Source organism: Nomascus leucogenys, chromosome 22a (assembly GCF_006542625.1).
Source record: "Nomascus leucogenys isolate Asia chromosome 22a, Asia_NLE_v1, whole genome shotgun sequence".
Lineage (NCBI taxonomy): Eukaryota > Metazoa > Chordata > Mammalia > Primates > Hylobatidae > Nomascus > Nomascus leucogenys.
In genome coordinates, this window is record NC_044402.1 from 45,245,013 (window position 1) to 45,317,101 (window position 72,089).

Consider the following 72,089-nt stretch of genomic DNA (forward strand, 5'->3'; position numbering starts at 1 on the left):
GACTCACCCTCATTCTTAAACAAAAAAAGACAATAGAAGTAAGCTTACAATTCACTGCCAAAATATGTAATGAGTTAAAAAAAATGTTGCAAGAAGATTTGTAGTGTAAAGACTTAGTGCTCATGTGTGACAACCAAATTGAAAAAACACTCTCTTATTAGCTTTTAATGATTACTTAGGCCAATGGTCTGTGAACCGAGATAGATCTACGTGAAGCTATAGGAGGCCCTAAAGAGTGTCTGGGTAATAAATATATATTATTTTCCAAATTGGTTAGCACATGGAGATGAGCATTACTCTGAAAGGGCAGCTGGCTGGGTTGTATAATAACTTAGCCAAAATGTCTGACTGTATATGTAGCTTCCCATTTTCTCTATGTGTGCCCATTGCAATCACAAGGGAAGGAAGGTAATAAGCACTTACAGAGGTATTTTATGGTTCAGACTCTATCTATATATTTGCTTACTTACTCCTACAATTATCCCTGTGTAGTAGGAATTACTGTTCCCATTTTAGAGGTGAGAAAACTGAGGCTTCATGAAATGAAGCAACTTTCCTTGGGGACTCAGATTGGTGAATGCCTGGGATTTGAGCTAAGGGTTATCCAATCTGAAAACCGTGACATTTCCATTACAATAGATTACATATTTGTTCCTTAGGAAATATTTCACTTCTTTTCAATTCATATTTGCTTTTGACAAGGCTAATCTCAGTTTTCTTACCCGTAGAATAAGGATAACATTATCAGCCTCACAGGGTTGTGACAATGACTTAGTACAGGGCCTAACACACAGAAAACACTCTACTAATGCTGCCCAACATTACCGAGGTGGCATTCAGCAAAAAATGAAAAACAAGAGCGTAGTAAACAATGAGATTTGATTGTAACTGCACCTTGCAGCATTTAAGGGAATTGTGCCACAGAAGTGTTAGTTTCCTCAATTTTCTCAGATTCATGATGCAAAGAGTAGAGTACATACATTGATTTTCCAGCCAATATGTAGATAAAGACCAAGAAAGAAAACAGGCATGGAAAATTGCATGTCAATACTTAGAGAAACAAGGTGATTGCAGTAATTGAGCAGAACCAGAAGAAGTCACATGTGTGATTGTCAGCTGCCCTTAGGATATTGGTACTGGTCTTGTCTTCACAGTCTTTGAACAGACTAGGTGGGACTGTGTAGATAGGACACCTTCATCTCAAATCAATAGGGTTCATTTTAAATGGACATACACATACAATGAAGTAGTTTTAGAGAAACAAAAATCGTACCAGGAGTTTTGACAGTAAGTGTATATGCAACAGTGTTTCAGCTTTCCACAAGACCCAATACGGGTATCAGGATGCCAGGGCGCCCCTCAGACTTTTGTGCTTTGGAGGTCACAAAGATGTTTTGAAGACAAAGAGTTCTCTACTGGGGGAATTGGATTGGCTGACTTGAAGGAGGTAGCATTTTGTGAGGCAAATAGGTAGAAGAGCAGAGAAGGTGGTGGGTGTGGGTTAGGGGTAGGGCCAGGGAGGGCAAGGGAAGAATACTGAAAAGAGGGAGAGGCACATGTGTTGTTAAGTGGAGGCAGAGAATGAAAAATAGCCCGAAGAAGAGTCTGATGAGGTCTTACGTTTTTAGATGAATCATGCATGATAATTTTTTACCCAATGGTTTCAAACTCACATGTACTGCAAACACACACATGGACATCATGAGCTTTAGAGAGAGAGATCATTGAGAAAGGAACTGCCTTTTGGTGCCTGATAATGTGCTCAATGCTTCTTCACTCATTAGCTAAACTAATCCTACTACCTGGATGTTGCATTTTTCCATATTAGGCATGAGGAAACTGACTCTCAGCCTTAGGTCGCATAGCTTATAAGAGGCAGAAGAAAGGTTTAAACTTGCCTTAAACTTTTGTTTTTCTAACTAGGTCAATGCTGAGTTTTGGTTGTGGTGCAAGATCTTGGTAGGAGCACCTTTTTCTGAAGTTGGTTGTGAGAATAAAAATGGACAAGATCGTATAAAGCCTCTTGAACAGGGACTTGTACATAATAAATGCTTAGGAAGTGCGATTTTATCTTCACCATCTCATTAAACAGTCAGAATGTATGTAGCCTAATGCCTCCCAGTCAATTACTAAGCTGGGTTTGATTCACAACCTTGTAGTATACTTTGGAAGAAAAAGTTTTTGTAGGAGAAAAACTTTAATTTTATGAAATAGCCTCTAAGAGACCCTGAGAGGTTGCGGAGAATTGAGTTCCCAGTTTCATTACAAATAAAAACAATAGAAGCTGCTTGACAAGGCAGGGTAATCAATTCCAGGTGACTGTCAGGAGTTGCATATACTGGGAAGCAATCTAGAAGCACAGCACTATTGAAACACCATGTGAATTGCATTGTTCCTTAATGGTTCTGGCCCTTTGGATATAGGCAGACGCGTGGGATGTGGGCTTCTTTAAATTACATTATTTTACCTCCTGGGGGATTTCAATTTATCTCCATGAGCTCATCTACAATACCACACAGGTTGTTGCCGGTAGAAAGTGTGTCTTCTAGGGGTGTCGGTGGTAAGATTTGGAATAAGGAACCATCTCCTGTTTAACGCAAAGAAAACACTGATACTAAGTAGAGAACTGTGCAAATTAACACCATCTAGGTTAATAAGGCTGTTGCTGACCGAGTTTAGAATTGCCTCTGCAATTATAGAGCCCAAGGAAATCTATAAGCTGGGGTCTCAATGGGAATACACCAAATAGTGATGAAGATTCTTTGCTTTTCTATAAAAAAGGAGGGCTTTATTTTATACATTTTTAAGGTAAAGGAGTGGAGTGATATAACCTGAACCAAGTGGATAGTTCATCTAGCCTCACCTGCAGAAGTCCATTTGTAGAATAGCCAGGTGACACCATTATTTTCCCAGTAGATTCAACCAAATGGCACATTCCTTGCCATGGAAGGAAGGCAACTCGTTTATTCCAAGGTTCTGTGCCTTGCATTCAATATTTATTGTTCAATGGTCACTATAGCTGCATTTTACGAGTGGAAAATCGAGGTGGAGAAAAATCAACATGCTCAGAGTCATGGCCCATTAGTGGAGGGGTTTGTATCAGGATATACTTGGCTGCTCACCTCCAGAGGAGGTGTGCATAAGCTCTAGATTGTAAAAATCAGGCATAGTGGCAGTTTTTGTTCTCTGTTGATTAGTGACTCTTGCAGGGTGGCCACATAACATCTCAGTGCTGCACCAGTGTCCGGCCCCTGCTATAGGCAATTCATAATACAGCCACAGCTGGGGCTGGCCTAGTTTCTTTTTTCCTCACTCCTAACGGTATATCTTAACAAAGAATATATTTGAAATGACTTAACTTTTGGAAGTAAACATCAAATCAATCATTTCATTAGGAAACTGCATACTCCATGCCACTAAAATTCCATGAAGCATTTTACTCAAGAGATTGAGAAGGCTGGGCCTCTTTAGAGTCATCTTCCCCAGGTGATGTTACCTGAGAGCATCATCCACAGTATCTTCACCTTTTGTGACATGTTCTTAGAGGTGCTTAGATTCCTGGAGGCTTTTTGAAACCAGCTATTCGTACCCTTCTTGTGAAGGAAAGAGAAAAAAAATGTAGTTCCTTTTCTACGGGTGATGCATCTTTACAGTACCTTGTCTGCTCTGTCTTGTTCTTCTGGGCCATGGCAAGAGCTCTTAAGCTGGGGTCCATCATGGGCTTCAAGGGTCCACAAATCCTCAGGAATGGCATGTAAATTTGTATGTGTGCACTTCCATATACTATGCACATTGATGTGGTTCGGCTCTGTGTCCCCACCCAAATCTCATCTCAAATTTTAATCCCCACATGTCAAGGGAGGGTCCTGGTGGGAGGTGATTGGATTATGGGGACATTTCTCCCATGCTCTTCTTGTGATAGTGAGTGAGTTCTCATGAGATCTGATGGTTTAAAAGTGTATGTCAGTTCCTCCCTTCTTTCTCTCTCTCCTGCTGCCATGTAAGATGTGCCTTGTTTTCCCTTTGCCTTCCTCCATGATTGTAAGTTTCCTGAAGCCTCTCCAGCCATGCAGAACTGTGAGTCAATTAAACCTCCTTTCTTTATAAATTATCCAGTCTCAGGTAGTATTTTTATAGCAGTTCGAGAATGGACTAATAAACACATGTTTCTGAAAAAAGGGTCTACGGTTTTAATCAGATTTTCAAAGACTTCATATATTCCACTGCAAAGTTACGTTGCATAGCTCTATGAATTTCTTTTGGGTAAGCACGTAATTTCTTTTATGCTTTGGGTCTTTTCCTAATATTTTATCTTTATTGTATTTTCCATATCACTTTGATTTTTAGATTTCTGTAACACAGTGGTATAATAAGGATGCCAGTCTGTCACTGTTTACTTATAAATTTTGGACTCTAAAAATCTGGGAAAATTTTTGTGTGGAGTAACTATATTTTTATTGCTTTCCTAAAGTAGAGATTGCATACTGATACCCATAGGTCAACTCATGAACGATGTTTATAAAATGATTATTTTTAGTTGGGCACTACAGTCAGAAATTAGTAGCTCTCACATTAATATTGTTGGCTTTTTTTCAACATTTGGAAGACCTACCAAGGCTGGATTCATATTCCTGCATGAAAACACAGGCCAGAGCTGAGTTTGCTCCCCAGTGAGCCAGTCTCTGTCTGATACCAAGGTCACATTTGAGTATTATTATTGCACTTGTTTGTTTCCCCTTAAAGTAGAGAAATAATTTTCCGTGCATACAGCTATCTTATTCATTTGCATTCCTCTTTCTGTAGAAATTTAAGTATAGAATCATTGTTCTAAACCCTAAGATCAGAATATTAGAAGAAGAAAGGGGAAAAGGGGAAGTTACTGTGGTCAAAGCCCCTGCTGTCCAGGCCAGATCCCCCTTTCCAGGCTGGTTCTCATCCCCCAGGTGCCTTGAGTGTTGGCTGCTAATAGCCCACAGCTCCCCTTCTCGTTTCTTCCACCTTGCTAGGACAGTTACTGCCCTTCAATAGCCCCACCACACTCCACAGCCCACAGCCAATGACTGATGAACCCTGGATGTAAAAGTGAGAGGAACCTTGTGTGGTTTTTCTTCCAGTTTCCCAGTGGGGTCAGATTAAACAAAGGCTCCAGCTGATACGGCATCTTTGCTCAGTTGCTCTCCCCTACCCTCCCCTGCTTCCCTGCTCCCTGTATCCTGAGGGCAGTCTCCCTAATCAATCACTTGCATCAGAATTCCCACCTTAGGCCCTTTTAGGAAATCTATCCTGATAAGATGCTTTCTGTTTAGAGGAGACCTTAGGAATGATTGCAATCTTTTAGTTATCAGCTTCCATTTCATGATGGAACATGTGGGAGCCAGAATTGGAAACAGAATATTCTAAAATCCTTGGATCATTTCTTTAACAGAATAATTCCTATTTCAGAGATGGCAAGTAAATTTCAACTCTCATATTAATACTATTTGATTAGTATCTCCTACTTAGAATACAATGTTGAGAATGACTCTCAGGTGTGTTTTGTGTCTGGGTCTTAATTTATAAGGTGACTGAGTGACAGCAAGGAAAGGTTGATGCCATTGAAAAAAAAATTAATGTTACTCACAGTTCCTAGAAATGAAAGGTGCAGCTCACCACAGGAGAAACACCAAGTTTTGGTCAGGAAGCAGAAACAGGAGTGCTTAGACCATGGCCTTTACTGGGTTTTTCTCAGGAAAGGGAGGCAAGGCAGGTTAAACAATTTAGAATTAGTTAGTATGAATAATTCTAGGGCCTTTGGGCTATTGGAGTAGTCTCTCTCATTGTCTGGTGCTTGAATGATTTAGGTAAGGGAAATACTCGCTTAGTGTATGAGAGTTAGATAAAGAGGTAGTTGGGGGTAGCAACACAGGATAACTGGGTTTGTATATAAAAGGCATGCTCTTAGGCAAGTAGTCTTAGGCTCTTTAGGATTTAGCCATCTGTAGGAGTGGCAGTCTCTCCCAGGGGTTTGTAAGGCTCCCAAATGTCAGAGCATCAGGAATACAGAAAATAAGAAAATATAGCTAATACAATTGGCCCTGTCATGAATGAATGCCAAGTAAACCAATATGAAATCTAAGAAAACACAGAACAAGGTGACCTGTAGTTTCAAGGGGAGAGAATGCTATCAGTAATGAAGAGGTCTGTTGGTACTTAGGATGACACCGAGTGACATGTACATCTTTTCTATCCTGCCTTTTTCATCAAGTCTCGCCTTGGGTGCCACTTCTTTTGGGAACTCTCCCCTGACCCATGAGTCAAGAGTAGATGCTCTTCCTCTGAGTTTCTACGGCAACCTGTAATTATCTATATTATCATATTTCTCAAATTGCATTTTAACAGTTATTGAGGTGTAACTGACATACATATTTAAATTGGACAATCTGATACGTTGACTTGTGAATACACCTGTAAAACCATTAACAATCATGATAATGAACATATCTATCTCCCCTAAAGTTTCCTTATGCTCTTTGTAATCCCTCTTGACGGTCCTTCCCTGATCCCATCCAACATTGGCTTCCTCAAACCACTCATCTGCTTTGTCACTATAGACTTGTTTGAATTTGCAAGAGTTTCATATAACCGAAACTTATTCACTATTTTTTTTATTTGGCTTCTTTCACGCAGCATAATTATTTTGATATTTGTCTATATTGTTACATGTATCAATTGCTCATTCCTTTTTATTGCTGAGTAGCATCCCATTGTATGGATGTGCATAATTTGTTTATGTATGTATAGAAGTGACTGAGTGACATCATGGAAAGATTAATGTCATTGGGGAAAAAAAAGTTTAATGTTACTCGTAGTTCCTAGAAATGAAAGGTATGGCTTGCCACAGGGTCACAGGAGGAACACAAAGTTTTGGACAGGAAGCAGAAGAAGGAGTGAGTGGAGCAGATATTTGTATTGTTAATGGACATTTGTATTGATCATTCTTATTCTTTCCAGTTTTCAGCTATTATAAATAAAGCTGCTGTGAACATTCATGTGCAAGTTATGAGAATGAAAAGACAAGTTATAGATGAGAAAATAATTGCCAAGCCTGTATCTGAAAAAGAACTTGTATCCAGAATATATTAAGAGCTGCTCATGGCTTAATAAGAGGAAAGCAAACAACCCAGCAAAAAATGGGAAAAAGATATGAACAGACACTTCACAAAAGAAGATAAAAGGATAACAAATAAGCACATGAAAAGTTGCTCAATAGGGAACTATCCATGGTCAATAGGGAAAACTAAAATCAAATGAGATATCACTACACATTTGCTATAAAACAGTTGGAAAGTTTCTTAAAAAGTTAAACACACACCTGCCATATGATTCAGTTCTACTCCAACATACTTACTCAAACTGAATTTTTATTTCTGATTATTTGGCTGTTTCTTTTATTAGAGTGTAGTGTAAGCACCTTGAGTTTAGAAACATTGTTTTTTAAATCTTTTTATTTCATGTGCATATTTCTACTTTTAAAGCAAAATAGGCTGGGTACAGTGGCTCACACCTGTATTCCCAGCACTTTGGGAGGCCCAGGTGGGCAGATCACCTGAGGTCAGGAGTTTGAGACCAGCTTGGCTAACATGGCAAAACTCTATCTCTACTAAAAATATACGAAAATTAACCTGGCATGGTGGTTCATGCCTATAATCCCAGCTACTTGGGAGTCTGAGACAGGAGAATCACTTGAACACAGGAGGCAGAGTTTGCAGTAAGTCAAGATCATGCCACTGCACTCCAGCCTGGGCGACAGAGCAAGGCTCCATCTCAAAAAAAAAAAAAAAAAAAAGCAAAATAAGCAGAAGGCCATTAGCCTGGAGTTGTTTCTGTATGTGGAAATTTTATGCAAGCAAACTAAAACTTTATGTATTCTTTGTAATTGACTAATTTTGAATTGAGTTTCAGCCAATCACAGAAAGTCAATTAGCTGATTGGTTACATAACTAGGGGTCTACCATTGAACCACGCCCAAGTAAGGCAAACATCTGGCTGTAGCCAGTCAAGTTGTTTATTTACTTTGCTTCCGTGCTCACCCAATGAAAGCCTGCTGCCTATGCTGCTGGCAAGGAGCTCTCTGAACCTCTTCTAGTTTTGAGTGCTGCCTGATTCATAAATCATTCTTTGTTCAAATAAACTGTGTTAAATTTACTTTGTCTAAAGTTTTCCCTCTGATACTAACATCAGGTATCATATCTGGAACTTGACAGTTATGCAATAAATGTAATCCCATAAATGAAAGGTGAGCAATAGAAAATATTCCTGAACTTAAGTGTCACTGGAGGAGGATTATCATCTTCAAAAATGAAGGTGAAAACCTAAAACTGCCACCCTTCAGGCTCTGCCATGATTTTCTTTGCATTTCTAGTAAGAGATTTCCTAGGGTCCTATCAAAATGGCTACTGCCTGCTATCTATGTGTACTCTTCCCAAATTATAATGAACATCCTGTAGGTTCATTGCCTCCTTGGTGGCACTTCTTTATCTTTATCTAGTTTCATGGTTATTTATGTATATGAGACCGTGAGTTATTTAAGGGTAGGATCCAGTTCTGATTTATTTTTATGTCCCCCCCAGTGTTTTATTTAGCAATTTGTGCATATATTTGCTTAACTAAATATAGTGATTGAATGGATTAAACACAGCTTTATACCTTAGATACGGTCTTTTACTCTTGGGAAATACGGTAGTTATAAAAGAGGTAGATACATTTACTATCTTTATTTGTTTTATCAAAGTATTGGTACTACGTCTAGAACTGGACTTTGAAAGAGTTCTTCCTGTTCTTCTCCCTCTCCCACCCTCTCCCATCTAGTAGACCCCAATGTCTGTTGTTTTTTCCTTTGTTTTGATAAGTTCTTACCATTTAGCTCCCACTTACAAATGAGAACATGCAGTATTTGGTTTTCTGTTCTTGCATTAGTTTGCTTAGGATGATAACTTCCAGCTCCATCCATGTTCCTGCAAAAGACATGATCTCATTCTTTTTTTATGGCTGTGTAATATTCCATGGTATATATATACCACATTTTCTTTATCCAGTCTGTCATTGATGGGCATTTAGGTTGACTCCATGTCTTTGCTATTGTGAACAGTGCTGCAATGAACATTCGTATGCATGTGTCTTTATGGTAGAATGCTTTATAGTCCTCTGGGTATATAACCAATAATGGGATTGCTGGGTAGAATGGTAGTTCTGCTTTTAGCTCTTTGAGGAATCGTCATACTGGTTTCCACAATGGTTGAACTAATTTACACTTCTACCAAAAATGTATAAGGGGTTCCCTTTTCTCTATAACCTCACCAGCATCTGTTATTTTTTGTGTTATTTTTTGACTTTTTAATAGCCATTCTCTGACTGGTGGGAGAAGGTTTTTAATCAAAACGTTACAGTTTTGATTTTCATTTCTCTAATAATCAGTGATGTTGTGTTGTGCTTTCTTCCATATGCTAGTGTGGCTGTCTGTATGCCTTCTTTTGAGAAGTGTCTGTTTATGTCCTTTGCCCATTTTTTGATGGGGTTAAATGTTCATTTTTCTCTTGTAAATTTGTTTAAGTTCCTTATAAATGCTGGATATTAGACTTTTGTCAGATGCCTAGTTTGCAATAATGTTCTCCCATTCTGTAGGTTATCTGTTTATTCTGATGATAGTTTCTTATGCTGTGCAGAAGCTCTAAAGTTTCATTAGATCCCACTTGTCAATTTTTGCTTTTGTTATGATTGCTTTTGATATCTTCCTCATAAAATCTTTGTTCATTCCTTAGGTCCAGGATGGTATTGCCTAGGTTGTCTTCTAGGGTTTTTATAGTTTTGGGTTTTATATTTCAGCCTTTAATTCACCTTGAGTTGATTTTTGTATATGATGTAAGGAAGGGGTCCAGCTTCAATTTTCTGCATATGGCTAGGCAGTTATCCCAGCACCATTTATTGAATAGGGAGTCTTTTCTCCATTGCTTGTTTTTGTCAGCTTTGTCAAAGATCAGATGTTCATAGATGTGCAGCCTTATTTCTGGGTTCTCTATTCTGTTCCATTGGTCTATGTGCCTGTTTTTGTACAAGTACCATGCTGTTTTAGTCACTGCAGCCTCGTAGCATAGATTGAAGTCAGGCAACATGATTCCTCCAGGCTTTTACTTTTTTCTCAGAATTGCCTTGGCTATTCTGGCTCTTTTTTGGTTCCATATAAATTTTAAAATAATTTTTTCTGGTTCTATGAGAATGTCATTGGTAGTTTGATAGAAATAGCATTGAATCTGTAAATTGTTTTGGGCAGTATAGCCGTTTTAATGATATTGATTCTTCCTTTCCATGAGCATGGGATATTTTTCCATTTGTGTCTTCTCTGATTTCTTTGAGTAGTGTTTTGTAATTCTCATTGTAGAGGTTTTTCAACTCTGGTTAGCTGTATTCCTAGGTATTTTATTTTTGTGTTTGTGGCAATTGTGAATGGATTGCTATTCTGATTTGGCTCTCAGTTTGGTTGTTGTTGGTGTATAGGAATGCTAGTAACTTTTGTACATCGATTTTGTATCCTGCAACTTTACTGTAGTTGTTTATCAGCTGAAGAAGCTTTTGAGCTAAGACTATGGGGCTTTTTAGATATTGAATCATGTCTGCAAACAGAGATAGTTTGACTTCCTCTCTTCCTACTTGGAAATTCTTTCTTTCTTTCTCTTGCCTGATTGCTCTTGTTAGGACTTCCAATATTATGTTGAATAGAAGTGGTGAGAGAGGGCATCCTTGTCTTGCTGGTTTTCAGGAGGAATGCTTCCAGCTTTTGCCCACTCAGTATAATGTTGGCTTTGGGTTTGTCATAGATGGCGCTTCTTATTTTGAGGTATGTTCATTCAGTACCTAGTTTATTGAGAGTTTTTAACATAAAGGGGAGCCTTTTCTGTATCTATTGAGAAAATCCTGTAGTTCGTATCCTTAGTTCTGTTTATGTGATGAATCACATTTACTGATTTTCGTATGTTGAGACAACCTTGCATCCTGGGGATGAAGGCTACTTGATCATGGTGGATTAGCTTTTTGATGTGTTGCTGGATTTGGTTTGCAAGTCTTTAGTTGAGGATTTTTGCATCAACGTTTATCAAGGATATTGGTCTTAAGTTTTCTTTTTTGTGTGTGTCTCTGCCAGGTTTTGGCATTAATATCATGATGGCCTCATAGAATGAAATGGGGAGAAGTCCCTCCTACTCATTTTTTTTTGTTTTTTTTTGGGAATAGTTTCTGTAGGAATGGTACCAGCCTTTCTTTGTATATCTGGTAGAGTTTGGCTGTGAATCCATCAGGTCCTGGCCTTTTTTTAGTTGATAGGCTATTTATTACTCATTCAATTTCAGAGTCATTATTGGTCTGTTCAGGGAATCAATTTTTTTCTGGCTCGGTCTTTGGAGGGTGTATGTGTCCAGAAACTTATCCATCACTTCTAAGTTTTCTGGTTTGTTTGTATAGAGGTGTTCATAGTAATTTCTATTGGTTGTTTTTATTTCTGTGGGGCCAGTAGTAACATTCCCTTTTTCATTTCTATTTGTTTTTATTTGAATCTTTTTTCTTCTTAATTTGTCTAGCTAGTGGACTATTTTATTAATTTTTTCTAAAACACAATTCCTGGACTTATTGATCTTTTGAATGGTTTTTCTGTGTCTCAATTTTCTTAAATTCAGCTCTGATTTTTGTTATTTCTCTTCTTCTGCTAGCTTTAGGGTTGGTTTGTTTTGCATTTCTAATTCTTCCAGTTGTGAAGTTAGGTTGTTAATTTGAGGTCTTTCTAACTTTTTGATGTGGGCATTTAGTGCTATGAATTTCCCTCTGAACACTGTCTTAGCTGTGTCCCAGAGATTCTGGCATGTTGTATCTTTGCTCCCATTATTTTCTAAGAACTTCTTGATTTCTGCCTCAATTTCATTCTTTACTCAAAAGTCATTTAGAAGCATGTTGTTTAATTTCCATGTAATTGTATGATTTTGAATGATTTTCATTGTGTTGACTACTATGTTTATTGTGGTCCAAGAGTGTGTTTGATATGATTTTGGTTCTTTTACATTTGTTGAGGATATTTTATGCCCAATTATGTGGTCAGTTTTAGAGTATGTGCCATGTGGCAATGAGAATGTATATTCTGTTGTTTTGTTTTGGGTGGAGAGTTCTGTAAAGGTCTGTCAGAATATCATTGGACCATTTGGTCTAATGCTGAGTTTAGGTCCTCAAAATCTGTTAATTTTCTGCCTTGATGATCTGTCTAATACTGCCACTGAAGTGTTGAAGTTTCCCACTATTATTGCATGGGAGTCTATGTCTCTATGTCTCTTGGTAGGTCTCTAAGAACTGGCTTCATGAATCTGGGTGCTCCTGTGTTGGGTGCATGTATATTTAGGATACTTAGGTCTTGTTGAATTGAACCCTTTCCCATTATGGAATGCCCTTCCTTGTCTTTGATTCTTGTTAGTTTTAAATCTATTTTTTTCTGAAATAGCATTGCAACCCTTGCTTTTTTCTGTTTTCCATTTGCTTGGTAGATTTTGCTCCATCCCTTTATTTTGATCCTACGAGTGTCATTACATGTGAGATGGGCTTCTTGAAGACAGCATACCATTGGGTCTTGCTTTCTTATCCAGCTTGCCACTCTGTGCCCTTTAAGTGGGGGCATTTAGCCCATTTGCCAAGGCACTTAGCTCATTTACCAGTTAGCTGTTAGTAACCAGCTAATAGCACAATGACAGGATCAAATCCATACATATCAATACTAACCTTGATATCAATACTAACCTTGATACGTGTGGATTTGATCCTGTCATTGTGCTGTTAGCTGGTTACTACGTTGGCTTGTTCATGTGGTTGCTTTACAGTGACACTAGTCTGTGTGTTTAAGTGTGTTTTTGTATTAGCTGGTAGCAGCCTTTCCTTTCTATGTTTAGTGCTCCTTTCAAGATCTCTCGTGAGACAGGTCTGGTGGTAATGAAGTCCTTCAACATTTGCTTATCTGAAAAGGATCTTATTTCTTCACTTAGGAAGCTTAGTTTGGTTGGGTATGAAATTCTTGGTTGAAGATTTTTTTCTTTGAGAATGTTGAATATAGGCCCCTAATCTCTTCTGTCCTGTAGGATTTCAGCTGAGAGGTTCACTGTTAGCCTGATGGAGATTCCTTTGTGGGTGACCTGCCCTTTCTCTCCAGCTGCCTTTTACACTCTTTTCATTTTGACTTTGGAAAATCTGATGATGATGTGTCTTGGGGAATGATCTTCTTATGTAGAATCTTACAGGAGTTCTCTGTATTTCCTGAATTTGACTATTGGCTTTTCTAGCAAGGATGGGGAAATGTTCATGGATGATATTCTGAAATACTCTTGTTGGAGAACTGGTGCAGTAATTTGATGGACATATGACACTCTGGCCATTTGAGTTACTAGAGTTCTTGCATTGGTTCTTTCTCATCGCTGCATGTGGTTGTTCCTTTAACTGCAGCGTAGATTGAGTACAGTCAATAGACTTCGTTTTTGGATGTTTTCACTGGGCTGAGGCTTTGTATAGGGTCTTTATTTGAAGCAGACTTCTTGTCTCTGGTTTCAGAGGGGCATATGTTAGTGAGGTATTTTTGGTGTTGAAGCTTTGGGTATGATCCAGCAGGTGACACTTAGGCTTATTGGTCAGTTGGTTGACTCCAGTTTGGTTATGTGGCTCCCCTGTGTTTTCTCATAGTTGGAGCTGTGTTCCCTCTCAGTGTTCTGACAGTGTGGATTCCTTTTCCACTTTAATGCTGGCTATAGTTCACAACTTGGCATTCCTGGACTGTCTGCTGCAGCTCTGGAATGATCTCAGGGTTTATGTTTCTTCCCCAGCTTAGAGGCAACAGAGAAAGGGATCTTAATTGTGGTTGTAGCCAAGGGTCATTTGCTTGATTCATGGGAGTTTCACCCCAGAGAAATGCAGGTCAGCAATTGCTTAGTACAGTCAGACCAAGATGGAAGGTTTGTGCTGTGGGCCCAAGCCAGGGGGTCCCTGTCTGGTGATGAGCTGATGGAGGGGTGTGGGACCCATGGAAGGTGGGCTGGCTTGCTTTTCTTGGGTCAAGTGCAGCTTGTTGGAGGTGTGGATAAGGCATTTAGGGTCTTTGCTCCTTCGTTTGTCCGAGGGTGGCAAGGGCAGTTCCACTGCAGAGGCAGTGGCCAGGAGGCTTTCAGTTGCCTCTGGAGGCTCTGTCCAGGGAGTTGCCAAGTTGGTACTGGCTTGATAGCTCTGGTGGGGGGTGGCTGGAGGCCCAAGCCCGGAGGACCTGCTTGGTGAGGACATATGGGAACGGGCACCCATGTAACAGTCTGGCCACTTTTCTGTAGGACTGCTGTGGTATTCTTGGGGCCCGCTCCAATTCCCAGTCACCTCAGATTTTCCAGAACCTGGAGGTGTCACCAGTGATGGCTGCAAAACAGCAAAGATGGCAGCCTATCCCTCCCTCTGGGACAAAGCTCCTTCCTTCTCAGCTGTGTTCCAGGGAGGCACAGACCTGTTGCTGGCTCTAAGGCACGTTTAGGGAGTGACTGGAGACCCCACTTGGGAGGTCCCACCCAGTGAGGAGGAATGGGATTGGGACCCACTTAAAAAAGCAGTCTGGCTACGTTTTGGTAGAGCAGCTGTGCTGTGCTGGGGGTCTACTTCAGCTCCCTGTCACCTCAGACACTCCGAAGCCCAAAGGCTGGAATGGCTAAGTCACCCAAACAGCAAAGATGGCAGCCCACCCCTCCCTCTGGGAGCACCCATCCCAGGGGTTCAGATCTCTGTCAGCTAGAGAGCTTGTGTGGGGATGGCTGGAGGCTCCGGTTGGGAGGTCCAGCCAAGTGAGGAGGAACAGGATCAGGCACCCACTTAAAGCAGCAGTCTGACCACGTTCTGGTAGAGCAGTTGTGCTGTTCTGGGGGATCCCTTCCATCCCAGGTGGGCTCAGACTCTCCAAAGCCTGAAGGTTGGAATGGCTAAGGTGCCCAAACAGCAAAGATGTCCCTCCCCCTGGGAGCTCCTTCTTAGGGGGGTGCAATGCCACTACTGGTAGCTGGTTGTGGGTCTTCCCTTGTTAGGTGCCATGGAAATGGGGCCTGCAGGCTGTTGCTACTCAGCACCCTGGATTCAGCCTCTTTCCTAGAGGTATGTATAGGAGTCTAACCTACCACTTTGCCAGAGCTGTAGCTACTTTTGCTGGAAAGGCCAGGTATCTAAGGCTCCAGGGTCTCCATGCATGCCTGAGCAGCTGCTCTGCCAAGATTAGACATAGATCTGTCTGTCAAACTGAAGACTGAAGGCCCTGGTGGAGTGGATCCACAACATCTCCTAACTGGAGGGTTGCAAAGATCTGTGGGAGAAGCGTGGTTTCCTAGGGTCACACATTCACTCACCATTCCCTGGGCAGGGGAGGCTCCCCTGGCTCCATGTTACTCCCAGGTGGGCCATTGTCTTGTTTTACTTTTCTCCGTTCTCTGTGGGTCCAGTTGTTTCCTTGATTAACCCCAATGCAAGTACCTGGATGTTTCAGTTTAAGGTGCTGTATTTACTTGCCCCTTCTATTCCTCTCTGTGAGAGGCACACACTAACTGCTTCTACTTGGCCATCTTGGCCGCTCCCTCTTTGAAAGTTTTAAAGCAAAATATACTAGCTATTTTTCTCTGGCATAAACATTATCTACGTACATTATGGAATATGCAAAAATATGGAAAATGCATGGCTAGTAGGAAAGTATATGTATGTGTGGTACAACACCTTTTAGGAGGACAGTTTTGTTATCTACCAAAATTTGCTTCCCTTTTTTATCTTGTGTCTGTATTTCTACAAAATCATCCTATGGAAAAGAAAAAAAATAGCCTTCCAGGTTTTCTCCCTTGCACTTTTTAATTGTGATTATACAAGAGACATTATTTTCATCAGCTTTTTTTCACTTAACAGAAGATGATTATAAGATAGTCATTTCCTTTTGTTGTTTTAAAGTCTATTACATTTCATTTTTAATGGCTGTATGCATGTCTCATGGGATGATTCCACAGTACTCTTGTTGCTTATTATTTAGTTTCTTTTCATGGGATGGGAACGTGTTATCAATATTGCCTGGCAGATATCTTTAGAATAAAGCTTTCCTTTTATATCAGACTATTTCCTTATTTATGGAATTTCTAAAATTCCTAAGAAGGTTGTGTCATTTATTGTACGTGTCAGAAACGCATGGCTGTTTTAAAGCAAATTTAATTGCTTTCAGAAATCCACTGCATTCTGAGTCAATTGCATGATTTTGTGAAGAGATAGGCTAGAATGGATGCTTATTTTTTCAATCCCTGACACCAGCTAAAGATCATCTTCCTGCTATGTGCATTTTATTTTCACTATTTGCTTATTAAATAAAGCAGAAGTCTAAATATAGCATAAAACTAATGATTCTTTGCTACAGTTGATGTTCTGCAGAAGTTATAAGCACTGATTAAGGATCAAAAGAATCTTGCCATTCTGTGCTCTAATTTTTGCATCAAAGCTTTCCTTTGGCACTCAAAACATTCTTAATGATATGAAAGTATGACAAGCAATATCCTGATTAATTTATTTCCTGTAGTTTATGCTTTTTCACTGCTTGTAACATTGCTATCAGAATATCCTGAAAAGCAAAATTGAAAGGATTTAATATCCATCTTACAGTTGAGCGAAAGCTCCAAATATCTAATTCAAGATTTGCCTTCATCCCAGTTACATGGCTTTTCAGGCCCATGATGAGAGAAGTCCAACTCTGATAGGGATAGATAAAATGGCTATCATCAATATGGTTTGGGCTTCAAGCTCTGAATAGAAAAAAGAAAATTAAAAAATGCAGTTAATTACAATGTATTTATTATAAATTTCAAAATTACTAAATGAGTGGATTTTAAATGTTCTTACCACAAAGAAATGATAAATATGTGAGGTGATATATTAATTAGCCTGATTTGCTCATTTCACAATATCCAAACATCACATTGTATCCCATAAATATAATTAGTTCTTTAAAGTGAAAATAATGTTAAAAAAGACATAAAAAGAAATATAGGAGAAAGTGAATATCAAGTTTTTATCTTTACATTTGAATATGCTATTGGTTTTTACTTTGTGAAGGGATTAATATTTGCTTTGTTTTACCGGGGATATCTATCTATCTGGTATCTTATCTATCCAGCTATGTATCTATCTATGTATCTATCTACCTATCTATCATCTATCTATCTATCAATCATTGATAACAGTGCTAGATATCAGTTGATTATCTCTCACCTCTAAATCTACTGCTGTTTGCCCTGTTTTGTGATTTTGGGGCTGGGCCCTATAACATTTCACATCTGAGAGCTGGTTCAGTCTTAGGTTTTGTCACTAGAGAGCCTAGAGAGACACTGCAGACATAGCAACAACAACAACAACAAAGAGGCTTTTATTGTGTGCTTTTCTCTTTCTCCTTCAGCTGCACATCTGGCAGTGGTGAGTGGCCCTCAATCTCCACTGAGGGACACTGAGTGTCTCCAGCATCTCAATAGGAAGCTTCCTGCAGACCAACTATAATCTGTTGGCACCCAAGTGGGGAGTTTCTATGGGCCAGCTTCAACCCATGACACCCTAGTAAAAGTCACCAACATCCCAACATGTGACCTCCTGCAGACCAGCTCTGGCCCACAGGACCCAATGAAGTTCTCTGCTTTTAAGCAGGTAGCAGTTGTGCCCTCTCCAGTGGGGTCAAAATCTCAGCCATTGGTATGAGCTGGTGCTTTCCAAACCTTTAGCTCCTTCTTTGGGTATTCTTTTTTACCTTAGGAGTATAACTGCCCCCAACATTTGCTGTGAGTACTTTTTAGTCTACTTAGTATTTTTTTTTTTTTTTTGAGACAGAGTCTCGCTCTGCCACCCAGGCTGGAGTACGGTGGCGTGATCTCGGCTCACTGCAAGCTCCGCCTCCTGGGATCATGCCATTCTCCTGCCTCAGCCTCTCCGAGTAGCTGGGACTACAGGTGCCCGCCACCACGCCCGGCTAATTTTTTGTATTTTTAGTAGAGATGGGGTTTCACCGTGGTCTCGATCTCCTGACCTCGTGATCCGCCCGCCTCGGGCTCCCAAAGTGCTGGGATTACAAGCGTGAGCCACCGCGCCCGGCCTAGTCTACTTAGTATTTAATCACATTTTACCAGTTAAGAATTTTTTTCTGTAAAGTTTTCCCCATTCAAATTCCTGGTGTGGTTTCTTTTTCTTGACTGGATCATGACTGATTCAATAACAAATAGTTACTTGGCTCCTGTTAGATACAATACACTGTGTTAGGTACTGGAGACACAGCAGTAAAGAAGACAGACAAGGTTCCCGTCCTCAACACCCCTACAGTTTCCATGTAATAAACAAGTAAAGTGTTAGATATGGCAGAGAAATATTTTTAGGATAAGAGTCATGGGTAGGAACAGAAATGTTTTGTGTTAGAAAGTGACACTTCAACCAAAACTAAAAATCAGTAGAAACTGTTCAGATGAAGAAATACAGAGAAGCATCTCATCAAAGAGAACAGTTTGTCCAAGGACTGGAGTTGGGTCAGACTTGAAAGTGGCAGGTGGGAAGACCTGCAGCATGGAAAGCACACTGCTGAGGGCTGGGAAAAGGGGAGAGACAGGAGCAGGAGGTGGACCTCTGAAGGCACCGACAACTGTGCTCGGGATTCTGGATTTTCCCCAGCATTTGTAAGGGCTGTTGCATCATTGAAGTGTTGTTAGCAAAGGAGGAATATGATCACATGCTTATGTTCTCATAGTTTAGAATGGTGGTTCTTAATCCTGGGTGCACATTTGAAACACCTAGGATATATAAACAAAACCTCATTGGTATGGTCTGAATATTGGCATTCCCCCACCCCCAAATTCATATGTTGGAGCCCAATACCCATTGTGATAGTATTAAGAGGCGAGGGCTTTGAGAAGCGATTAAGTTAGGAGAGCTCTACCCTTATAAATGGGATTAGTGCTCTTACAGAAAGGATTCCAGGGGGGGCTGCCTTGTTCCTTCCACCGTATGAGGACACAGCTAGAAGATACCATCTTGGAAGCATAGAGCATCTGCTGGTACCTTGATCTTGGACTTTACAGCCTCCAGGACTGTGAGCAATAAATCTCTATCATTTATAAATTACCCAGTAGTATAAGTTACCAAAGGTATTTTGTTATAGTAGCTAAACAGACTATGAACCCAAACCAGTTAAATCAGTCTCTATGGGAGTGAATAGTAGGCATCGGTATCTATTAAAGTTCTTTCAGTGATTTCAATATACTGGCAAGGTTGAGAACCACTGATCTTGAGAAGCAAAGAAATAACAATATGGCATCATGAGGATTAAATGATCAATTTAAAGACAAGGGCATTTGTTAGCTGATGAAAGTTTTCTAGTGCATTACTTAAATTAACCCATAATGCTGCCTCGTTATGCCAAAGCCATTTAGAATTTTAAAGGCAGAGATTTGGCATTTTTGCTAATTAGAAAGTGGTTAAGGGGGACAAATAATTTTGATCTACATTTCCTCAAATGTTCACTCAAGGCAAGGGTAATGTCATTGGGAAGTTAGACAAATGTCTAAAATTAGGAAAATAAACGCAGCACAGAACTTTCTGTTGAGTTTTGCTTTAGTTAAAAAACTCAGCTTCACGTAGTTAAAAAAATATTTGCTGAGTAAATGAATGAATGAATGAACGACCTCTTTGTAATTAGATTCCAATTAAACAAAATAAAGGAGGCATATCTGCTACCCCTTGACTTGACTAAAATTAATTAAACATTAATTTCTCATCTGAGATTAACCTCAAGATAAACCATCTTTTAGAGCTGTGTTTGACTAGTTTATGAAAATCTATATTTAGCATAAGGGTGAGGAATACTGGTATCTTTGATTTCACTTTTTTTTCTGGCACTAAAAACCAAACTCAGTTTGAAAAGAATTTAAGCACTTTCTTTGGCTGTATAGCTGTTTCTATTGCTTTCTAGCCTGCTGTGCTGACCCCCAAACCACACTGCTAACCTTATTTTAGAGACCGAATCAGCTGCACTATCTCTGGAGACCATGCCGGTTAGAGAAAAATCATTAGGTTTTGCATTATAGAAGCATTACAGGAAACAGGGATTAAAATCATAATGTAGCCACAGTAGACTGGCTAATCTCACTCGAATGGGACATGGTTCCTTTGTGCCAATTATGTGGCATAACAACGGATGCACAAATGGATTGCTGTCAAGAGAAAATAAATTAATTGATTATCGAGGGTATTTTAGTCAACCTGTAATGTGGCTGAAACATGAAAATTAATGTTGTTAAAATTCCTGTTCAATATCGAATCCCCTTCTGTGGCACTTATTGTCTATTCTACTTCTTTTGGTTCTCTATTTCTCTAGCAGTTGGTTGCATACTTGTAAATCTTCATGAGAATAAAACCCCTTGAGATTACAGTAACAGCATTATGGAATAGTTTTCATTTACTCACGTGCCTGGTGAGAAACTAGGCTCAGAGTTGAAATGTTCAGTAAATGTTTTTTGAATTATGTTGGAAAGAGGACTGGGTTGATAGGTCATTCCATAAAGGAAACATGTGACTGAATTCATGGTATCATAAATTATTGCAATATGCCATAAAACAAAAGCCCACGTAATTCCCTGGGGTTTTACTCTATCTTGTTTCATACATACTCAGCTTCCTCATACATATTCTTTAGCTAAATTACTGTACCTTAGGAAGCTGTATGCTTGATGGTATCTGAATGTTTTTAAAAAGTAGCAATCAAATAAGACCGAACCATAATGTATGCCATTTGGGTAGTACCTGAAATAAGGCCCAAGAACAATTCTAATAAGAACAAAAAAAGTAATTGGAGAACGTTATCTTAATGACTATGAGAATGAGGAAATTTCCCAATTGCTTTTTTTTTTTTTAATTATTATACTTTAGGTTTTAGGGTACATGTGCACAATGTGCAGGTTTGTTACATATGTATCCATGTACCATGTTGATTTCCTGCACCCATTAACTTGTCATTTGGCATTAGGTATATCTCCTAATGCTGTCCCTCCCCGCTCCCCCAACCCCACAACCGTCCCCAGAGTGTGATGTTCCCCTTCCTGTGTCCATGAGTTCTCATTGTTCAATTCCCACCTATGAGTGAGAACATGCAGTGTTTGGTTTTTTGTCCTTGTGATAGTTTACTGAGAATGATGTTTTCCAGTTTCATCCATGTCCCTACAAAGGACATGAACTCATCATTTTAGGCAATACCATTCAGGACATAGGCGTGGGCAAGGACTTCATGTCTAAAACACCAAAAGAATGGCAACAAAAGCCAAAATTGACAAATGGGATCTAATTAAACTAAAGAGCTTCTGCACAGCAAAAGAAACTACCATCAGAGTGAACAGGCAACCTACAGAATGGGAGAAAATTTTTGCAACCTACTCATCTGACAAAGGGCTAATACCCAATTGCTTAATGTAGGCTAAGTCCTTTACGAAGTTTCACTGGGAATTACAGCTATTTACGTATCATTGTCTATACTGAACAATATTCTACTGGAATACAATGCTGGGTTCCTCATTAATTATCCTGTCACTTACATCTGATATTAATAGTCATAATAGAAGAAGGAAGTAGAGGAAAGAGAACTGGGACATGTAGGTTCTAGCTCTGGCTGAGTTACTGTAACTGTGTGGCCTTGGGAAATTCATTGGCTCTATTTGAAGGAGACACATTCATTCCGATTTTTCAACCAACACAAAGCATTCTCTTCTGTAAAACCCCTTGTGAATTCAGCTTCAATGTAGACACTTCCTTTAAGAAAGAGAGAGCTCATTATTTTTCTGATATAGCTTATTCTTTTGCTGGACAGCTCAAAAGATTAGCAAGATTTTAATTACACTGAGCTGAAATCTTCTAAGGTAACATGCATCTATTGGTGCTAGTCCTTTGGAAGACATAGAAAACATACTCTATGAATGTTAACCATCATTATCATAACTGACATTATAAACCCATATGATATCCTCATCCCTGAAAAAAAATCATCCTTGAAAAGTTAATATAGCCATAGGGGAAAAAATAATGTTTGGAGTTAGAAGTCTTCAGTATGCATCCTACCTTCAGTGATTAATTAATCCATATTGATTCTGAACCTCAATTTTTAAATTTCCCATGCAAGAATTTCTACCTCAAAATCATATTCTCTGTAAAATGCTACCATTGCCTTCTTTTCCTTCAAATTTTTATTAATATTTTTGCCGTGATAATCTTCTCATTCATCACAACCTCTTCCCCCAATTTAAAGAAAAGTAATTTGGAAAAGATGCTGTGTCATGCAAAGTTAAGGTTGAATTATTGCTGTTATAGTTTCCTCACCGAAGAAAAAGAACTCTCTAAGCAGCTAAGAAACCATAATGAGGTGGTGAAGAGCAAAAGCATGTTATTTTCAATTGATGGAAGATGAATTTATAAATTTCGTGGTTCTGAAGATAATTTATAGTCGACATAGGACATCACACAAGATTTTGCTAGTTCTTTTCAGTCTTACAGAATGTAGAAGGATTGCAAGGATCCAGGGTTTCTCTAGAACCATGGAGTTCTGGAATGTTTCTCTTTCAATTCATTTACAGACTTAATCTCCTCTACATGTTTATAGAAATCATTATTTTTTGTTGTCAAAGCCAGAATTTTCCTCTTATTTACTGAAATTCACAATACAAGTGCCTTCAGCTCAATATAACACAATTTCTTCTTTTTTTCTTAGCTTCATAAAAGGAGAAACATTCTGATCTGACCTATCCTAAAGGGAAGGTCAGACACTAAATGTATTTTAGGCTTTGTGAGCTATAAAGTCTCTGTTGCAACTACTCAGCTGAGTGCAAAAGTAGCCAGAGACAATACGTGAACAATTTGGCATGGCTGTGTTCCAATCTTTTGCTTATTTACCAAAGAAGCAACTGGCAAAATTTGACCCACAGGCCTTAGTGTGCCCACCTGTGACCTAGTACATTGCTACTTAAAGAGCAGTCTGAAGACCCTGAGCCTGTTAGAAATGCAGAATCCCAGGCTCCACCCTAGACCTACTGAATCAGTATCTGCATTTTAGCAAGATTTCCAGGTGACTCACATGCATATGCAAGATTGAGAACTGTGGTGGCAGATGAATAACACAAGGGAGACATCTGGGAGCCTATTGTATCATGCTCACTGGGGTGGGCTGCCTTCTGGGAATGTAACTTGTGGGCCTTTTTCAGTCTCTCCTTCCTTTGCCAGTTTCCTTCTCCTGGTACATTCTCATGCACTAACCGCATGCTCTGTTCCTGCTGTCAGCTTGCCTTGCCACCTCCTTAGCCAAGCAGCTGCTCATTCCTCAGGTTCTGTGTCCTCAAGGGAGAGCTTTGGGAACTTGTCAGATGGAAAGGGTTTGGCTCTATTAAAGCATTGCTGAATACATGACTGCACCTTATATATTTACACGATGCCCCTGCCTACCCACCTCTTTTCTGTACCTATCTCTCCTTTCTAGTGTCAATATAAATGGAAAAAGAAGCTCAAGGTGCATCTCTGTAACCTGCTCGTTGTGATCCTAAAGAGCCTACAATAATGTTGAACACTTTTCAATAACATAATAATGCCAATGACAAAAAAAAATTCTAAGAGTGCTGGGGGGCAAAGCAATTGAGCTGTTCTAGCATTTTCATAAATGGAAGCCAGAGGCCTTAATTATGATGTATTTTTCTTCAGGTAAGACTTTTAAGCAATTTGGAAAAGGCAATTATGTAATTTTCCTGCTGTTCTCCCTCCCCCTTCTCTTTTATCCTTCTTTATTAATAGGCATCTATCAGAATGAAGTGGCCCACACACAACTTTGGGTTGATTCAAGTGGGTGCAAATTGATTATTCAGCCTTGTAATCCGATTAAAACAATCCTAGAATAGCCCACTAGGCTGTGTGAGGTTTTCTGTGGTGAAAGATGCCCTGTGCTGGCTCCTGCTCTCACCAAGTGGCTGCCTGGCCCGTACTTAAACACATCCAGTGGCAGACAACTTACCTACCTGAAGCCTACTGCTTCATATATATTAGGTCCTCAATAAATATTTACTGAAGGCATGCCCTTTCTTCCAGGGAAGTACTTGACACTTGGTAAGAGACAACTTACTAAAATCTCTCTTTTTCTAATTTCAACTGATTTATCTTTCTCTGATCTTGTGAAACCCTATCTTGGGCCCTATATAAAAAGGCAATTAAGAGAAATTGCTACAATTTGCCATGCCTGGCACTATACGTTCATTTTCTTAATTAATCTTCACTATAAGTAGTTGCTATTATCATTATTCCTGTTTTAAAGATGAGGAAACAGAGGCTTTGAAAGAGAGCAACTCATCCGAAGCCTCACAATTAGAAAGTGGAGGAATGGAGATTGGAGGTAAATGCTCTAAACCATTAAATACTATAGGGCTTATAATAAAAATTTAGGGTGTAGAGGATTCTCCAATGACTAGCATTTCCAGAAACTTATAAGCTGCACAGTGAGTCACGGACTCTTGAAGCCCATGCACAGGAAGCTATTATGCATGGGTCATCAGGAAAGGCATTGAAAGCTGATGCTGACATTCTATTAGTCCCACTCAAGTGCAGCAATGCAAAAATCCTGTATTTGTCAGGGGTCCCATCACAGTCAGAAGCATATCTCTGGTAAACACAGAAATGGTGGTAAGTTCCCTGAAGAGTTAACTGGTAGGGTCCCAGTGATCACCTTTCACTTCCTCCTTGATAGTGAGGTCTCCAGGCTTTTCACCAAAGCCTCTAATGCAATCCCACAGCAACCGGCTGTGCTCCCTGGTGAAGGCAGTGCATTAGTAGTGTGAAAAAATTGCAGCTCACAAGCCATTCCTCGAGCAACTGTGCTGACAGCAACAGGCCCCTTCTACTGCCACAGGGACAGGTCTCCTAGAAGAACATCCAATTCCTGAAAATTAGAATAACCCAGTTCACCTCAAATGAATGAAAATTGTCATTCTGTTTGGATTTCTGTGGTCATAAGCCTGAATATTTGTCTGCAGTCTTGCTGTTTCAGGCAGTTACTGAGGCTAATAGAGCTGGGAGAGAGGACTGAATAGCATCTCAGCGACTCTGCAAAATGAAACCTGAAAGAGAGGTGAAAAACTGCATACGATTTTTTCTCTTCCTCTGGTTGATAATGACAGCAAATCATTATTTATGGTGGACATCACAAAGTTGCCTTTCTGGATGGTGGGATAAAAGACATTAAATCATTTTATGAAGTTCAAGTGTCATACAAACGCGAGGTTGATGCTATTGTTATCCACCTTGGATTAGGATGGTTACAGCTGGATTGGCTTGTGACAGACAGTGTCTAAGCAAACAGAAATGTCAAAGAAAATGCTACTGGAGAGACCAGAATGTACATGTAAGCTGATAGCATGTTGTGCCTCTAATGTCATGTATGAGCATGCTGTTAGAGTATGATTTAAACCCAATTCAATCCAGGCTACTATAACTTGCAGCATCCTTCTTGGGAGACATACATGTCACTGAAACGGTGTTTTAGTCAATTGGCCTCCTATCGATAGTATCTAACTTACCTAATTTTCCCATATTTCCAGTGCTATCCAACTACCCTTCTCTTAATACTTACAATTTCAGGTGCATTTATTTTCTCAATAGATATTGACAACTACTATGTCCCAGGCACTGGTCTATACATTGGTATAAAGCCAAATAAGATAGGAGTCTCCCCTCAGCATCTAGTAGGATGAAATGGATAAACACATACAGGCAAAAAGGTGTTACAGGTACTTTGAAGTTCCCTGTACAATTTATAGTTAGAGAAAGAAGGAAGAAGAGACTAGCAGTATCAGAGAGGGAGTGAGACAGACACAGATGAGGAAAATATTTAAGCAAGACCTGCTTTGACCTGGAGGTGGTTATGGCACTATAAGGAACCTTTGAGTATTTCTGATCTGGTTCATTATATCCAACCCAGAGACAACCTTCTTTTCCTTGTTTCCAAACATGTGCTGAGCACCTACTTTGTGCTAGAAGTATGGATTTTGGAATTTACAGTCTAACCTGGAGGTAGACGTATACTTAGTTGTATCTACAGAAGAGAGGCCAACTCCAGGAAGAAATTATGTGGCCTTCACACATGTTTTTGCCTTGGTCTGGAATCCTTTTCCTGAGGCCCCTGGCCACCTCTCCAACTTATGGGGCTCACTGTTACCCTGCCTTCATGATGCAGTGGAGTCAGTACTTGTACAGGTCATAACCTACTACCTGGAAGGATTGTATTTCCTAGCTGGGTGAGACCACAAAAGTAATCCTCACCAGTGAGATGTGAGCAGAGCAGGGTGTACCACTTTTGGGTGGAGTATTTGAATGTTAATGCCAAATCCTCATAGCCCTTTTAATCCCTCTGGGTTAGTAATTGGTGTCATTGGAGTTGATGACTGTTCCATCAGCCTGTGTCCCTGAGTAACCATTACTAGCAGAAGCTCCTGTCAAACTGCAGTAGACATCTAGTGAATAAAAAATAACGCATAAGTCCCTGAGATTTTGGGTTCTTAGTTAGAAAAATTCACGGTGTCCTGAGGATATGCTGTTTTGGGGGGAAGGCCTCCACAGTGCCCTAAATAATTTAGGCCTCTCATGTATATGTATGCATTGCTCCCAGTGCACTCTCTTAAATTTTTTTTTTAAAAAACCACATTTTAAACATGTTTAACTGGTTAAGCTATAAAAGGAGGCGAACCATACTTGCCTTATTTATTAACATATCCATGGGGCCTACGACAATGAGTGGGAGATAGAAAATAAAGTCTTGTTGAAAGAATAAATCAATGAATCAATGGACAAGTGAACCAGGAATTATTGCATGAAATCAAGTGTTTCTGAAGGGACTGAACTCTTTATGTAAATACTATACTGCTCAAAGCCTGGGGAGTGTGTCAATGACTTCACAGCATTCCTCCTGCCCTTCCCTGACTGCTGTCCCTCAGTTTTAAACAAACTCAATGTCAAATAATCCTAGTTTCAATAGGACAAGTTGTAGTTTCCAAAAGAATCAGTTTTACCAAAACAGCATCGTACTGGTTAAAAAAAATAAAACCAAAAAACAGACATGTTGACCAATAGAACAAAATAAAGATCTCAGAAATAACACCACACATCTACAACCATCTGATCTTTGAGAAACCTGACAAAAACAAGCAATGGAGAAAATTTTTTTTATTTAATAAATGGTGTTGGGAAAACTGGCTAGCCACATGCAGAAAATTGAAACTAGACCCCTTCCTTACACTTTATACAAAAATTAACTCAAGATGGATGAAAGACTTAAATGTAAAACCCCAAACTATAAAAACCCTAGAAGAAAATCTAGGCAATAAAATTCAGGACATAGGCATGGGCAAAGATTTCATGATGAAAATGTCAAAAGCAGCCAGACGTGGTGGCTCACGCCTGTAATCCTAACACTTTGGGAGGCCGAGGCAGGCGCATCACCTGAGATTGGGAGTTTGAGACCAGCCTGAGCAACATGGAGAAACCTCGTCTCTGTTAAAAATACAAAAAATTAGCTGGGCATGGTGGTGCACGCCTGTAATCCTAGCTACTCGGGAGGCTGTGGCAGGAGAATTGCTTGAACCTGGCAGGCAGAGGTTGCAGTGAGCCAAGATTGTGCCATTGCACTCCAGCCTGGGCAACAAGAGCAAAACTCCATCTCAAAAAAAGAAAAGAAAAGAAAATGTCAAAAGCAATGGCAACAAAAGCAAAAATTGACAAATGGGATCTAATTAAACTAAAGAGTTTCTGCACAGCAAAAGAAACTGTCATCAGAGTGAACAGACAATTTACAGAATGGGAGAAAATTTTAGCAATCCACCCATCTGACAAAGGTCTAATATCCAGAATCTACAAGGAAGTTAAACAAATTTACAAGAAAAAAACAAATGACCCCATTAAAAAGTGGGCAAAGGATATGAACAGACCCTTCTCAAAAGACGACATTCATGCGACCAACAAACATATGAAAAAAAGTTCAACATCACTGATCATTAGAGAAATGCAAATCAAAACCACAATGAGATACCATCTTATGCCAGTCAGAATGGCAATTAATACAAAGTCAAGAAACAACAGATGCTGAAAAGGCTGTGGAGAAATAGGCATGCTTTTCCATTGTTGGTAGGAACGTAAATTTGTTCAACCATTGTGGAAGACAGTGTGGTGATTCCTCAAAGTCCTAGAAACAGAAATACAATTTGATCCAGCAATCCCATTACTGGGTATATATATCATTCTATTGTAAAGATACATGCGTGCATATGTTCATTGCAGCACTATTCACAATAGCAAAGACATGGAATCAACCCAAATGCCCATCAGTGGTAGACTGGATAAAGAAAATGTGGTGTCTATACACCATGGAATACTATGCAGCCATACAAAGGAATGAGATCATGTCCTTTGCAGGAACATGGATGCAGCTGGAAGCCATTATCCTCAGCAAACTAACACAGGAACAGAAAACCAAACACCACGCGTTTTCACTTGTAAGTGGGAGGTGAACAATGAGAACACATGGACACAGGGAGGGGAACAACACACACTGGGCCTGTGGGTGGGGGTGGGGGAAGGGAGAATGTCAAGATAAATAGCTAATGCATGCTGAGCTTAATACCTAGGTGACAGGTTAATAGTTGCAGCAAACCATCAGGGCACAGGTTTACCTGTGTAACAAACCTGCACGTCCTGCACACATGTATCCCAGAACTTAAAATAAAATTTTAAAAAACCATCAGTTTTACAAGATCCCTTTAGCAGGAACAAAGGTTTTCCCTGAACTGACCTGGAATTTGCCTTATCTCTTTTATCACATTGGAGGAAATACTGCTCCTGGATGTTTGCTTGGACCCATGGTTAGACTGCACGCCTCTGATGTGGACAACAGCCCATAGACTATGGACTACCACATGTCTCTTGAAAATACGTCTTTGATGAAGCAACTCCCCTCCCTGCAAAAACGTAGCAATTAACTAAAGCAGGTAAGATTATGTCTTGGAAAGATAATGAGGTTTACTTCCCTGCCTATATAATTTTTGCCTGTGTGCGTCTGGATCCCAGCTTGGATCTCATCCAGCTCACTCCAGGGAAAACAGCTGGTATACTCCATAGTGCTTTAATGAAGTGCCTGCCTGTGTTAAGAAAACATCAAAGTGGCTCCAGCTTCAAAACCAGCTAAATTTTGGAAGCTGCAATTTGAGGGCAGTATGGGGAACTCCCTTCACCTCTCTGGCAAGTGAACTAATGACAAGAGAACGAGGATGACCACCACTGTGTGTCCTGTGTATTACTAAGCTCTGAGTCTTCACACATCTATTTTACATGTGATCCCTTCATTTAGTCTAGGACATGGGAGGTGTAGGAGAGAGCCAAACCAGAAAGACCTTTCACACTGGCTCATGGTCAGATCTGTGTTCCTTGAGGAGGCTAGACAGGTTGGGATATTATGTAAGAAGTGCCATGCAGCCCTTGTCAATCACTTCCACCCTCCTCTCCCCTGTTCCTCTAATGGGCCTCAAGTTGACTTGACAGTCTATTTTGCCTCGGGTATAAACTTATTTCCAGCTCCTGCACTGAAGCCTGCTGAGCATTTATGCACAGAGCCACTGGCTGTGCAGCTGGAGCAATGGCCCGTGCTCACCGTTACCTCTCTTTGTGATGCTTGCTCCCAGTACATTCATCTTGCTGCTAGTTTTTGTTTCCCTGATCATTTGTGATTGCCTGTGTTCTGCCACTGTATGGCTACTCATCCTTATTTTCCAGTGACAAGGACAGTCTCCTTTGGACAGTTAGGGGCAAACAAATAAATAGCATGATTTATAGACCAAAGTGCCAAAGAGTGAAAAAAAACCCCTGAGTAATCTCCATAATACTAATCTAGAAATACACTCACAAAGTCAGGAAATACAGAAGTTAAGTTGTCCATCTCAATGCTATAGCTTGGAAGGAAAATTCTAAGTTGTTTTGGAGAAGATACAATAAAGCTGTGTCAACATGATAGCGAATCCATTTTGGCACATCTGCAATATGTGGGGCCAGCTGGTAAAAGGATGATGCCAATGAAGGACATCAGTTCAAATCCTGTGTAGACCTGTGTTTCTCTGATCAGGGATAATAGGCTTCCTTCTGAATGCTACTGCTCAGAAAGGAGCCAGTGTTGGGGATAGGTTTGGGAAGGAATAAATCAGCATCAGTATTATGACAGTGAACACAAGCATAGTTAAGAGTTTCAAGCTATATTCCTGATCAATATCATTTGGATATATCTCAAACCAGTGGTTTTTTTTCTACTCAGTTGATTGAAGAATTCTGTTGAGAGTCAGTTTGTAGTTCCAAGCCTATCCTGTTGAACCACTCAGTCAGCAATTCAATTCAAAGAACATTTACTGAGTGTTCTCTGTTTGTAAGCCATCGGAGAGCAAAGGACGAGAATGTCTTATATTTCTATTTATTCTCAACCCTTAGAATAATGCTAGGCACACAGGTACTCCATAAATGTGTGATGAACATAACTGAATTACTACATGGAGAAGGAGGACTAATACGTAATAAACACCCACTGGGTACCAGGCATGCTAGGCACTGAGGGATCAGTGATGAATGGAACTGTCTCTGCCCTGAGGAGCCTATACGCAAGTCTTTCCTTGTGGATCTTACATGCAGATGATCTGGAAAATTAACCACTGAACTCAGACACTCTCAGGGCAGATTCAGAATTGCTCAAGTTCATGATTAATTAATGGCTTTAAAAAAGCTTACAGCACCTTTTTTGACCATCCCTTTTTTGGGGGTGGTGGGGGAGGCATATCCTTAATCTTCTGAAAGAAAGGAGAGTATAGGCTTTCAGGATGGACCTAGATATGGCGTGGAACCTGAAACCAGCATCTCATGTTTTCTCTTCCCTTGATTAATAGTTGATTTAGGTTGGTTCACAGTAAAAAACTCATCAGTCAAGCTGAGTACCTCTTAGGAAGTACTGGCTCCCTGCATTGAGGTTGACTGCTGGGAGCATCTCACAAAACACCATAGGTCATGCATGTAGACAATAGCTCTCAGGTCTAATTCCCCATCATCTTACTGAAAACAGAGCTCTTGTAGAAGGCATCTGTGAAACTCTGACTAGTACCTTCTTGGAGCTACCACTAGCATCTGTACATCCCTCTCCTATAGAAGCTATCATTGAACAGCAGTAATTTATTGCTGTGTCTCCTTCACTTGGCTGTGAGCTCCTTGAGGATCCAGACTGCTGTTAGCATAGGTGGCCCAGAATCACCTGCAGGCAGAGTGCAGAGCCATAATTCTAGAAGCTGAAGTTTTCCTTGGGAGAAAGCAAGCATGGAACTTTGATTTCCACTTTCTCTTTTGGGGTTGCTCCAAGCTTAAAGGAAATTGCTATTTTAATCACATCTTTTGTGCTGCTAATTTGCTGAGATATGCCCAGGAGTTATCCCTACTCTATCCTTTAAAAAAGTCAAAGAGGAAGCAGAGTAGGTCCTAGGAAAATCGTGTATGAAGAGAGGTTCATAGAAGGCCACCAGTTTTAGTGTCGGGGGCACCATTCATACAGAATATAATGTGAATTGTGTACCCTAGAGATGCTTCTATGAACTCTTTCCTCCTCTGTGGTCACTTCTGTGCAAAGGAGTAGCCAATTCTGCAGGCTAAGAGAGGGCATGGGAATTCAGAACCACAGCCTGTGCTGTGTTTGTTCCTCCTTGCAGGGTCTTTGAGTGGTGACTGTGCCTCAGGGCTCTGCAGTGGGGACAGTTAGCTGAAAGGATACAATCCAGCCACAATTTACCATCATTTAACTTACAGTCATGTCTTAATCTCCTATTCATTTCAGCGTCTGCTCTTAATCTCCTATTCATTTCAGCGTCTGCAGCATCCAGCACCCTGAACTTGGTAGGTATTCAACACATGGTGGTTGAAGGAAGCTGCTGAATGACTGTAGTTTCTCTTATATACCTCCTACATAGTGATGCATAAGGTGAATCATAAAAGAGATCAGAAGGCTTAAGGACTAAGGATACGTGAAGATATTTGATGATCACTATTTGGCTTGATTTGATGATTTTGCTCTTAGGAATCCCATTTTGAGTACACTAGAAAGAAGATAAACTTTAGAGTCCGTTTCAGATTCTGCCTTTCCTACTTATTAAATGTATGACCTTGGACAAGTTCTGAGCCACACTCTCCTCAAATGAAAAATGGCGATCATATTACCTAACGTAGATACTTAGTAGTTATTATTATGCTTATTATTATCTCCCTTCAAAACCTGGATCTTTGTCTTCCTTTGTGACCAACACCTAGTTACCCTTTCCTATTGTGTTTGACTGCTTTTCCACACATTGTTGGCAGGACCATGGCATGTCACTGAATTCCTAGCTCTTGTCCTGACATCCTGGGTTTGTACTGTCTAGTACAATAGCCACTAACTAGATACAGCCGTTTAAATTTAAATTAATTACAGAAAATTAAAATTTCAGTTCTTCGACCACACTAGACCCACTTCAACTGGTTAGTGGCTACCATATTGAACAGAACAGCTATAAAATGTATCCATTTTTCAGAAAGTTCTATAGGCCTATGGTGCTCTAGATATTGTTTATTTCCGACATCTGGACTGTCACAGATTAATTCCACTAGGAAATGAGATCTCAATCTGTGTACTGTGTTTTTTGATGGGTTTAAAACTTGGGGAGGGAAGAGAGGTCTTCATATTGGGCTTTCTCAAACCCCAGCACATCTCTATTATTTCCACATTTACTTCACATATTTTAGAAATGAACTTTTTAGGTGGGGAAATAATTACCGGAAAGTGAGTGGTTATGACCGCCCAAAGCAGTCTTCTATACAACCATGACAGAGGATATGTATTTGGGGTGAAATGATTGTTTTCATCAAATGGATCAAAAGATGGCTTTTACGCCTGTAATTCTCATGGTAGTTGTCATGTTCTGTTGCTATGAATCTATACTCTTTTTAAACTGAATCTTTAGTTTAGAGCTGTTTATATGTCTCTTTCGGTGGAGCCCTGAGGATAATTTGGTTAAACAAGCTCTTGAATACATTTTCCCCAAAGGCCATGTACTATTAGAAGTTTTGTTGGGCAATTATGCAAGAAGGAAAAGGAAACGAGGGAAAAACAAGATATTACATGGGACGTAGTTCAAGCCAACAACTGGTAGCCCTGAAGGCTATTTCAGACCATCAGATTATCTCTTACTCTGATTTTGATGCTCCGTAATAAAATATATGATCCAACCTAAGCATCTTTTATGCCTTTACAGCAGTCTAACTCATATTCTCTAGATACCTAGAGCCAATTCAAAGCAGGCTTCCTTAATAATTATTAAGGTCATGCAACCTATGTCACATAAAAGGCAGGATATCAATGATGAGCCACCTTGCTGAGAAATTAATCTTCAATCAACAAGTATATATATGTACTCTGGAAATCGTCACCAATATTTCATGGTTTCTTTTATTGTAGAACTGTGGGTTATGTTACATGTGAAGATGAAATCAATGGGCTGAGAGGAATTTGGTCTTAAGGGCTTTGGAATGGTGTAACAATCAAGTTTTTCTTTCCCCTGCCTTACTGAACTATTATATTTGCAGAGCAAATTCTCCACATAAAATTCTATGTATTCTTCCAAACTAGCTCCTTTTTTTCCAAGTCCTCTTAACTTAATCATTGTATTTATTTATTTTTATTACAACGTTAATATATGCTCACTTTAGAATGCTGGAAAATAGAAAATAAGAAAGATGAAAATCTCACCACTGTAACATTTTAGACTATTTCCTACCAGCTTATTTAGGCTTAAAAAACAAAACCGAGTTTATTTTGTATCTGTAATTCTTTCTACTTTTCCTGCTATTGTAGCAGACATTCATCATGTGGTTGTAGCTATCCTTTACCATGATTTTCAATAATTGATTAGCCATTCTCTTGCTAGGTATTTTATTTGGTTTCAATTTTTCATGTTTATAAAAGATTCCATAATTTATAGAACGGTATTCATGACACTAAAATTTCTGTATTGCCTGTCAAAATTATTTGTATGTATATATGTATTTTTTTTCTGATTAATTCCCTGAAGTGGAATTACTGGGTCAATATTTCTTTTTAAATTTTCACTTTTTTTGATTTAGGCCCAAAATGATTTGCTGGAAGCTTGAGAAAAATTCACTCCCTTGGTCTGAGATTGCTCTGACAAGTAGAAGTGTGTTCTTCTCATTTCAGGGAACATGATCAAGTTCCTTTTTACTTTAGAATGTTTTGAGATGCTCTTCTTTCCCTGTCCTCCACTCCCCAACACACACAAAAACGCACACTCTTCAATCATGGAAAACGGAAAGTTTCTGCTTATCTTGTCCTGGCCGGGTAATAAATCTCTTGGCAATTTTGAACAATATTGTTGAAAGTAAAGGAGTTCTAAGTGATTTTAAGGTGTTTCTTCTTCCTTTTGTCTTTCCTCAGGCACGCTATACACATTTGCTACTGAAATCAGTGTCCTCAAATGCGTGCGGTGTTCTAAACACGTGGTGGGTCCTCATGGGATGGAAGAATGGGCATTAGATTTGAAAGGGGAATATTTGGCTCAGGCCCTGGTGGTCTGATGCCTCTATGTCTATTTCACACCATGTGAGGTAATTTATTTGAAATTCATCACGTGTTCAGTCCTTGTAGTGATTCTCTGAGCTAGCAACTACCACCCCGATTAGATAGCTGGGGAAGTCAAGGTTTAGAAGGGTAAAACAATGATGCATGACTGGCACAAAGTAGACTTTAGGAAGCTCAGTTCTCCTGAACTCAGTCATTTACTTTTCTCATTGTCCCAGACTGTTCTTATTATTCTGTTTCACTGGACAACTGCTTAACCTCCCTGAATCTTAATTATATCTACCTCAGAGGGCTTTTGTGAGGATCAGATGAAATAATTTAAATTGAATATGTTATTTAAAATGGAATATAAGTGTTAGGAATTATGAATAAGCTAATTGAAAAAGATGACTAATATAATGTTTACTTAAATGGCTTATATTGACCTCTGTGATACTTAATTTCTTAGTTCCTATTTTACAGATTTTCATTTTATCTGTTTTCCTTTTTTGCTTTCCTTTAATAAGCCCCATGGACATTAGATGCAAAATCTTTCAATAATTAAATGTTAAGATATTGGATTCAAGCAACTAAGAACTTTAAGTTCCTTTAAGACAAGTTTCTCCACTTTGTCACCACTGACATTTTTCGGTAGAATAATTTTTTGTTGTAGAAGCCTGGCTTGTATATTGTAGGGCACTTATCAGCATTCCTGGCCTCTACCCACTCATTGCCAGTAGCACCCTCCCCCTAATTGTGACAATGAAAAAATATCTTCAGTTATTGCCAACTATCTTTTGGGGATGGGCCAGGGTATGCAAAGTTGCTTCCATTTGAGAACCACTGTTGTAACAGAATGTCTGTCTCACAAGAGGCAAATTTTATTCACTAGCATCTTGATTCGATGTTTTTTTTTCTTAATATGTCAAAAGTATAATGTAGAATAGTTTTGCAAAGGAAAATATCTTTAGCATGTGTTGCCTCAGTCTATTCAAATTTTACAACCTTGTTACTAGTTGGACATTATTTTTTTCCTGACTGCCCAAACAAATTTCACTGAAAGCCAATACCAAGGTCTGAACATAAGATTATAAAAAAAGCAAGAAATAAGAAAAATACAAATTCACACAATTACAATGAGAAACCTATTCTGAGAATAAGAGCTTTTGTAAAATTTCCCATTTTTATTAAAATATTGGTTCCAAGAATGGATTTGTGTTGTGCCATTTTCAGTTCTTGTTACTCTCGTTGTCGTAATAGGGAATGAGCCAAATTGCAATGCTTTGGATAGTCTTGTCACTTGGAATAGTGTAGAGACCTGCTCTGACCTTCTGTTATTCCAGAGCAACAAGGAGGCATAGCCACTGACCAGAGAAGATGAAGCACTCTGGAGTGATCAAAGGCCATCGGGCCTGAGTGGCTGTACAATTTCGCACTGGGGGTTCTGTTCAGCAGTCTAAATTACAGCTGGTCTGTCTGTCCAAAGCACAATATGGCACACCATTATGTAGCATCACTCGGCTTAGCAAAAGGCAGTTCCCATCAAAGGAACAACGGAATAGGAAGGGACCTAATATTTCTTGAAGCCTACTGTGTGCTAACTACTTTATGTGTGGTTTTCATATACTCTTTGCACCAAACCTATGAGGTAAGTATTATTCTATCTAGGTTTTACCGAAGGAAGTAAAGTAACTTGCCTAAGATTAGGTAGAGCTGGAAGATTCAGATCATGGCTTTAAAGCCTCTTAGCACTTCCAGCTAATATAGTGACATATGACCTAATAATCTCATAAAAAGTCATTACTGTGTTATGAACTCTATTCCAAGATTTAAAACTGAAAACATTATTTTAAAAAATGGTTTGTTACTTTTAGGGAGCAGAGAGTGACCCCAACTACCAACTTCAAGAGTAGTCAGTAGGCAAAAGAAGAGCTCGGGCTGGGGGGCTGGTCATGATAGTGATTAAAAGTTCTCTTCTTCCTCTTGTAGGCAATTTGCTCTTCAAAGAACTGAGTCTGTGTGGTGTTGCCTATGTAAGTCAGTGTTACCCTTCATTCTTCCTAAAGCAAGGTTTATTTATTTCTAATTATTCAACAAGCAATTATGAAGCTTTGTTATGCAAAGGGAACTGAGATAGGTGCTAGGAATAGGTATAAAACATAGGTCGTTCCTTCAAGGTGGCTTACAGTCTTGTAGAGGATATAAAAATGCTTATTAATTTTTATAAAACTTAAGAGAAAATTGCAAGGGACTAAGAAATGTTGACATGAAAGAAATGGTATAGTTTAGAGAAGGGACACACACACTGACTTGGAGATCACAGCATAGACTTTGAAAACAATTATAAGAGCAGGTGCTGAGCTGAGCAGAGCAGACTTAGAAAATAAATTTTGCATAAAGGCAAAGGTCACTGACGAATATCGGTTGATGACTCATCTCGCTTTTCTAACCTCACACCTCTGAGAAACCTGAGCGTTATTTCTTTAGCGATTGTAGGTTACAAACAAGCAGGAGCAATTGCCCATCTTAACACATGCTGGCATTTCCTTCCTGCAATGCTCTGGCCACACTTCTCTTTGATTGTCTACATCACATCCTCACCTCTTTCATAAATCATTTTAAACTTCTTCACTATCCACGTACTTTTTTTCTTTGGACTTGCCCTCTCATCCCATTTCTACTGAAAAGATTGGCTTTAGACAACCCTATGTTCCATGGGATCTTGTCCTTGTCAGTTCACTGGACCAGAGGTTTATGTCTGTCCAAAGGGAAACCATTTGAGCCAAGCAGATTCTGTCTCTCAATAACAGAACTAAGTGACACAGAACATTTCAAATGGCAGGAGAGATGGATCTGCCATGTGAGTTTGACAGTAATGTCGTTCCAAGCCAAGGAGTTGAGAAGTAGAGAAAATAAGAAAGCTGAGAGACACAAACACAAGAGTGCGTGCAACCTCTTAGAAAACAACTGAAATTGTTGGCTTTCAGAGTTACTTCTGGGTTACTGGGGGCTCAGTTGTTCTTAGGTCTCTGCTTTAGATTTTAAAAGTTTTATAACCTAACATCAAGTTTCTCTTCTTAATCAACCAAGGCTAATTAGAATGGGTTTCTCATCCTTCCCACCCAATGGGCTTGGATCAAAATACCTGGCTATGCTGATATTCCAATTCTCTGAACTTCCATTCACTTAGTCTGCGCTATTCATTTTCTAAATCTCTCAGGTACCACTGTATTAGCCAGTATAGCCTGGAGTATACTCCATTGTTAGAATTTGCAGAGGCTTAGTATAGCAAAGGTGAGGTTTTTGCTCATGCTAAATGTCCCACACAGGCTGGCAGGAGGCCTGTGATCATCAAGTTAAACAGAGACTGAGGTTGATGGAGCCTCCTTCCCCATACATACTTCAGTGATCACCAAACCAGGGCAAAGAGAACATGGTGAACAAAATGCTGGCTCTTCCAGGTTCTACCTAGAGGTGGTTCAGTGACTTACCTACATATTTCCTTGGTTAACACAAATCACAAGACCAGGCTTAATTTCAAATGGGGTGGAAGTATAATTCTATCCTCAGAAGAGACCTGACACATTTATTTTACAACTTTTAAGATTTTCATAGTCTCCTATAGTGGTACAATGTGAGGCATATGACTTAGCCTCTTTCTGCCTCAGTTTCCCTTTAACATGAAGATAACAATAGTGGGGGTGGAGCCAAGATAGCCGAATAGGAACAGCTCCGGTCTCCAGCTCCCAGCCCCAGCGACACAGAAGACGGATGATTTCTGCATTTCTGCTTGAGGTACCAGTTTCATCTCACTAGGGAGTGCCTAACAGTGGGTACAGGACAGTCGGTGAAGCGCACTGTGCGTGAGCCGAAGCAGGGCGAGGCATTGCCTCACTTGGGAAGCGCGAGGGGTCAGGGAGTTCCCTTTCCTAGTCAAAGAAAGGGGAAACAGACGGCACCTGGAATATCGGGTCAGTCCCATCCTAATACTGCGCTTTTCCAACAGGCCTGGAAAACGGCACACTAGGAGATTGTGTCCCGCACCTGGCTCGGAAGGTCCTATGCCCACGGAGTCTCGCTGATTGCTAGCACAGCAGTCTGAGATCAAGCTGCAAGGTGGCAGCGAGGCTGGGGGAGGGGCGCCCGCCATTGCCCAGGCTTGCTTAGGTAAACAAAGCAGCCAGGAAGCTCGAACTGGGTGGAGCCCACCACAGCTCAAGGAGGCCTGCCTGCCTCTGTAGGCTCCACCTCTGGGGGCAGGGCACAGACAAACAAAAACTCAGCAAGAAACTCCACAGACTTAAATGTCCCTGTCTGACTGACAGCTTTGAAGAGAGTAGTGGTTCTCCCAGCACGCAGCTGGAGATCTGAGAACGGACAGACTGCCTCCTAAAGTGGGTCCCTCACCCCTGAGCAGCCTAACTGGGAGGCACCCCCCCAGTAGGGACAGACTGACACCTCATTCAGCTGGGTACTCCTCTGAGACAAAACTTTCAGAGGAACTATCAGACAGCTGAATCTGTGGTCTCACGAAAATCCACTGTTCTGCAGCCACCGCTGCTGACACCCAGCCAAACAGGGTCTGGAGTGGACCTCTAGTAAACTCCAACAGACCTGCAGCTGAGGGTCCTGTCTGGTAGAAGGAAAACTAACAAACAGAAAGGACATCCACACCAAAAACCCATCTGTACATCACCATCATCAAAGACAAAAAGTAGATAAAACCACAAAGATGGGGAAAAAACAGAACACAAAAACTGGAAACTCTAAAAAACAGAGCACCTCTCCTCCTCCGAAGGAACGCAGTTCCTCACCAGCAACGGAACAAAGCTGGATGGAGGATGACTTTGACGCGTTGAGAGAAGAAGGCTTCAGACGATCAAACTACTCTGAGCTACGGGAGGAAATTCAAAACAATAGCAAAGAAGTTAAAAACTTTGAAAAAAAATTAGAAGAATGGATAACTAGAATAACCAATGGAGAGAAGGGCTTAAAGGAGCTGATGGAGCTGAAAGCCAAGTTTCGAGAACTACGCGAAGATTGCAGAAGCCTCAGTAGCAGATGCGATCAACTGGAAGAAAGGGTATCGCTGATGGAAGATGAAATGAATGAAATGAAGAGAGAAGGGAAGTTTAGAGAAAAAAGAATAAAAAGAAATGAACAAAGCCTCCAAGAAATTTGGGACTATGTGAAAAGACCAAACCTACGTCTGATTGGTGTACCTGAAAATGATGGGGAGAATGGAACCAAGTTGGAAAACACTCTGCAAGATATTATCCAGGAGAACTTCCCCAATCTAGCAAGGCAGGCCAGCATTCAGATTCAGGAAATACAGAGAACACCACAAAGATACTCCTCGAGAAGAGCAACTCCAAGACACATAATTGTCAGATTCACCAAAGTTGAAATGAAGGAAAAAATGTTAAGGGCAGCCAGAGAGAAAGGTCGGGTTACCCACAAAGGGAAGCCCATCAGACTAACAGCTGATCTCTCAGCAGAAACTCTACAAGCCAGAAGAGAGTGGGGGCCGGTATTCAACATTCTTAAAGAAAAGAATTTTCAACCCAGAATTTCCTATCCGCCAAACTAAGCTTCATAAGTGAAGGAGAAATAAAATACTTTACAGACAAGCAAATGCTGAGTGATTTTGTCACCACCAGGCCTGCCCTAAAAGAGCTCCTGAAGGAAGCACTAAACATGGAAAGGAACAACCGGTACCAGCCACTGCAAAAACACGCCAAATTGTAAGGACCATCGAGGCTAGGAAGAAACTATAGCAACTAACGAGCAAAATAACCAACTAACATCATAATGACAGGATCAGATTCACACATAACAATATTAACGTTTAATGTAAATGGGCTAAATGCTCCAATCAAAAGACACAGACTGGCAAACTGGATAAGGAGTCAGGACCCATCAGTGTGCTGTATTCAGGAAACCCATCTCACGTGCAGAGACACACATAGACTCAAAATAAAGGGATGGAGGAAGATCTATCAAGCAACTGGAAAACAAAAAAAGGCAGGGGTTGCAATCCTAGTCTCTGATAAAATAGACTAAACCAACAAAGATCAAAAGAGACAAAGAAGGCCATTACATAATGGTAAAGGGATCAATTCAACAAGAAGAGCTAACTATCCTAAATATATATGCACCCAACACAGGAGCACCCAGATTCATAAAGCAGTCCTCAGTGACCTACAAAGGGACTTAAACTCCCACACAATAATAATGGGAGATTTTAACACTCCACTGTCAACATTAGACAGATCAACGAGACAGAAAGTTAACAAGGATATCCAGGAATTGAACTCAGCTCTACATAAAGTGGACCTAATAGACATCTACAGAACTCTCCACCCCAAGTCAACAGAATATACATTTTTTTCAGCACCACACCACACCTATTCCAAAATTGACCACATAGTTGGAAGTAAAGCTCTCCTCAGCAAATGTAAAAGAACAGAAATTATAACAAACTGTCTTTCAGACCACAGTGCAATCAAACTAGAACTCAGGATTAAGAAACTCACTCAAAACCGCTCAACTACATGGAAACTGAACAACCTGCTCCTGAATGACTATTGGGTACATAATGAAATGAAGGCAGAAATAAAGATGTTCTTTGAAACCAACGAGAACAAAGACACAACATACCAGAATCTCTGGGACACGTTCAAAGCAGTGTGTAGAGGGAAATTTATAGCACTAAATGCCCACAAGAGAAAGCAGGAAAGATCCAAAATTCACACCCTAACATCACAATTAAAAGAACTAGAAAAGCAAGAGCAAACACATTCAAAAGCTAGCAGAAGGCTAGAAATAACTAAAATCAGAGCAGAACTGAAGGAAATAGAGACACAAAAAACCCTTCAAAAAATTAATGAATCCAGGAGCTGGTTTTTTGAAAAGATCAACAAAATTGATGGACCGCTAGCAAGACTAATAAAGAAGAAAAGAGAGAAGAATCAAATAGATGCAATAAAAAATGAAAAAGGGGATATCACCACCAATCCCACAGAAATACAATCTACCATCAGAGAATACTACAAACACCTCTATGCAGATAAACTAGAAAATCTAGAAGAAATGGATAAATTCCTCGACAAATACACCCTCGCAAGACTAAACCAGGAAGAAGTTGAATCTCTGAATAGACCAATAACAGGTTCTGAAATTGTGGCAACAATCAATAGCTTACCAACCAAAAAGAGTCCAGGACCTGATGGATTCACAGCTGAATTCTACCAGAGGTACAAGGAGGAACTGTACCATTCCTTCTGAAACTATTCCAATCGATAGAAAAAGAGGGAATCCTCCCTAACACATTTTACGAAGCCAGCATCGTCCTGATACCAAAGCCTGGCAGAGACATAACCAAAAAAGAGAATTTCAGACCAATATCCTTGATGAACATCGATGCAAAAATCCTCAATAAAATACTGGCAAACCGAATCCAGCAGCACATCAAAAAGCTTATCCACCATAATCAAGTGGGCTTCATCCCTGGGATGCAAGGCTGGTTCAACATACGCAAATCAATAAATGTAATCCAGCATATAAACAGAACCAAAGACAAAAACCACATGATTATCTCAATAGATGCAGAAAAGGCCTTTGACAAAATTCAACAACCCTTCATGCTAAAAACTCTCAATAAATTAGGTATTGATGGGACGTATCTCAAAATAATAAGAGCTATCTATGACAAACCCACAGCCAATATCATACTGAATGGGCAAAAACTGGAAGCATTCCCTCTGAAAACTGGCACAAGACAGGGATGCCCTCTCTCACCGCTCCTATTCAACATAGTGCTGGAAGTTCTGGCCAGAGCAATCAGGCAGGAGAAGGAAATAAAGGGTATTCAATTAGGAAAAGAGGAAGTCAAATTGTCCCTGTTTGCAGATGACATGATTGTATATCTAGAAAACCCCATTGTCTCAGCCCAAAACCTCCTTAAGCTGATTAGCAACTTCAGCAAAGTCTCAGGATACAAAATTAATGTACAAAAATCACAAGCATTCTTGTACACCAATAACAGACAAACAGAGAGCCAAATCATGAGTGAACTCCCATTCACAATTGCTTCAAAGAGAATAAAATACCTAGGAATCCAACTTACAAGGGATGTGAAGGACCTCTTCAAGGAGAACTACAAACCACTGCTCAATGAAATAAAAGAGGTTACAAACAAATGGAAGAACATTCCATGCTCATGGGTTGGAAGAATCAATATCGTGAAAATGGCCATACTGCCCAAGGTAATTTATAGATTCAATGCCATCCCCATCAAGCTACCAATGACTTCCTTCACAGAATTGGAAAAAACTACTTTAAAGTTCATATGGAACCAAAAAAGAGCCCGCATCGCCAAGTCAATCCTACGCCAAAAGAACAAAGCTGGAGGCATCACGCTACCTGACTTTAAACTATACTACAAGGCTACAGTAACCAAAACAGCATGGTACTGGTACCACAACAGAGACATAGATCAATGGAACAGAACAGAGCCCTCAGAAATGATGCTGCATATCTACAACTATCTGATCTTTGACAAACCTGACAAAAACAAGTAATGGGGAAAGGATTCCCTATTTAATAAATGGTGCTGGGAAAACTGGCTAGCCATATGTAGAAAGCTGAAACTGGATCCCTTCCTTACACCTTATACAAAAATTAATTCAAGATGGATTAAAGACTTACATGTTAGACCTAAAACCATTAAAATCCTACAAGAAAACCTAGGCAATACCATTCAGGACATAGGCGTGGGCAAGGACTTCATGTCTAAAACACCAAAAGCAATGGCAACAAAAGGCAAAATTGACAAATGGGATCTCATTAAACTTAAAGAGCTTCTGCACAGCAAAAGAAACTACCATCAGAGTGAACAGGCAACCTACAGAATGGGAGAAAATTTTTGCAACCTACTCATCTGACAAAGGGCTAATATCCAGAATCTACAATGAACTCAAACAAATTTACAAGAAAAAAACAAACAACCCCATCAAAAAGTGGGCAGAGGACATGAACAGACACTTCTCAAAAGAAGACATTTATGCAGCCAAAAAACACATGAAGAAATGCTCATCATCACTGGCCATCAGAGAAATGCAAATCAAAACCACAGTGAGATACCATCTCACACCAGTTAGAATGGCCATCATTAAAAAGTCAGGAAACAACAGGTGCTGGAGAGGATGTGGAGAAATAGGAACACTTTTACACTGTTGGTGGGACTGTAAACTAGCTCAACCATTGTGGAAGTCAGTGTGGTGATTCCTCAGGGATCTAGAACTAGAAATACCATTTGACCCAGCCATCCCATTACTGGGTATATACCCAAAGGACTATAAATCATGCTGCTATAAAGACACATGCACATGTATGTTTATTGTGGCACTATTCACAATAGCAAAGAGTTGGAACCAACCCAAATGTCCAACAACGATAGACTGGATTAAGAAAATGTGGCACATATACACCATGGAATACTATGCAGCCATAAAAAATGATGAGTTCGTGTCCTTTGTAGGGACATGGATGAAACTGGAAAACATCATTCTCAGTAAACTATCGCAAGGACAAAAAACCAAACACCGCATGTTCTCACTCATAGGTGGGAATTGAACAATGAGAACTCATGGACACAGGAAGGGGAACATCACATTCTGGGGACTGTTGTGGGGTGGGGGGAGGGGGGAGGGACAGCATTAGGAGATACACCTAATGCTAAATGACGAGTTAATGGGTGCAGGAAATCAACATGGCACATGGATACATATGTAACAAACCTGCACATTGTGCACATGTACCCTAAAACCCTAAAGTATAATAATAAAAAAAAAAAAGGATCACCAAGGGTAAAAAAAAAAAAAAAAAAAAAAAAAAAAAGAAGATAACAATAGTATTTACCTGTTATGGGGATTAAATTTGATGATATATGTAAGTGATGATATATGTAAAGTGCTTTGGCATAGTGCCATTGTGAATGCCATGTAAGTATTAGCTGGTGCTACTTGTAAATACATAGAGTTATTTGCTTGGAGTCATCTTTTCATTCACATTCCTACTATGAATCAAAACTCCCGAAGATACCACAGCTGGCATGCTTCAGGGATGACATCTTAGTAGAATTTCTTACTACTCTTTCATCTCTTATTCATATAGGGACAGAGATTTCAGCTCCTGGTTGTTTGTGCTGTCCTCTGCCCTTATAGCTTGGCTTACTTCTGAAAAATCAATTGTACTGCAAATGCTAGGCCATAACTTTTTCACTGCAGTACCTACGCTGCCTTCTGCATAAAATGACATTGTAGATAACTGTTGATGACTCAAAGGAATACACATCTGTTAGCTACTCATTGTGTCCATAATCCCCCCAAGAAAATAAATATAATGACAAGTGTTACATGGAATAACTGCAGAGGTTTGGTTTAGGGATTTTTGTTCTTGTTTTCTGGGTGGACTCCCCTGAATATCTTATCACATTCATAACACTACAGGGAAGGAGTTTTCTCTTAGCTCAAATTGCTGTGCTCAGTATAGCTTCAGGGGGAAAGCAGAGGGTTACCAGCTGTAGAAGGCCTGACATTAATTTCAGAGCTTATATTAGAAAACTTTCTACTCAGCCTGAACACTGGTTAGGAAAAAGAAAAAAAAACTCTTTTAGAAAAGCAGCTTAGAATAAAAAATGGCTTCTATTCTAATAGAGAATAAATGTGGTCTGGCATCAACAAGGGAATGGATAAAATGCAGTGTAATCAGAAAAATGCAGTTTCCAGCCTCATCCTGTGATCAAAGCAAAAGTCTGTTCTTTTGAACAGTTAGTTGCTCAGATATTTGCTTTAGCACACCCACCAGGGGCCTCAGTGATTTTTTTTTTCTTTCCAGGAAGGATGGTAACTAGCACTCTGTTCCCCTGGGAGAGTGTCCGCAGCTTTACATGGTGTCCCCAGCTTTGTCTCTCTAAATGCACAGAGCCTCCTTCTATTCTACCTGGAGCTGTGCCAACGCTAACAGAACCAAGCCAATGATTGACCTAGAGGGGTTAGTGCCCACTGTGCCCTGCCCTCAACTAGATTTCCCACCAGGTTCAGCTGGTGGCTTTTTTTAAAAAAGTATTTATCTCTAATTCCTTGGGGATGCCACATTTCCTTTTTATTTTTCTTTCAGTGATCTTTTGTAACCTTTCTCCTCCCACCATTTCTCTTGATCTTGACTGGTCTTGCTTGGATTTCATATTTTGCTTGAGTGTCATCAGTCAGCAGGCTGGGTGTTATTTTGTACTCTTTCTTGATGGAGGAAAATAAAGTCAGACTAAACCAGAAGAAGGGGTGGGTGTCTTAGAGCAGCATTTGTTGGTAATGCTTCCCAAGTCCTCTAAAGATGTAGGGGATCTAAGGTGTAAGCTACGTAGTGGGCAGGTCATCCATTGACTAGGTGTGATAGTGAACCAGCTTGGGTGCTACCTGGTTTATGTGCAACATTTTAATTGGCCCAACAACCCTATGAAGTGCTTACCATAGTTATCCCTACTTTACTGATATTGCAATGAAAACTTGGAAATGTTAAGGCACTTGTCCAAGTTCTAAACCATTATAGTACACATTAGCCTCTCTGGATCTCAGTGTCCTCCTATGTAAAATAAAAGGATTCGTTTAAATTAGCTTCTCAACTTCAGCACTATTAATATTAGGGGCTAGATAAGTCTTTGGTGTTGGGAGGTCCCCTGTGCATTTTAGGATGGTTAACAGCATTCTTGGTTTGTGATACTAACAGCACCTCCCTTCATCCACCTGGGACAAATAAAAATTTCACTAATCTTTGCCAAATGTCCCTTGGGGGACAAAATTACTTCTGGTTTGAGAACCCTTGGTCTAAAAAAATTTCCATGATACTTTCTAGATTGAACTGTCTACTGTTCAATGTGTGCCTGCTTGGTTTCCCTCTCTCAGCTCTTCTTTCCTCTTACATTTTTATTCCTTTTCTTTAGTTTACCCATCCATAGATTAGGGATAACAAAAGTGCCCACCTTCTGGGAGTGTTAATTAGTTCAACCATTGTGGAAGACAGTGTGGCAATTCCTCAAGGATCCAGAACCAGAAATACCATTTGACCCAGCAATCCCATCACTGGGTAAAAACCCAAAGGATTATAAATCATTCTGCTATAAAGACACATGTACACTTATGTTTACTGCAGCACTATTTACAATAGCAAAGACTTGGAACCAACCCAAATGCTCATCAAGGATAGACTGGATAAAGAAAATGTGGCATATATACACTGTGGAATACTGTGCAGCCATTAAACAAGAATGCATTCATGTCCTTTGCAGGGATATGGATGAAGCTGGGAACCATCATTCTCAGCAAACTAACACAGGCACAGAAAACCAAACATTGCATGTTCTCATTCGTAAGTGGGAGTTGAACAATAAGAACACATGGGCACAGGGAGGGGAACATTACACACCGGGGCCTGTTGGGGTTGGGGGAAAGGGGAGGGAGAGCATTAGGACAAATACCTAATGATGCAAGGCTTGAAACCTAGATGATGGGTTGATAGGTGCAGCAAACCACCACGGCACATGTATACCTATGTAACAAACCTGCACGTTCTGCACACATATCCCAGAACTTAAAGAAAAAAAAAAGTGCCCACCTTCATATACAGTTTTTTTGAGGATGAAATGGGGCAATTGATACCAAATACCAAGGACAATTTTTGGTGCTCAAAGATTACTTTAAGTTAAAGTTCTCAGCGAAAGCCACCTGTATTGTTTAAATTCCTGTCCCTACAAGCAGATTAATAACTACAATTCCACCTCATCTGAGACAGGCTCTCTCTCAGATGACTATGGAAGGAGAAAAGAATGGAGCATAGTTACTCTGAAGACCCTGAAGGAAGCCTTCCTCTTTTCTCTTACCTGCAGCCCATTTATAGAGCAGGCTGGAGGTACTTGTCATGTGGGGAAAATTAGAAGAGACTTTAAATGTAGTCAATTAATTGATGCAAATCACCTTCCTTTCAGTCAGATTTAGGTAATAGCATATCTCAAATGACAAACCCTGCTATTTGTCATTTTCACTAAGAAAAATCTTTAGCCACTTTCCACCTGTAAATTCTGAAAAGAGGCTGATAGTTTTGCTCATTTAAATATAGCATAGATGCATTTTTAAAAACCCATTGCTTCTGAAGGGAGTGGGATTGACAGACCTGGACCTTGAATGCTCATTTGATATACTGATGCTCTATGGAGCTTGGCAAGGCAGTTTTTCAACCCACCTGGGAGCATTTCTGTTTCCTTCCTTGGTTCTATTTTAGACCCTTACTTTTCATACTACCTGCAACCAAGGCCACTGATTATCTTCTCAGAGAAAAAACTAAGAATTTTTTTTCTGTAAAGTTTTAAGATCCTTCTCCCTCTCCTATCCCATAGCCAGACCTAAATAATGTGTCCCCATCTTGTCTGAATGAATCTTTGCCTTTTACTCATCTTCTATGCTCTAACCATTGGGCCTTTTAGCCAAAATCTTTTTGGTAAATAAGCTTTGTGAGCAGCTGAGCTGGGTCACAAGTCTCTCCTTTGATGTGATGGTTTCACTTGCATGTTTGCCTTTTGAGGCACCATTTTTGGCCTCCAGGAAACAGCACTATACTGATTTTCTAGCTACTTTGTACTCTCTCTCCCCACTTTCATCCTGTCCAATTTCTGTTATAGCCTTTTCATTTAGCCTCTTTCTTTTCTTCCTCACTTTTCTATGAACTGCAGTCACTGTCTACAAGGTGAGGAAGAAAGAAAAAGCAGTGTTTCCCATCTCTATGCTCAGAGATAATTCATAGATTCAGAAACTTCTACCAAAGATTTATTCCACGGATGCTAACTGGATTTTGTCATGGAATTAGGATTGGATATTGGGAGGTATATCACATATGCTAGTTTAAACATTAGCAACTTTTAAAAATTGAAGCATTTCTCAAACTTTTAAACATGCTAAACAAAAGCAAGATGGAGATGAGAGTGACCTCTGGTTGTCTTCACTGCTACACTCCCACCAGCGCCATGACAGTTTACAAATGCCATGGCAACATCAGGAAGTTAACCTTATATGCTCTGAAAAGGGCAGGCATGAATAATCCACTCCTCGGTTCAGCAGATAATCAAGAAATAACCATAAAAATCATGGGCAACCCACAGCCCTCTGGGCTGCTCTGCCTATGGAGTAGCCATTCTTTCATTCCTTTACTTTCCTAATAAACTTGCTTTCACTTTATGGACTTGTCCTGAATTCTTTCTTGCACAAGATCCAAGACCCCTCTCTTGGGATGTCCGGTAACAGTGAAATTAATAATCACTGGGACAGTTCTATTATTCTTAATATGGATGAAACTAACATTCTTCTTTAGTGTTATTTCCCATCTATTGATGTTCTGAAGACAGCAGGGAATGATTCACTTAACACTGTGTAACACATAAAAATTAATTCTTAAATGCAAATAATCTTCATAGTTTCTTTGTGTGTGTTGGTATTATATCATTTATAAAACAATTTCCATTAGGTTGAAAATCTTTTGCCCTTAGAGTTAATAGATAGGAATACCTACCTTCATTCATATGCTATTTTCTTGTGCTCTATTCTCTGGAGTGGCACATGTAGGTTAAAGGGCATTACAAATTGTCCAGCTCTTGCAATTTTACAGCTAAAGTCCATAGTAAATGGCTTCTAAGTTTCTACAAGTGAGCTCATTAAACTTTTGAATAATACCACAGCACACATGCACAGAAGTTAGAATAGTATGCACTTAGTGGATTTTTGTATTCACTTTCAGTAAATGGAATTGTCTGATTAGACAATTCTCAGATAATTATTTTTAATTATTTTATCTACGTAGAGAGCTGTATCCCCTTACCAGTTCTATGATGTGGCTGGGCTGGTTTCATATACATTCTTTCTCATTCACATTCTCTCTCTCTCTTTGTTTTCCTATTTAGTTGTTTGCTTAGTTGCAAGTCTCCAATAGTGCAATTTCCTGCTGGGTTCTCCAGCTGTGAGACACTCCCTGGATCTCCCCCTCCCCCATCCTCCAGCTGTCTCTATGGGCAACATCAAACTACCGATTTTAACACATTTGGCTAGCATTATAGCAGGGGCCAGGGACTCCTGTTAACTTCTAAAATGTGTTTATGATGCAAAGACACATTTTGCTCCTAATTAAGCCTTTCACTAAGGAGAAGAATAAAAAGGTATAGGAGGTTTGAGATTTTAAGCAGCCGTCATTCCAGAAAAGGGCAGGAAAAAAAATCAAATAAGTAATCCAAGAGTTCAAAGGAAACTGAACCCCACAGTGCTGTGTCTCATGAGTTGAGGGCTCACATTTTCTTAGCTTCACTCAGGCTGGGCTCTCTACTGGGAAACTGCAGAAATACCTGTTAGGCAAGAACTCCTGAAGTGGGCAACACAAGCAATTCCTTTCATGAGGCACCGATTTTTGTGTGTTCTAGTGTCCTGGAGGTATGTTATCAGTTTTGAAACATTCCCAACACGCAATAGCAAGAAAGAGACCCTTTGTTAGGTCCATTCAAGGAGGAAGATTGAGATGCAGCTGGGAGAAGCAGGAAACATCCAGTCAGCAAGATAGTACGAAGAATTTATATCAGGTGGCAGACTGTGAACATGTTTACTTTAAGACAGACACAGTGGTGCTATAAGCACCTTGCTATAAGGCAAGATGTAAATTATTTTTAAAAAGTAAGTGTCAGCCCTGATTTTGTCTCACGATGGTGTCCTATAAACCTTGATACTCTGTGAAAGTACTCTGAATGAATGAGAGAGTCACCAGACAAATGAGTGATACAGAGTAAGCCCTCAAAACATTTTTCCTGACTTTCTTGATGGCTACTTTATAGCATTTCTAACTTGGCATACAAGGAGGATAATAATACGCATAGTAATAGAACAGTTATGCCTTATCCTGGCTGTGATGCCATCTATAGCAGGATTACAGAAAATCCATTATTCCTGGTAAACTAGTTCATCCCTGATCATAACATGTCTATGAGAGCCAAAAGAAGCCCTTGGAGTTCTGTGATTCCTGGTAAAATCCACCACACTTTACCTCCAGCTCTATAGCCTCTCCTCCAGTCCACAAGTGTGTTAGTTCACGTTCTTTTGGAAGCAGATGCCAAGACAGAGTTAGGAGTGTAAGAGGTTTATTACGGAAAGTGCCTATGGAAAGTAATAGGGAAAGGGGGCAGCTATAGGTAAGAAAAACCTCTGACCTAGAAATACTTTTGACATCTGTGAAAAGAGGGGGAGATGGAAAGAGGATTTGGTAGGAAGAGCCTTAGATTATAGGGCAGCCCTAAGAAAGTCTTGACTGGGCCAATAGGGAGGCCCAGAGCAAAGAGGAGTCTTACTTTGGGCAGGAATGGCCTGTTTTTAGTACTCTCCCATGCTCAGTCTGGCTGGGAGTAGCCCAGGAAGAATGTGGCCTTGGGGTGAGCACAGTGGTGGATTTTGCTAAGGTGAGGCAGTGGGAGGCTGTCAGCTAAACACAACGTTCTGTTTTGCAAGAATATCAATGCAGAGCACTCCTATGCTACCACACCATGACCATCCATCACTTCACTACCAACTATGGCACATTATTCCTAAGAAGGACACTACCGTATTGCCAGAACCAACTTTCCACTTTCCCCTGGGAGACCATCAGACCTAATCTTAACCATGCCTTACATTCCTGTTTACCTCATTCAACATCAAAAGGTCAAGACTCCCTGGTCATCTCTTATTTTCCAAAACATAAAACCCACATGGTATTCCAAATTTCCCAGTGGCACTCTACCTTATACCACTCCAAACGCACTGCAGCCCTTCCGCTTGCTCTCTTGAACTCTTAGATTGTCACGAGCAAAACTGTCCACATCCTCAACTTTTCTCTGAATGTTCTCTTCATCTAGTTCTAACTATAAACCTGGCTTATACTAAGGACTCTACTTCCTTCTTAAGGGATGGTTATTTTTTGTCCCATATGTATATAAATACTATGAAGGAGAATAAAGTGTCCTGTTTAGTGTTATTCCTACTTCCAATACATTTCCCCATCTTCCTTTCTCAAAAAGCATCTTCTTTAAATAACCCATTAGAATATACACTCTGCAAACCTTCCTTATTGTAATCATCTTTCAACCTCTTTATCACTCCTCATTCATTGAAGATGTAGCACTATCTTCCTTTTTACCACTAGTTCTGTTATTAATTTGGCAACTTTATCATTTATGTAGCTTGTCTATCAAATACTCTGGCTTCTCCATTGGATGGACTGTTCCTGTTGCTAACGAAGGACAACAACTTCAGTTGCCACTGGATCGTTTTCCCTCTCATCTACTCGGGAAATGACTCTTAAAATTGTTGCATATCTTCAGTATTCCACATGTGCCCTATTACCACTGGATTATTCCAATCAGCTGTTATATTTCTCACCTTAATTACATAAGCAGTAATATTAAAATAAATATTTCTCATCCTAAGATAAAATCCCTGCCTTGACTCACATTTTTCCTTTCACCCTATTTCTCTGCTCCCCTCTAAAGCAAAATATCTCATTTATGTCTTTATGTCCTCACTTCCTTTCATCTCCACAGCCCATCCAATTAGACTTTCATCTCCTGTGCTTCCCTACTCACTAATACTGACTTTTCAAGGTCACCAAGAATCTCCATGTTGCCAGATTCATTGATGACTTCCTTCTCATCTTGCTGAGCTCTTTAGAAAAATTTTGCCCGGTTTACTATCCTCTTATCTTTGCAATATTTTCTTCTCTCAGGTTCATAAACACTGTACTTATTGGCTGTTCCTGCCTACTCACCTTTGCTGGCTCCTTACCCTGCTTTTTGGTCTTTAAGTGTTACTATGCCTTGGGGTTCAGCTCTTGGCTCTCATATTTCTCAAATCACACTGACTTCGTGGCTGTTCTCGCATCTAGTTCCAAGACTTTTTTTTTTTTTTTTTTTTTTTTTTTTGAGACAGAGGGAGTCTCACTCTGTCATCCAGGCTGGAGTGCAGTGGCACAATCTCGGCTCACTGCAAGCTCCGCCTCCTGGGTTCAACCAATTCTCCTGCCTCAGCCTCCTGAGTATCTGGGACTACAGACACCACCACGCCCGGCTAATTTTTGTATTTTTAGCAGAGATGTGGTTTTACCATATTAGCCAGACTGGTGTTGAACTCTTGACCTCAAGTGATCCACCTGCCTCGGCCTTCCAAAGTGCTGGGATTACAGGCGTGAGCCACCATGCCCGGCCTTAGTTCCAAGACTTTAATACCCTCCGTATATCTTAAGCTTGGACTCTCCACTGATTATCACACTCTACATACAACTGCCTAAGGACAACTTCACTAAATGCAGCTGAAACTTACCATAGCCAAACAGCATCTTTGCTTTTTATTCACCCTAACTTTTGTGCATACATGTGCCCATGCACACACACACAAACATGCATGCACAAACCCCGCCCCCGCCCAACCCCACACACATGCTTCCTGCATTTTTTCTCCACTTAGGAAATGGCTACATGTCTCCAGTTGCCTAGGTCCCAGACCTAGGAGTCATGCTTAATTCCCCTCTTTTCTTCACAAACCACATTCTCATACTCTGTTGGTAAATCCTGTTGGTTCAACTTTCAAATTATATCCTAAGTCTGACCCTTTCTAGCTGTCACCACTGCTAGCATCCAGCACTGCTAAGGGACACCATCATTTGTCTCCTAGACAACTGCAAAGATCCTATGTCCTCACATAGAATCTTTAATGTTCTTCCCCTTCTCACACTTTTACCCTCATTACTGCTTATTCTCCACATAACAGACAGTAATTTTGTAGAAATCATATCATTTTATGGCCCAACAGGGATCACTGTAATCATGCCAAATAAATTATTTCAGTCTACTTGAAGGAGAATACTATTCCATTTAACAAAAGCTTACATTGATCTTTTCATAATTCCTTTCTTCTCATATATTAGCACAATGCATCTTCTGTCCCTGAAGCCCCAGAAGACCTTTTCCACTGCCAAACCCATTCAACCTTCACCTGTCTGATTCTTCTTTCACCTGCCAGTCTCCTGTCAAGAAATAGCAATACTGCCATTTGTGTAAAAAAAGAAAAAGGGCTGTATGTATGTACACCCGTGTATGTTTGTATGCTTGTTTATGTGTAGCTTTTTTCGCTATACTCCTACCAGCCTTTGATGAGGGGAACTGGGAAGTCATCAGAGAAGGGTTGAAGGAATCCTACTTTTCACTATATGCCTTTTTAAAACACCTTAAAAATATTTTCCTTGTCCATATAACTCTTATTCATATAAGTAGGTAATTAAATCAATGATAGATAAATACAAGACATTAAAACTAAAAAGGAAATACCTCCTTCTCTAAATCTAATAAGATTCTCCCAAGCAATGTTAGTTTTGGGATCATTTGTACCTCACTGTACATACTGTACATGGCTTTCACTTCTTTGTGGCATCTGCCAGTCTGTTTCCTAAATTATTTTTACAAGTAAGTTTTCTTCTATTGGACTTTTAGCTCTTATATCCCGCATGGTAACTGACACATAATAGGAGACAATATACATGTAACGAATAATTAAATATGCAGTTTGGCAAACAAATTTCTTATATTGTAGAAAGAACATAATCAGTTAGCATGATATTGAATAGGTTCCAAAAAAACAAAAACAGTCCATTTAAGATCAGTCACTGAGGGCAGCAAAGGTTGCCATCTTGTCAATAGTCAATTAAAAGAATCAATAAAGGAAAAGTACTCATGATGTCTAATCAAAGGTATTGTAGCCAGGTCTACCTAATGAGAAAATCCCAAGGTTTTTCATATACCCTTTGGCTAGAAAGAAGTTAACTTTTTTGGCCTTTGAAATTAAAATACATGAATCTGCTGACTTATGACAGTTATTTTCTTAAATTCTGTGGCTTCGTTGGTAACTTCTATCTTTTAACTTTTTTGGCCTTTGAAATTAAAATATATGAATCTGCTGACTTATAACAGTTATTTTCTTAAATTCTGTGGCTTCGTTGATGACTTCTATCTTTGTTTTGGGTAACAACAAACCAGAAAACAAAAACCATATGTTTGAAACAAACTTTCATTTCAAAATTATTGTTAAACTATAGACTCATTTTCCATTCATCTTTTAAAAACAATGTCTGCCATGTGTAGTAAATAGTATTTTAATCTTTTCTGTAGAAGTGTGAGTGGTGTGCACACTAAGGGGTAATTCTGTAGGAATAGACTTTTAAATTCAATTCAGCACTTTTATCAAGAATGGAGAAGCGTAAAAATTAAGCCAGCAGGCATCCAGAGCCTGAGAGAACACTACTGGATGCATTCTTAATTAGAGCCAATAAAGTTTGTTTTTAGGGAGAGCTTTCCCACAGAAAGCTCAATGGCAAAACTCTGAAGAAGTAAACAAATTAAATTCTTTATATTAACTGCTTGGCACCCTGCTTCTTACAGAGTTATTTAGTCCAACATGATAGTTGACAAAATTTCACTTTGAAAACTCCAAATAACCCTAAGATAAAGTACTCACTACTTACTTATTTTCCCCAAATATAAAACAATCCATGCTAATTTCAAGTCTTTCTAAGATACTAGCAGAAAAGAAAATGTTGGAGCAAGAATGATGAGTTGAATGATGTATGAAGGCTTAAGAATCTTGGATTTTGAGTTCATCACTAAGGTTTTTTTTAAACTGATTAGGCATATTTATGTTTGACTTGGTATATCTAAATGTCATACTATGTTTGTGTAAGCATTAAAATAAGATCAGGAAGAATTAAAGAATAGATCCAGATTGTCAACAGTGAATATCTGAATGGTGGGATTGCAAACAGGGAGAGGAAATATTTTTTTCAAATAAAAGGAATAGCTAACTTTAATTAGCTAAGGAATAGCTAACTTTAATTAGCTAATTATAGCTAATTGTTATCCATATTATTTTTTAAGCTTGTATAGAATACTTGATATTTTGATGGATATGTTAATTAGCTTGTGGTAATCATTTTGCAATGTATACAGATATCAAAACATCACATTGTACACCCTGAATGTATACAGTTTTTATTTGTTAGTTATACATCAATAAAGCTGAAAAAAAGATATGCATCTTTTTAAGGTCTCTAAATCTGCATTAAAAAAAAAAAACCCTTGGTTCCAGTAGAAAGCAGCTTGACTTATGTCATCAGAGTGGAATCACAATCTCTCACTTGATTCTCAGGCCTGAGACTATTCACTGACCAATATTCTCAGATGATAAGGGCAGATACTCTTGAAAATGGACTGCAAAGCTGCCACATATTTATGCTGTATATTTTCCTCCTAAGCTTACTGATATGATTTGGTTGTGTCCCCACCCAAATCTCATCTTGAGTTGTAGCTCCCACAATTCCCATGTATCATGGGAGGTAACTGAATAATGGGGCCGGTCTTTCCCATGCTGTTCTCGTGACAGTAAATAAGTCTCATGAGATCTGAAGATTTTATAAAGGGGAGTTCCCCTGCACAAGCTCTCTTTTGCCTGTTGCAGTGTGAGATGTCCCTTGCTGTTACACCATGATTGTGAGACCTCCTCAACCATGTGGAACTGTGAGTCAATTAAACCCCTTTCCTTTATAAATTACCCAGTCTCTGCTATGTCTTTATTAGCTGCGTGAGAACAGACTAACACACTTACCCAAAGGAAGTGATATGATGAATTTAGTTCATAATGTCTCTTGAGGGCCAAGTTTGCATATGCTTGCCCTGTTTCCTCTTCAGTGATGTTGCAGTGGCAGCCTGATATTGACCATGGAAAGTGTTTATATGAAAGAAATTGGTGAATGCTACAAATAAACACTTTTCTATCTCTTTTTGTCCTATGATCTTTCTTTTTTTAAAATTCTAGTTTATGTTCTGGGATACATGTGCAGAATGTGCAGGTTTGTTAAATAGGTATACATGTGCCACGGTGGTTTGCTGCACCCATCAACATGTCATCTACATTAGGTGTTTCTCCTAATGCTATCCCTCCCCTATCTCCCACCCCAACAGGCCCTGATGTATGATGTTCCCCTCCCTTTGTCCATGTGTTCTCATTGTTCAGCTCCCACTTATGAGTGAGAACATGCGGTGCTTGGTTTTCTGTTCCTGTGTTAGTTTGCTGAGAATGATGGTTTCCAGCTTCATCCATGTCCCTGCAAAGGACATGAACTCATCCTTTTTTATGGCTGCATAGTATTCCATGGTGTATATGTGCCACGTTTTCTTTATCCAGTCTATCATTGATGGGCATTTGAATTGGTTCCAAGTCTTTGCTATTGTGAACAGTGCTGCAATAAACATACGTGTGCATGTGTCTTTATAGTAGAATGATTTATAATTCTTTGGGTATATAAACGGTTATTGGATTGCTGGGTCAAAGGGTATTTCTGGTTCTAGATCCTTGAGGAATTGCCACAGTGTCTTCCACAATGGTTGAACTAATTTACACTCTCACCAACAGTGCTAAAGTGTTCCTACTTCTCCACATCCTCTTCAGCATCTATTGTTTCCTGACTTTTTTTAATGACCACCATTCTAATTGGCATGAGATGGTATCTCATTGTGGTTTTGATTTGCATTTCTGTAATGAACACTGATGAGCTTTTTTTCATACGTTTGTTGGCCACATAAATGTCTTCTTTTGAGAAGTGTTTCTTCATATCCTTTGCCCACTTTTTGATGGCATTGTTGTTGTCTTGTAAATTTGTTTAAGTTCTTTGTAGATTCTGGATATTAGCCCTTTGTCAGATGGATAGATTGCAAAACATTTCTCCCATTCTGTAGGTTGCCTGTTCACTCTGATGATAGTTTATTTTGCTGTGCAGAAGCTCTTTAGTTTAATTAGATCCCATTTGTCAGTTTGGGCTTTTGTTGCCCTTGCTTTTGGTGTTTTAGTCATGAAGTCTTTACCTATGCCTATGTTCTGAATGGTAGTGCCTATGTTTTCTTCTAGGATTTTTTATGGTTTTAGGTCTTATGTTTAAGTGTTTAATCCATCTTGAGTTAATTTTTGTATAAGGTGTAAGGAAGGGGTCCAGTTTTAGTTTTCTGCATATGGCTAGCCAGTTTTCCCAGCACCATTTATTAAATAGGGAATTTTTTCCCCACTGTTTGTTTTTGTCAGGTTTGTAGATGATTAGATGGTTGTAGATGTGTGGCATTATTTCTGAGGCCTCTGTTCTGTTTCACTGGTCTATATACTTGTTTTCGTATCAGTACCATGCTGTTTTGGTTACTGTAGCCTTGTGATATAGTTTGAAGTGAGGTAGTTTGATGACTCCAGCTTTCATCTTTTTGCTTAGGATTTTCTTGGCTATATGTGCTCTTTTTTGGTTCCATATAAAATTTAAAGTAGTTTTTTCTAACTCTGTGAAGAAAGTCAATGGTAGCTTGATGGGGATAGCATTGAATCTGTAAATTACTTTGGGCAGTATAGCCATTTTCACAATATTGATTCTTCCTATTCATGAGCATGGAATTTTTTTTAGAAGATTTTTAAAATTATTATACTTTAAGTTCTGGGGTACATGTGTGGAATGTGCAGTTTTGTTACATAGGTACACACGTGCCATCGTGGTTTGCTGCACCCATCAACTCATCATCTGCACTAGGTATTTCTTCTAATGCTATCCCTCCCCTAACCCCCCACCCCCTGACAGGCCCCAGTGTGATGTTCCCCTCCCTTTGTCCATGTGTCCTCATTGTTCAACTCCCACTTATGAGTGAGAACATGTGGTGTTTGGTTTTCTTGTGTTAGTTTGCTGAGAATGATGGTTTCTAGCTTCATCCGTGTCCTTGCAAAGGTCACGAACTCATCCTTTTTTATGGTGAGTATGGAATATTTTTCCATGTGTTTGTGTCCTTTCTTACTTCCTTGAGCAGTGGTTTGTAGTTCTACTTAAAGAGGTCCTTCACATCCCTTGTAAGTTGAATTCCTAGGTATTTTATTCTCTTTGTAGCAATTGTGAATAGGAGTCCACTCATGATTTGGCTCTCTGTCTGTTATTGGTGTACAGGAATGCTTGTAATTTCTGCACATTGATTTTGTATCCTGAGACTTTGCTGAAGTTGCTTATGAGCTTGAGGAAATTTTGGGCTGAGACGATGGGGTATTCTAAATATACAATCATGTCATCTGCAAACAGAGACAATTTGACTTCCTCTCTTCCTATTTGAATACCCTTTATTTCTTTCTCTTGCCTGATTGCCGTGGCCAGAACTTCCAATACTACATTGAATAGGAGTGGTGAGAGAGGGCATCCTTGTCTTGTGCCCGTTTTCAAAGGGAATGCCTCCAGCTTTTGCCCATTCAGTATGATATTGGCTGTGGGTTTGTCATAAATAGCTCTTATTATTTTGAGATACATTCCATCAATACCTAGCTTAATGAGAGTTTTAGCAAGAAGGGGTGTTGAATTTTATTGAAGGCCTTTTCTGCATCTATTGAGATAATCATGTGGTTTTTGGCATTGGTTCTGTTTATGTGATGGATTATGTTATTGATTTGTGTATGTTGAACCAGCTTTCACATCCCAGGGATGAAGCCAATTTGATCACGGTGGATAAGGTTTTTGATGTGCTGCTCAATTCGGTTTGCCAGTATTTTATTGAGGATTTTCACATCGATGTTTATCAGGGATATTGGCCTGAAATTTTCTTTTTTATGTTGTGTCTCTGCCCGGTTTTGGTATCAGGATGATGCTGGCCTCATAAAATGAGTAGGGAGGATTCCCTCTTTTTCTGTTAATTGGAATAGTTTCAGAAGGAATGGTACCAGCTCCTCTTTGTACCTCTGGTAGAATTTGGATGTGAATCCATCTGGTCCTGCGCTTTTTTTTTGGTTGGTAGGCTGTATATTACTGCCTCAATTTCAGAACTTTTTATTGGTCTATTCAGAGATTCAACTTCTTCCTACTTTAGTCTTGAGAGGGTGTATGTGTCTAGGAATTTATCAGTTTTTTCTAGATTTTCTAGTTTATTTGTGTAGAGGTGTTTATAGTATTCTCTGATGATAGTTTGTATTACTGTGGACTCAGTGGTGATCTCCCTTTTATCATTTTTCATGGTGTCTATTTGATTCTTCTCTCTTTTCCTCTTTATTAGTCTGGCTAGTGGTCTGTTTGGTTAACCTTTTCAAAAATCCAGCTCCTGGATTCATTGATTTTTTTTGAAGGGTTTTTCGTGTCTCAATCTCCTTCAGTTCTGCTGAAGCAGAACTGAAGTTTCTTGTCTTCTGCTAGCTTTTGAATGTATTTGCTCTTGCTTCTCTAGTTCTTTTAATTGTGATCTTACGGTGTTGATTTTAGATCTTTCCTGCTTTCTCCTGTGGGCATTTAGTGCTATGTTTCCCTCTTAACATTGCTTTAGCTGTGTCCCAGAGATTATGGTATGTTGTGTCTTTGTCTTCATTGGTTTTATAGAACTTCTTTATTTCTGCTTTAATTTTGTTATTTACCCAGTAGTCATTCAGAAGCAGGTTGTTCAGTTTCCCTGTAGTTGTGCGGTTTTGAGTGAGTTTCTTAATACTGAGTTCTAATTTGATTGCACTGTGGTCTGAGAGACTGTTTGTTATGATTTCTGTTCTTTTGCATTAGGTGAGGAGTGTTTTACTTCCAATTATGTGGTCAATTTTAGAATAAATGTGATGTGGTGCTGAGAAGAATGTATATCTCATTGATTTTAGGTGGACAGATCTGTAGATGTCTATTAGGTCTGCTTGGTCCAGAGCTGAGTTGAAGTCCTGAATATCCTTGTTAATTTTCTGTCTCGTTGATCTAATATTGACAGTGGGGTGTTAAAGTCTCCCCTATTACTGTGTGGGAGTGTACATCTCTTTGTAGGTCTCTAAGAATTTGCTTTATAAATCTGGGTGCTTCTGTATTGGGTTATTATATATTTAGGACAGTTAGCTCTTTTTGTTGCGTTCATCCTTTTACCATTATGGAATTCTCTTCATCTTTTTAGATCTTTGTTGGTTTAAAGTCTGTTTTATCAGAGACAAGGATGGCACCCCTTCCTTGTTTTTTTTTTTTTGCTTTCCATTTGCTTGTTAAATATTCCTCTATCCTTTTATTTTGAGTCTGTGTGTGTCTTTGCACATGAGATGGGTCTCCTGAATACAGTACAGCGATGGGTCTTGACTCTATCCAATTTGCCAGTCTGTGTCTTTTAATTTGGGAATTTAGCCCATTTACATTTAAGGTTAACATTGTTATATGTGAATTTAGCCTGTCATTATGATGCTAGCTGGTTATTTTGCCCATTAGTTGATGCACTTTCTTCATAGTGTCAATGGTCTTTACAATTTAGTATGTTTTTGCAGTAGCTGGTACTGGTTTTTCTTTTCCATGTTTAGTGCTTCCTTCAGGAGCTCTTGTAAGGCAGCCCTGGTAGTGACAAAATCCGCAGTATTTGCTTGTCTGTAAAGGATTTTATTTCTCTTTCACTTATGATGTTTAGTTTGGCTGGACATGAAATTCTGGCTTGAAAATTCTTTTCTTTAAGAGTGTTGAATATTGGCCCCCACTGTCTTCTGGCTTGTAGGGTTTCTTCAAGGATATCTGCTGTTAGTCTGATGGGCTTCCGTTTGTGGGTAACCCAACCTTTCTTTCTGGCTGCCCTTAATATTTTTCCCTTCATTTCAACCTTGATGATTCTGACAATTATGTGTCTTGGGGTTGCTCTTGAGGAGTATCTTTGTGGTATTCTCGGTATTACTTGAACTTGGCTGTTGGCCTGTCTTGCTAGGTTGGGGAAGTTCTCCTGTATAATATCCTGAAGAGTGTTTTCTGACTTCGTTCCATTCCCCCCATGACTTTCAGGTACACCAGTCAAATGTAGGTTTGGTCTTTTCACATAGTCCCATATTTCTTGGAGGCTTTATTCATTCCTTTTCATTCTTTTTTCTCTAATCTTCACTACACGCTTTATTTCATTAACTTGATCTTCAATCTCTGATATCCTTTCTTCTACTTCATCAGTTTGGCTATTGGTACTTGTGTATGTTTCACGAAGTTCTCGTGCTGTGATTTTCAGCTCCATCAGGTCGTTTATGTTCTTCTCTAAACTGGTTATTCTAGTTAGCAATTCCTCTAATCTTTTTTCAACATTCTTAGCTTCCTTGCATTGGGTTAGAACATGCTCCTTTAGCTCAGAGAAGCTTGTTTTTACCCATTTACCCACCTTCTGAAGACTACTTCTGTCAATTCATCAAACTCATTCTCCATCCAGTTTTATTTCCTTGCTGGCAAGGACTTGTGATCCTTTGGAGGAGAAAAGGTGTTCTGGTTTTTGGAATTTTCAGCCTTTTTGCCCTGGCTTTTCCTCATCTTTGTGGATTTATCTACCTTTGTTTTTTGATGTTGGTGACCTTTGGATGGGGTTTCTGTGTGGATGTCCTTTTTGTTGATGTTGATGATATTTCTTTCTGTTTGTTAGTTTTCCTTCTAACAGGCCCCTCTGCTGCAGGTCTGCTGGAGTTTGCTGGAGGTTCACTCCAGACCCTGTTTGCCTGAGTATCACTAGCAGAGGCTGCAGAACATCAAAGATTGCTGCCTGTTCCTTCCTCTGGAAGCTTCATCCGAGAGGGACACCTGCCAGATGCCAGCTGGAGTTCTCCTGTATGAGGTGTCTGTCGACTCCTGCTGGGAGGTGTCTCCCAGTCAGGAGGCATTGGGGTCAGGGACCCAACTGAGGGGGTCGTCTATCCCTTAGCAGAGCTTAAGCACTATGCTGGGAGATCCGCTGCTCTCTTCAAAGTCGGCAGGCAGAAATGTTTAAGTCTGCTGAACCTGTGCCCACAGGTGCCCCTCCGCTGAGGCGCTGTGTCCCAGGGAAATGGGAGTTTATCTATAAGCCCCTGACTGGGGCTGTGGCCTTTCTTTCAGAGATGCCCTGACCAGAGAGGACGAATCTAGAGAGGCAGTCTGGCTACACAAGCTTTGCTGAACTATGGTGGGCTCCGCCCAGTTTGAACTTCCTGGAGGCTTTATTTACACTGTGAAGGGAAAACCGCCTACTCAAGCCTCAGTAATGGCAGATGCCCCTCCCCCCACCAAGTTTGAGCGTGACTTCAGACTGCTGTGCTGGTAGCGAGTGGATCTTAGCTTGATGGGCTCCGTGGGGGTGGAATTTGCTGAGCTAGACCACTTGGCTCCCTGGCTTCGGCTCCCTTTCCAGGGGAGTGAGCGGTTATGTCTTACTGGCATTCCAGGGGCCAGTCGGGTATGAAAAGAAACTCCTGCAGCTAGCTCGGTGTCTGCCCATACAGCTGCCCAGTTTTGTGCTTGAAACCCAGGGCCCTGGTGGTATAGGCACCTGAGGGAATCTCCTGGTTTGTGGGTTGTGAAGACCATGGGAAAAGAGTAGTATCTGGGCCAGAGTGCACCATTCCTCAAGGCACAGTCCCTCACGGCTTCTCTTGGCTAGGGGAGGGAGTTCCCGAACCCCTTGGGCTTCCCAGGTGAGGCAACACCCCACCCTGCTTTGGCTCATCCTCTATGGGCTGTACCCACTGTCTAACCATTCCAAGTGAGATGAGCCAGGTACCTCAGTCGGAAATGCAGAAATCACCCACTTTCTGTGTTGATCTTGCTGAGAGCTGTAGACCACAGCTGTTTCTATTCAGCCATCTTGCCAGCCACCCCACGTCTTTTTATCTTTCATTCATTCTTTCTTTCCTTTCTCTGTTATTCCTTCATTTGTTTCTTGATTTATTGTACCTTTTTAACATTTTAAAGCAATAGCTGGTTAAACATTTTTCAGAATATTAGTGCTCAAAGGGAACTGTGGCCTGTTGCCTTGAAAAGTGTGAATTAAGTAAAAGCAAGTATCTAGATCAATTTTTTTGAAAACTGGAAACTGGCTATGCTCAAACACTAATACAAAAATCCCCTGTGGTTTACAAATCAAAGTGGTGGCTTTGGAGTCATGTGATGAATGAATCATTTCTTGTACTCTGTCTCACAAAGAATACGGAGGAATCTTAAGTATACTGTTATAGTATTTCCTAATATCTGAAATGCATATATAAAGAAGACATAGTTGGAAATTAGCATAACACACACATTGGTTTTATGGTCTGTGAATGAGGGCAATTACAGAGGGAAATGCCAAGGAATATGTCCTGACAGTGGTCCTGTATATCGAGATATTAAAACAAAAGCAGTAATATAAATCTGGCATAATCAGACAGATTAGTGACAACAAGGCCTTTAAATAATCAAGGGCTGTCATTTCTATTATGTATTTACATAACATATGTTTTCTAGTCTAAAGAAGAAAATTAGATCTTGAAATCTGAATGAAGGCTGGGAAAGGTAGTTGGAAGGACTAAATGACGAGTTAATGGGTGCAGGAAATCAACATGGCACATGGATACATATGTGACAAACCTGCACATTGTGCACATGTACCCTAAAACCCTAAAGTATAATAAAAAAAAAAAAAAAAGAAAGGTAGTTGGAAGGAATAGATAAAAAAGGGTTTGTTAATGGGTACAAAAATACAGCTGGATAAAAGGAATAAGATCCAGTGTTTGGTAGCAAAATAAGGAGACTGTAGCTAATAATAACATACTGTATATTTCAAAATACTTAGAAAATCTGGAATGTTCTCAACACAAAGAAATGACAAATGTCCAATGTGAGGATATCCGTCACCCCAAACTGATTATTTCATGTAGTATGCTTATATCAAAATATCACACGTATGCTATAATAGGCACAACTATTATATATCCAAAATTTTTTAATAGCATAAATTTTTTAAAAGCTACAAAAAGTTACAGAATATTCACAACCACACATGACAAAAAAATACTGTCTTAAAAATCGTTCAGAGTTATTACTAAGCAAACAAATGACTACAACCCACAGCAAAAAACAAAGAACCCTCCCCTCCAAAAAAAAGAAAAATCCTGGGAAAAATGAAGGATCTTGTTGACTGAGTTATCACCGCAATATGGAAAATGTCTGGTTTTCAATGATTTTTTTCATTTTTGTAATAATTCCATTGATATGTAATTCATATACTACACAATTCACTCATTTAAACTGCACAATTCAAAGTATTTTAGCAGATGTGTGCAACCAACACCACAGTTCATTTTAAAGCCTTTTAATCACCTCACAAAACATCTCCATACCCTTCAACTGTCACACGCTATCTTCTATACCACCAACCCTAAGACATCATTAATTTATGCTTCCTTTCTCTATAGATTTGCCTATTCCAGACATTTCATATAAATGGAGTGATATAATATGTGATAGGCAGTCTTTTGTGACCGGCTTCATTCACTTAGCATTATGTTTTCAAAGTTCATGCATGCTATAGCTATCAGTGCTTCATTATTTTTTATGGCCAAATAATATTCCATTGTATGACTATACCACATTTTTTAAGCCATTCATCTGTTGATAGGCATTTGGTTTGTTTTCAACTTTTGTTTATTATGAATAATGCTGCTATAAACATTCATGTATATGTTTTTATGTGGACATATATTTTAATATCTCTTGAGTATATACCTAAAACTAGAATTGCTGGGTCATGCGATTTCTATATGTAACTATTTGAAGAACTCCCAGACTGCTTTTCAAAGTGACTTCTCCTCTTGTTACTTTTTCTCAGCTTTAGTGAAATATAATTGAGAAAATTAAGAAGTTATAACTTAAAACAAAATGTTTTCTCATTGATTTTGTGGAAGATCTTTTTCTGAAACTCACTGATGCCAAATATAGAAAGCAAACACACAGGTTCTGTTTACAGGGGATGGAACTTCTGGGAAGTGCTGAGTACTGCATTCCAAATATGGTGCCAATAAATAGCATTTAATATTTTCTGAGGTGACATTAGTGATTTCCATAATTCAGTAAACTGCTTACCAGAAGATTAAATTAATCTGAACATTTCTTTTTCTGAATCATACCTTGGAAATATTCCTAAGTCATAAGACATAAGTATGCTTACTAATTTAAATGTAAAATTTTGTAAACCCTTGAGTTTACAAAATTTCAGAATATTTCTGAATATTTCTGAATATTCAGAATATTTTAGAATATTTTAAGTTGATATGGGTTGGCTCTGTGTGTCCACCCAAATCTCACGTTGAATTGTTATCCCCAGTGTTGCAGGTAGGGATTGGTGGGAGGTGATTGGATCATGGGGGAAGTTTCTAATGGCTTAGCACCATCCTCCTACTGTTGTCTTGTGATAGAGTTCTCACAAGATCTGGTTGTTTGAAAGTATGTAGCACCTCTCCCTTTGCTCTCTTCCTCCTCCTGCTGGCCATGTAAAACAAGCTTGCTTCCCCTTCACCCTTCCACCAGGATCATAAGTTTCCTGAGGACTCCCCAGAAGCAGAAACCTGTACAACCCATAGAACTATGAGCCAATCAAACCTCTTTTCTTTATAAATTAGCCAGTCTCAGGTATGTCTTTGTAGCAATGTGAGAACAAACTAATACAGAAAATTGGTACCAGAGAAGGGAGCATTGTCAGAGATACCTAAAAATGTGGAAGCAACTTTGGCAATGGGTAAAGAGCAGAAGCTGGAGCAGTTTGGAGGTCTCAGAAGAAGACAGGAAGATGAGGGAAAGTGTGGAACTTCCTAGAGTCTTGTTGAATTGTTGTGACCAAAATGCTGATAGTTATATGGACAATGAAATCCAGGTTGAGGTGGTCTCAGATAGAGATAAGAGACTTTTGAGAACTGGAGTAAAGGTCACTCTTGCTATGCCTTAGCAAAGAGACTGGAGGCATTCTGCCCCTACCCTAGATATGTGTGGAGCTTTGAGCTGGAGATAAATGATTTAGGGTATCTGGTGGGAGACATTTCTAAGCAGAAAAGCGTTCAAGATGTTACCTGGCTGCCTTTAACTGTGTCCTCTCATATGTGTATGCAAAGAGATTACCTGAAATTGGAACTTATATTTACAACAGAAGCAGAGTATAGAAGTTTGGAAAATTCAACCCTGACCATGTTGTAGAAAAGAAAAACTTATTTTCTGGGGAGGAATTCAAGCCCATTGCAGAAACTTGCATAAGTAAACAGTAGCTGAAGAGTGATAGCCAAGACAATGGGAAAATTACTCCAAGGCATTTCAGAGACCTTTGTGGCAACCATTCCCATCACAGGCCTGGAGGCCTAGGAAGGAAAAATGGTTTGTGGGTCAGGCCCAGGGCTCTGCTGCTCTGTGCACCTCAGGACATGGCCCTGCATCCCAGCTGCTGTAGCTCCAGCTGTGGCTAGAAGGGATTCAGATACATCTCAGGCTGCTGCTCCACAGGGTGTAAGCTGCAAGCTTTGGCAGCGTCCATGTGATGTTAAGCCTATAGGCGTGCAGAGGGCAAGAGCTGAGGCTTGGGAGCCTCCACCTAGAATTTAGAGGATGTATGGCAACACCTGGATGTCCAGGCAGAAGTCTGCTGCAGGGGCGGAGCCCTCATGGAGAACATTTAGGAGGGCAATGTGGAAAGGAGACACAGGGTTGGAGCCCCTATACAGAGTCCCCACTGGGGCAGTGCCTAGTGGAGCTGTGAGAAGAGGGCCACCATCCTCTAGATCCCAGAATGGTAGATCCACTAACAGCTTGCACAATGTGCCTGGAAAAGCTGCAGGCACTCAACGCCAGTTCATGAAAGCAGCTGCAGGGGCTGTACCCTGCAAAGCCACAGGGGTAGAGCTGCTCAAGGACTTGGGAGCCCACCCCTTGCATCAGTGTGCCCTGAATGTGAGTCATGGAGTCAAAGGAGATTATTTTGGAGCTTTAAGTTTTAATGACAGGGTTTTGGACTTTCATGGGGCCTGTAGCCCCTTTGTTTCAGTCAATGGAGCTCCTTTTGGGATGGGAGCACTTATCCAATGCCTGTACTTCCATTGTATCTTGGAAGTAACTAACTTGTTTTTGATTTTACAGGCTCATAGGCAGAAGGGACTTGCCTTGTTTCAGATGAGACTTTGGACTGTGGACTTTTAAGTTAATCCTGGAATGAGTTAAGACTTTGAGGTACTGTTGGGAAGGCATGATTGTGTTTTGAAATGTGAGGAAGACTTGAGATTTTGGAGGGACCAGGGGTGGAATGATATGATTTGGCTCTGTGTCCTCACCCAAATCTTATATTGAATTGTTATCCCCAGTGTTGGAGGTGGGGACTGGTGGGAGGTGACTGGATCATGGGGGCAGTTTCTAATTGTTAATTACCATTTCCCTATTGCTATCTTGTGATAGAGTTCTCACAAAATCTGATTGTTTGAAAGTGTGTAGCAACTCGACATTCACTCTCTTCCTCCCTGCTGGCCATGTAAGAGAAGCTTGCTTCCCCTTTGCCCTTCTACCATGATTGTAAGTTTCCTGTGGTCTCCCCAGAAGCAGAAACCTGTACAACCTGTGGAACTGTGAAATGATTAAACTTCTTTTCTTTATAAATTACCCAGTCTCAGATACATCTTTATAGCAGTGTGAACTAATACATAAGTGCAAAAGGTATTAAGAAATTTTTGAACTGACATTTCCTAGACTGTGAGTTTTTTGAGGGCATGTGCTATGTCTTATCCATCCAATTTTTCTTTCACTTATCCAGCCAACAAATACTTTTTTCATCTTATTTCTGAATTCTCACAGAGCCTTGCACATAATAGGTGCTCTCCTGTGTTGTTGAACATATGAATGAATGAACAATTACTAGTCACTCAATGTGATAGGTAATATTAAACGTCAACTTGATTGGATTGAAGGATGCAAAGTATTGTTCCTGGGTGTGTCTGTGAGGGTCTTGCCAAAGGAGATTAATATTTGAGTCACTGGCTGGGAGAGGCAGACCCACCCCTCAATCTGGGTGGGCACCATCTAATCAACTGTCAGCGTGGCTAGAATAAAGTAGGCAGAAGAAGATGGGAGAAGCCAACTTGCTGAGTCTTCTGGCCTTCATCTTCCTCCTGTGCTGGATGCTTCCTGTCCTCAGATATCAGACTCAAAGTTTTTCAGCTTTTTGACTCTTGGACTTACGCTAGTGGTTTGCCAGGGGCTCTTGGGCCTTTGGCCACAAACTGAAGTCTATGCTGTCAGCTTCTCCACTTTTGAGATTTTGGGACTTAGACTGGTTTCCTTGCTCCTCAGCTTGCAGATGGCCTCCTGTGGGACTTCACCTTGTGATCGTGTGAGTCAATACTCCTTAATAAACTCGCCGTCATATATACATATATCCTATTAGTTCTGTCCCTCTAGAGTACCCTGACTAATACTCTCATCAAGGCTTATTTTCCTCTATAGAGGCTTCCTCAAAGTTCTTTTTGTAGAAGTATGTTGAGAAATTATTTGAATATCCCTCTACTCCAAACATAGTACTTTCCAATTCAGTGACATTTAAATATTTATTTGAGGAAAAATTTAAAACTATGTCAAATGGGTAATAGTTGAGGAGGAGAAAGCTTAGGTCTGATAGTATGGAGGTCTTCAATTAACTAAAAGACTGCATATGGGAGAGTCTTATTTTATATTGTTGGAAGGGTTTTAGTGAGGGCCAGTAAAAAGCTTCCGGGAGATTTCAGTTTATGGTCTAAGGATGTCCTAAACTGCTTTGGGAGACAAACATTTCTACTCACTGGAAGTGACAGCTGGGTAATATGTTGAACAAGCTGAGGAGAGCATTTCAGCCTCAGATGGGTGATTAGAGTAGATGACTCACAAGGTCTCTTGTAACCTGAGAATTCTTTGGTTGAATGAAGGACAATACTGTCCCCCAACTAATACTCCACTTGAGTATAAGCACCAGCCATTTTAAAAATGTAAGTCTGTCCACAGCCTTTCTGAAAAAAAATTCTGTCCATCTTCCCAAAGACTCAGGTAAATGAAAAACTAGGGAGAAATATTACTTGGAAAATACATCAATTTTCTCTGATTTTTTTCAATAGTTTAATAAAACACTTAAGTTTGTCATGGTTTTGGCCAGTCTAGTATGAATTGTTAGTTGGTACTGCTCCTCCCAAAAGTGTATGTGGATGTGTGTTTGTTAGGGGAGATAGGGATGGTTTTAGGGGTTGGAAAGTTCTTCAAAGGGGAAAAAGTCCATTTATTTTGGTATTTATGGTTCTGTAAATGAGAAGTTACATGAGACCAATAGCTGTTGCTTTCTTTCCTTGACAAAAGACTTTTTCTACCCATCTCTTTAAGCTCATGCATGTTACATGGGCAATAAAGAAAAATAATTAGCTTCTATGTGAATCTTTTCAGCATATTAATCTAATTATGTTCTGAAGAATGTTGTGTGAGTTTTGAGTTAATTATTAACCAACAATATATGTCAATTCTTAATATTTAAACTATTATTGGTTTGCAAATGATTATAAGCAAAAAAGTTATTATTGCTCAAAAGGCAATATTAAAAAGAAAGTAACATTATTATTTATAAAGTTCTATTCAAGCTCAATTTCTACATTAAATTGTCAGTGAAGAATTTAAATAGACTGCACTTATGTTTATTGCACAGCATAAACCATGTAAGCAGAATAATCCCATGTACTTCAAAATAAGTACCTATAATGTAAAAGTACCTACTAATGTAAAAGTACCTAAAGAAATACCTAATTATTTTTTATGAACTCATAATGGTACATGTGGATTTCATTATTTTATTGCTTCAATAATCAATTATTCTTTTACTTGTAAACTGAAGAAGGACATTGATGCAATTTCAGTGAAAACCATTCAAATTCAAACTAAATTACTCACATAATGAAATCAATGAATAAAGTATCACAAAATTGAGAGATCTAAGGGAGCCAAGAAAAAGCAAATATAAAAAGTCTCCTGGAATTATTCCAAAAGGTAGAAAATTAAGAAAATCCACACTTTTCAGTTGCAAAGACTAATGCAATAGGAAGAATAAACAACTACATGCGGCTTCGTGTTTCTGAGTAACAACTGTAATTGCTGACAGTTTTGATAAATATAACAAACAGAACTTGATATAACTTAATAATCAAAAATACATATAAACAATTAGAAAATTAATTGATAGAAGTCTTTTACATCTTATTTTTCATTATACATCCTTTATTATTTGTTTAAAAATGTTTTAAACTCATATATTTTTGTCTTTGTAATGAATTAAAGATATAGTGGGAAAAATTCAAGGAAGATTTCTGTTGGTAGTTTTGGTGGAGTAGCTTATTGCAGATCATTGCCATCACTGAAGATAATTAAAAATGCTAATTTAAAAATCTGTTTAAAGACATTAGAGAGCTGTTAAAGTAACCAGGTCTACAAGGGCAAAGATTGTGGAGAAAGGGGAACTGAAGACAGGTGATCTAACCTTCTGCAGCCACAATTGCTTCCTGGGGATGTTTGCTTATTGGGGGTACAGGGCAAGAGGCTGAGAACCCATGATTTTCCTAGGCAGAGGGACTGTGTTGAGGGTTGAAGTAACCAGTAGAGTTTTGGTAAATCTTGTGGGGCTGGAGAGGCAAAAATGGAGACTTTGGGGCCCAAGATTCCAAAGAGAAGGGAGGTGTGGAGAACTCAGCCTGATAAAGGCTCATTTCTGTTTTAACGTATTTGTTGAATTTTGAAACTACAAGAGGCAGGAGGCCATGAAACCAAGCAGAAAGCCTCTGAAAAACAAAGCAAGTTATGTTAGCAGCTTCAAGGCATTGATGTGGAAAGATTAGAATTTAGGAACTACCAAGTGAAATGGCCCTGGTAAATGCACTAATCTCAAGTCTGAAACCTAGGAAGCTCACACCTTAAGAGCAGAGGTGAACTAAAGGAAAAGGAAAATGAAACCTTATCAGAATTACCAACCAGTTCTGATTCAACTCAGTAGTAGAGGAAAGAAAAATAATTCATGTACACTCTCTCTCTCTTTTTAAAGATAATGCCTAACATTTAATAAAATATTCCTAGGCATGCCAAGATACAGGACTATAGCCTAAAATCTGAGATTAAAAAACAACAATAAAAATCAACACACAACAACAGAAAGAGATCAACAGGTGATTTAGCTATTGGAATTAGTAGAAGGACTTTATAATATGCCCCCAAGATAGAGGGAAAGATGAGCGAAATAGATGAAGAGATGGAAGGACCGCACGCGGTGGCTCATGCCTGTAATCCCAGCACTTTGGGATACCAAGGTGGGCGGATCATGAGGTCAAGGGATCAAGACCATCCTGGCTAACATGGTGAAACCCTATCTCTACTAAAAATACAACAAAATTAGCTGGGCATG